General features: G+C 43.4%; 1 protein-coding gene across 3 annotated transcripts; it reads left to right on the top strand.

Moving 5' to 3' along the window:
* The first annotated feature begins 11,788 nt into the window (after nucleotides 1-11,788).
* Nucleotides 11,789-71,254, top strand: GPCPD1 (glycerophosphocholine phosphodiesterase 1). Of its 3 annotated transcripts, none has more exons than XM_048500155.1 (20): nucleotides 11,789-11,927; nucleotides 20,606-20,693; nucleotides 24,194-24,290; nucleotides 25,864-25,948; nucleotides 36,670-36,745; nucleotides 38,671-38,709; nucleotides 40,240-40,363; nucleotides 44,847-45,093; nucleotides 46,809-46,971; nucleotides 48,088-48,220; nucleotides 50,342-50,396; nucleotides 52,277-52,369; nucleotides 54,998-55,075; nucleotides 58,514-58,553; nucleotides 59,272-59,333; nucleotides 59,611-59,676; nucleotides 61,567-61,703; nucleotides 62,807-62,942; nucleotides 63,670-63,830; nucleotides 69,597-71,254. In XM_048500155.1, exons 2-20 carry the CDS (start codon nucleotides 20,645-20,647, stop codon nucleotides 69,784-69,786), a joined length of 2,031 nt encoding a protein of 676 aa, XP_048356112.1. In that variant the 5' UTR covers nucleotides 11,789-11,927; nucleotides 20,606-20,644; the 3' UTR covers nucleotides 69,787-71,254. The 3 variants fall into 3 exon arrangements, with proteins under 3 accessions (XP_048356112.1, XP_048356130.1, XP_048356120.1); XM_048500173.1 differs by having other exon boundaries at nucleotides 11,792-11,927; nucleotides 20,609-20,693; XM_048500163.1 differs by lacking the exon at nucleotides 11,789-11,927 and adding an exon at nucleotides 12,002-12,090.
* The last annotated feature ends 597 nt before the right edge of the window (nucleotides 71,255-71,851 follow it).

The raw sequence follows: 71,851 nt of genomic DNA, 5'->3' as shown, positions 1-71,851 counted from the left end.
TTGTCATTCTCCTTAGTTAGGGTTGGGTTTTATGGTGCTATCAGGAAATTGGCAATTCTGATTTTAACTGTGAATTCTTGTTGTAAACCCGTCCTGTTCTGAGGAAGGGTGGCCAATAAATCAAATAATTAATAAATAAATGATTCCCACTATTCTAGTTGGGACTCTAAATATTACATTATGTTAAGACCCTTGGCTTCTCTTCAGATATGTTTCTAAATCATGATAAGGCCCAAATACTTTACATACCGTGTTTCTCCGAAAATAAGACAAGTGTCTTATATTAATTTTTGCTCCCAAAGGTTCGCTATGTCTTATTTTCAGGGGATGTCTTATTTTTTCGTTCCACAGCTGCATGCTCTGGTGTTCTGTTCAACGGGCATGCTTCCAAACAAAAACTTTGCTACGTCTTACTTTCGGGGGATGTTTTATATTTAGCACTTCAGCAAAACCTCTACTACGTCTTATTCTCAGGGGATGTTTCGGAGAAACAGGGTACTAAAACAAAGAATTCTGGACGTTGAAAAACAAACTCTACTAGCCCACTCCATTGGTCCTTCCTCACCACTGATTTATGGGATATCCCAGTCATCCTCAGGAGCCTTACCAGATTATTTCTCTAATCACAGGTCCCCTGTTTTATGACGTGCTTTCATGCAGGCCCGTTTCAATATTTTCCCCACTGCAATAACACATGGAAGATACCTTCATATCCCACCACTTAAGGACCTGTCCATGTTCCTCAATCATGATGGAAACGACAGAACAGTTCTATTGTATTGTCCCCGTCACGCGGACTTACGTAAACAATTTATTGAACCGTATATAAACTCAAAACCTGCTCTTTTTAACAGGGTTAAGACCAGTTGTGGGATTCAAAAATTTTAGTAACAGGTTCCCATGGTGGTGGGATTCAAACTGTGGCGTAGTGCCAATGGGGCGTGGCGCGGCACAACGGGGGCGTGACCGGGCATTCTGGGGGCGGGGCATTCCTGGGCAGGGCTATGGCAAGGACACAGCTGCTGCTCCGGTCCTTGGGTGGGAAATGAATTGTCATGCGCAGGCACAGGCGCCAATGCTGCGCCCGGTGCACCTCCTGCTAGATTGCTTCAAGTTCTGTGCGCTACTGCTGAGAGGAGGGACGTAACTAAGGCAAAAATCAAGTGGCAAAATCACCAGTTAGTAACCCCCTCTCGGCACACACAAATAATTAGTAACCTACTCTCAGGAACCTGTGAGAACCTGCTGGATCCCACCTCTGGTCAAGACTCAGATTGTTGTTCTAAACAGACCAAGGATGTGGCAAAGTTTCTTGCTTTGGCCCTGAACAAAACTTAGTTAACCTGATTAGGTTTTATTCTGTTTTCCTCTCCTTTTAATATATTTTATTTATTTTATTTTATTTTAAATTATGCCTAATAAAAATTATTGAATTGAAGTTGAATAATAAATAAACGTTTCCATCCTTGATTCTCAATAGTCAGAAGCATACCTCAAAGCAGTTATATTGCAGTCAAACTGAAGGTGTCTTTATGGCGACAGTAATGCTGTCTTCATTGAAAGGGATGAGATTTGAAGCTTTGTTTAATGCTTCAAGTGGCACTGAGCATTCTGGGTCAGCTCTGCATTAAAAAACACACACACACCCTAAAACGGCTTTCATTGTAGAATCCAGATCCACATGCAGTTGCAGCAGCGCCAAAGCTAGCAAATAGAAAAAAGTCCCCATGCAAAGTGTCTGCCTGCAGTCTAGGTCAGGTTACTTAGCCAAAGGCTAGCTAAGGTCGTTTGCTGGTACACGTAATATATGCGAGCACTGCAAAGAATGCTGTCCCAGCAGATGGGCTTGCCTATGTTTGATCAGATCAGATTAGCTGCAGGGAAGCTCCCCAGGCGGCACTGGCTAAATAACTGCAAGTCAACAACTTTGGACTCTTTGTAAATAAAGATGTTTCAACTCATTCTGGTTTATTTGCTGTATTTAATTATGGCATTTGTGGTTTGCCTTTCTCATTAGACACACGCAGTACAAGACCCCTCACGTCAACAGGAATGGGACATCCAGCAAACAGTGCAAGAAGGTTGCAGAAATGCAGCCCTCCCTAAAACACCTTTGGGCTGCTGCAAAGTCCAGAAACTGCAAACTGCCCAGGGCCACAGTGGAATAATTCTATTGTGCAGCCATGCCAACCCAGTACATGGGGTGCAAAAGCAAAAATTGGGAGAAGGAAGGGCCAGTTTAGGAGGCCAATGTCTTGTAATTAAAAATGTCCATTGAGGTGGTGGAGGAAAACACCACTACGTCCAATGAGCAGCCCCAGAAGATTCACACATCTGCAACTTGACAGCTTGTAGGGTAGAAAGAGAAGAAGAGTTTGGATTTATACCCTGCTTTTCTCAACCATAAAGAGTTTCAAAGCGACTTACAAACTCCTTTCCTTCCCCCCCCCACAACAGACACCTCATGAGGTATGTGGGGCTGAGAGAGTTTTGAGAGAACTGTGACCAGTCCAAGGTCACTCAGAAGGCTTTTTATGGAGGAGTGGGGAAAACAAACCCTGTTTTCCAGATCAGAGTCTGCTACTCATGTGGAAGAGTGGGGAATCAGACCCAGTTCTCCAGATTACAGTCCACTGCTTTTAACTGCTACACTATCTTGGCTCAATCAACAGGATTGATTAGCTACTTTTGGGTGGGAGGGTTGTTGCTTTTTAATTGACAAAAGGGGACCTTAGTCTTCCTTGCTCCATCTTCTTTATTAAAAAAGAAAATTTGCCCTTCCCTTGCTGAAACACCAGGCAGTGTCCCTGTAGAATAGGAGGCAGAGAGAACAGTCCTGAGAACAGCTCAGAAAGCTCAGTCCTTCCAATCTAAGAAGACTTCTGAGCATTGATTCCATTGGGGCCTGCCTGCCCTCTCACCCCCTCTCCATCTTAAGAACATAAGAACATAAGAACAAGCCAGCTGGATCAGACCAAAGTCCATCTAGTCCAGCTCTCTGCTACTCGCAGTGGCCCACCAGGTGCCTTTGGGAGCTCACATGTGGGACTGGCGGCACTTGAGCGCCAATGGCCTTCTCGCGGCTGTTTTGCTCCCACGATCCTACCCACCTGGTCCTGTTAAGGCATTTGCAATCTCAGATCAAGGAGGATCAAGATTGGTAGCCATAAATCGACTTCTCCTCCATAAATCTGTCCAAGCCCCTTTTAAAGCTATCCAGGTTAGTGGCCATCACCACCTCCTGTGGCAGCATATTCCAAACACCAATCACACGTTGCATGAAGAAGTGTTTCCTTTTATTAGTCCTAATTCTTCCCCCCAGCATTTTCAATGAATGCCCCCTGGTTCTTGCTCTTTTGTCTGCTCTAGGCTCCAAATGAAATTCTCAAAAACATCAGGACCAGATTGTAAGAGTTCTAACGTCAATCCTTGCTTGCCCAGGCCCATAAATTCTGTTCCCCCCTGTTCCTTGGCATCCCATTTGGTCCCGGCTGCAGTTGAATATTTATTTCTCCTCTCTGAGCCTAAACTCCGCAGGGCCCTCTCTTTAGCCAGATGTAATATCCTGTCTTCTTCTTTAAGACAGGGAAGGGGAAAAAAAGTATCATATCTTGAAAGATTGTACATTTGTGAGATGCATTGTGAAGAATCTGTGGAACATGTTTTGCACCACTGTCCCCTTTACTCAGAGGCAAGAATGTCATTATTATTGCCCTATTTGAGTGGCACAGATAAATGGACTGACCAGCAAAAGACTGTATATTTATTAAATAACAACTCCGGAGCTATTCTAGAACAAACTGAAATATCAACAAAGGAATGTGAGTATCAACAAAGGGATACTCACATTCCTAAAGATTCACTAATTGACACTAAAACATTCATTCTGCTGTATCATCCCTGGCCACAGAAGACAAAACCGCAGGGATTTAAAGAAATCACCTATTTATAGCTCAAAGCAAAGGAAAGTATCACACTTAAGTCACAATTTATTTTTCACCTTTTGCTTTTCATCCTGGTACAGAATTAACTAAAGGGGGCAACAAGATCTACTCCAGCTTCATTTAAATATTATTTTAAGAAGACTGCAGTAGCCTTCAAGATGAGACAGTAACAGAACACAAAAAAACAATATACTGAGATCAAAACCACTCACGTTGTACAGCATAGGAAGCTGAAATGCAACTATAAAACAATCTTTAAGCAATCAGTTCTGACACCTGCAATGGGTGTCAGAAGTGATTTTATGTGTCAGAAATCTGATTCTCATTCACATTAGAAACTCAGCACACATAAGTTTTAAAACTCCCCTTGTTTTTCACGCATGCACACCAATGGCAAGGGAAGAGTTGAAAGACAATTTAAATAATATGAAAAATGGGTCCAACGGTGGCATATATGTACATACATATCATTGATGCAGTGATACTCAGTAGCTTTGGATCCAGATGTGGCTCTCTGATATGTTGCTTGTAGCTCTTCTGAACACTGTTCCTCAGTGTGGCATCCACTCCATGTTGCAGGAAAGTGAGCAAGGCCACTGCCCGTTACAGCTTTTGATCAGGAGGTGGCTCCAACCTCAAAACTGCAATTATGATAGGGACTGGAAGTCTGGTAAACTGCAAGTTTCATGCCTGGGACGGAAATAAACAATGTTCCTTCAGACTCCCCTCCCCTGCATCAAAGCTGCTCTGCTGCTTCCCAGGAAAAAATAGAGATGATTGCATATTTTCCCTGGCAAGGTAAGTTATTGTTGTGGGAAGGGGGGTTACTTTACTACTTCCTCTTGAAATAAAATATTATCTATCGATCTCCATCTCCCCCTTCTGCCTCTGTTTTGTTACCAAGTTACTTCTACTGGATTGTGATCTGCCCGAAACTCTTGTTTGTATATTCAGACTCTCCATTAAGTTTTTAGGTATCCAAAACATCTAATCTTGAATATGATTTATGTTTATCAGGAAAAAAGATAATCTTTAGTATTTGGACTTTTTATCCACTATGCATCTTCTAACCATAGTATTTCCACATAAATAAATACGTTTCTGGGAAGTGTGCCTCCTTTTGTGCTTCTTTTGGATCTGTCTTTTTTTGGGAAATCCATTACCCCATGCATATCACTGAACATTATTATCCCTCCTTCTTGAAAGTCTAATTTGGAATGGAAAATTATTTCATAATTTTTTTCACTTGCATTGTTTGGGGCACAAATTGTAGGTTATCTTGTCAGGGCCAGAGCGAAGTGGAACTGCGCCCGGGGCACGCGTGTGCAATGTGCTCCTGTCACGCCCTCACCCGGCCTGGAACGCCCCTTCTACACCCCTGCACTGGCACACATCCGGTGCATCACGCCCCCTTGGCGCTATACCACCTGGCGCTACACCACCATTTTGCCTGCTGGGAGCCTAATCTTCAGAATAATATATCTCTGGGTCTTTTATTTCTTCTACACCTTTTATATGTACATTATTTATATAAACTGCACCTTCTTTCTTTTTATAATCTGCCGATCCCACATAAACTTTGCCCAATTTTTATTATTTAAAATAGGTTCATATTTTTTTCTTCATCCGGGTCTTTTGGATACATAATAAAATTGCACTTTCCTTTTTAGATTGATTAAATATTTTGGTTCGCTTGGAAAAAAAGAATTTTGGCCATTAATGTTAATCGGTTCAATCTTCAAGACAGTCTTCTTTTTGCTTATTTTACTCAAATGCTGCAGTTTGGTCTAACTTGTCTTCTTTATCTGATGCTCCTTTGATTTTTTTTCTTCTTTTTGATTTTGGTGAATTCTCTTTTGAGTTAGTTGGACATTTCTCTCCCAGATTTTTTACGCATATCCTCAGCTGATAAATCTAATAAATAAAAATAAATAAATTGTTCTTTGTGATTGTTCTTTTACCCTTAGGTAATGCATCTTCCAAAGTGAATAGAATTTTCCAAGAATACCGTATTCCTTTCCTTTCAAAATTTTGTCTTGAGAAATCAAAATTCCACCTTTTTCTCAACAGATTGGTAGGCAAGCCTTGAAAGATCTGCACTTCTTTTGATTCCCTGTTCTCAAAACAACCAGAAGACGCCAATATCCTTCCAAATAACCCTTAATTCTTGTCTACATCTCGCTAGTTGTCTATTGCATCGGGGGGGGGGGGGGTTGGTCTTTATATCCCACTTTTCTTTACCTTTCAGGAGACTCAAAGACACATTGTGAGGTAGATGGGCTGAGAGAGTTCTAAGGGAACTGTGGCCAGCCCAAGGTCATTCAGCAGGCTTCATGTACAGGAGTGGGGAATCAAATGTGGTGCTCCAGGTTAGAGTCTGCCACTCTTAACCACTACACCACACAGTTAGTTCACCAGGAAGTCAGCAGTCAGCAACCATCTTCTCATGCCTTCTCAGCTGAATCTCAAAACAGTCAGTCCAGTTTTTGTCCAGATGATAGTACCCACCATCTTTTCAATCCTTCTCAGCTAAACCACTATACTTTTTATTTTGTTTCCATTAATAATATCCTATAAAGTTATAATCTGGAAAAAAATTATAATCTGGAAAATTTTCAGGCACTTCAGGTTCCCTTTTTCAACTCTCAGTACAACACTCCACACATAAGAGATAAAAAATAGCTTCTTTGCAATTAATATCCTCTCTTTAGACGTCAAAATCCATTTCAAAGCAAGAGGGAACATAAAATGGGAAGGCTGGCTCGGTAAGCTGTTTGGCTGTTCGCTTGTTTTCCCTCACCATTCTTGATGAAATCAGAAGCCTGCAGTCCCCTTATGATGTCTGCTAGGATCCACCTGCCAAAGCAAGTCCTCCTACGTTGGAGGAGGTGGAAGGAAACCATGAATTGCCTTACTCGCTGACTTTAAAATGCCATATGATGAAATTAGCCAGGAAACACTTCAGACCAATCAGGGCTCTTTCTCTCCTAAATAGAAGACTTGCTCTAAATCTTCCAAAGATTGTACCTGCCATACCTTATTATGTCAAGAGAAACTGTCCTGGCTGCATGGTGGGCACAGTGGATCACGCCTGCACAGGAATGAGAGGAAAGAGCTCAGCCGCAGCAGCAGCCTAACATGCTGATTAAGTACAGCAGTAGCCAATGAGATGCTCAATCTTATTGTGATGTCACCTCTGCATTTTTCCCTTAGGAGATTATGAACTAACCACTGCTGTCAAGCAGGGTGGGGGGAAATTGAGGTTTTCCAGCAGCCTATGGTGTTGTTCTCTCAGTGCTGCCTATTCAGACCACAATTTCCTGAAAGTGAAGCCACCATTTTGTGATTGCTAGCTCCCAAGATTTCTGCAGGGGAAAGAACAAAGCCTGCCCTCTCCTGACTAATGGATGCCAAGGAGTGAAAGACAGAGCAGCAAAGTCGAAATCAGGCTAGAGCAGGGGTCTCCAAAGTGGTCAATATCGACCCTTCCCGGGGGCGGGGGGTATCAATGAGACTATCCAAGGGGTGTATAACTGCCTAGGGGTAAATAGGGAATCAGTAAACACTGGGGTTGATTATGAACTTTTGAGGTCAAAAGCTGACATTTGTATAAGACATTAAAAGATATAAAATGATACAATAAATTTAAATTACATAAATAAATTTGTTATCGATAATATTTAGTTATTTATTTTATACGCCTAGGGGTCGATGGGGGATCAAATATTCCGTGAAGGGGATGATGATCTAAAAAGTTTGGGGGATCCTGGGTTAGAGGTTAGGCAACCTAATCAGAGCAGATGATGGGTTCATAGGGTAAGACAGAAACAGGCCACAAGACGCTGTGAGTGGGGTTCAATCAAAGAGGTATTTGTCTTATGTACAAAGAAGAGAAAAAGACCCTCCTGGGGGCAGCAAGAAGACAATTAGATAGGATAGTGAGGTCAGCATCTTTTCTCCTGTTAAGTGTCATTCTTTACCTCCATTCTTTACACTTAGGCCATTCTTCTCAGAAGTTGCACATGGGCAGCCCAATCCAGAGCCCTAAGCAGTCAGGGACAGTGCTGCTGCGGTGCTACCCTGCTGCCTTCAGAAGGTTTTCTGGCAGCGGAGGGAGAAGAACCCAGTCCCGACCCCACGCCGCCACCAGAAAGCCCTCTTAAAGGACTTACACCAACCAGAAGGGTGGCATAAATCCAAGCCCAGGGCTGCCACACAACTGGCTGCAAACCTGAGGTAAAAGCCAATTAACATTGGTTCCACCTCCATCCACGCCTTTGCACTGCTCAGGCAGGACTGGCGGTGGTGCAGGAGCACTGATGTGACACTCAGCACCATGTCTGAGACTCCCCCAGTCTGTTGCTCCCTTTGCTTCCCTCCCCCCGCCCTTCATTTCACGCTTCCCTTCCTTGCTCCACTAGTACTAACTTCAGAAGATAAAAATATTGCTCTTCTTGCATTCCTTTTTGCTCCAGTGTGTCTGGGGGACCAAAAAGAATGCCAAAGCACTATTATTGCATTTTCTCCTGCATGTCAGGAAGTAGGATATTGCCTCCCATAAGCCCCTGAGACAAACATGTAACTTGGGAGGTGGGAGCCCCAGGTGCCACTTTTGTGGGTCACATGGGGGGGTCATTCAGCTGTCTGCCTCTCCCTCCCCCCCCCCAACAGGCTAGGAAGGTGGCCAAAGCATGGTCCTCAAGCAGAGGGAGGGAGAGAGAGGCAGGGAGGCAACACAGTCAAAGAAGAGGTCCCTCCCCCACCCCACCAATTTATTGGTGGTCCCCGGCTCCTCGATGACGCAGCTAGCCTCCACTTGGAACACTCTACCACCAGTTGTCCGGGCCCTGCGGGATCTCGGTGAGTTCCACAGGGCCTGTAAGACCGAGTCGTTCCACCAGGCTTGGGAGGGGGGGGGGCGCTGATGCACGCCCCCTTCTGTTCTCCCTTGGGCCCCTTAACATCCATGAGGCCCTGCTCTCTTTCCTTTTCTTGGGAAGGTTTTATATGATTTTAAGCTGGACGCCAATTTATTTATTTAATGTGTAAGATCTGCTGTTTTATGGGGTTTTAATGTTATATTCTGCGAAGCCAATATGTTCTGTAATTGTGTTGTTTGTATGCTCCATTAATGTTGTTTTAACTCTGTTGTGCACTGCCCAGAGGCCTTTGGGGGAGGGGCGGTATAAAAGCCTGATAATAAATAAAATAAGGTCTCTGGTAACTTTAAAATTAATTTTAACTTACTTCCAGGTGAGCAGTGCCAGAGGGAGACTAGGGGTGGGAACAAGGCCCAAGGAAAGAGCACCGTCCCAGGCCTGTCCCCGCCCCCACTCTCTTTCCAGCCGCAGCGCCATTCCTGTCCTAGAACAAGTAAAGCTTATTTTTAAAGCCACCAGAGGCTTTTGGGGTGGCAGGAGTGGTCCATGGGCAATGTTCCCCCCCACCCCACCAAAGCTTTGTTTTTTTTCTTTCTTTCTCTCTCTTCCTCCAGTTTTGTTTCTTCCCTGCTTTCTCTCCCCTACCCCATTCTGCCTCTTGCTAGTGTTGCCCTTCAGGTGTTGCTGAATGAGGTACCAGCAGCTATCTTGACTGGAGGCATGGTCCTGGCACTGGCTGAATCCTTTAACAACTCACTGGTTCTGAAATTCTTTAAGTTTCTAGCAAAGGTGGTTTTTTTTGCTATGACTTTGCATTTATTTAACTTTTAAAAAATATTTTATTGTATAGTTTGAAATAATCATTCTATTTACATCTTTCTGATATAATTTCCAAACAATACATTTCCCCTTTTTTCCTCCCACCCTCCCCTAATATTATGCTTTACTTTTCTTTAACCAAACAGCAGTAAGTTCATTCGTTGTTGTCTTATCCATATGTCTTCTTTGACTCCCGTCTCCTTCATCCAATTCTCATAACTTGTCCATATCTTCATTATTTCATTCTGTTTTTCTTGCCTTTATTCTTTGATAATATTTCAAAAATGTCTAATGTCACTTGTTCCCATATATATTCCAACCATTTCTGAATCGTCCATTTTTTCTTATCTTTCCATCCAAACGCTATCACTGCATGTATTGCTCTAATTAACGTTTTATACATATTTCTATATTGTACATCTATTTTTTCATCATCAATTGTTCCCATAAATAATAGATCATTTCTTAATTCCACTTTATTTTTCACCAATTTCTCTATCCATAGCAATGCCTTTTCCCAGAATCTTTTTACTTCTTTGCATTCAATCCACATACTAGCAAAGGTTTTAACTTCCGAGTTCAGTTCTCTGCTTCAAATCTTTTGTTTTGCGCTATGCAATTGGCTTCACCCTCCCAATGCCAAACTTCAACACGTTCAAATTATAATTGTAATGTGGCAAGTTCCATTTGGAGTATGCAGGGGAGTTTTTGCATGTCTAAGATTTTAGACTTTCCCCCCCCCACACAAATTCTTCCCATTTTTTCTGCCACTACCAAGAAGTATTCAAAATATGCTCTATGGATTGGAAAATTCCCGAAGATCCACATATTAAGGGGAGTGTCGGGGAGGAGAGGAAGCTTAATAGGGGAATATAGAGTTCATCCTCCACAGCAGTCATTTTCTCCAGGGTAACAGATCCCTGCAATTTGGACATCAGTTGTAATCCTGGGAGATTGGGCTCCAACTGGAGGTTGACAACACTAATTTAATGCAATTTCTCTGAGTAGATGCAGATTCCCTGAGAACAAAAGGAACAGAACCTTCCAAATTCCATTCTCTTAAAATGTTTTCTTTCTGGGAAAAGAGCATGTGGGGAGAGACACTGGGCTTCTGTAAGGAGTGGTTTCTTGGGGACTCAATAGTGAAAATGTAATGGGCACAGTGGCTTTCTGAGCATATGTAGCACGACTCCTACCTCATCAAAGTATTGTCACAAATGGGCAATGGTATACAGCGGAACCTTGGTTTTCATCGCCTTCGGTTTTCTTCAATTTTTTCAGTGAAAATTTGTCTCGGTTTTCATCCAATTGCCTCGATTTTCATCGATTTGCAGTAAGGTGCAGGGGTTTGTGGAGAAAAATCACCCAGACAGAGTCGTTGCAGGCCGTGTTTGCAACTTGTTTAATGACACTGTCTTGCCCCATTTCAGACAAATCTTAAAGAGGCGTCAGAAACAGACCTCTTGGGACAGCTTTCTGGTGCGACATTGGTCCACTGGCTCTGAAGCTGGTCCTAGTGTTATTGTTTGTTACTGTTTTCAGCATTAAACACTATGTTTATTCACCCAAAATGTTTTTTGAGACGTTTTTTGGAGTGCCTAGAACAGATTAACTGGATTTACATGGATTCCTATGGAAAAGTTTGCCTCGGTTTTCATCAGTTTCGGTTTTCATCTATTCTTTTCGGACGGGTTACCAACGAAAACTGAGGTTTCACTGTACATTCATTTTTGCCACCAAGACTCTACCCATCAAAGATAAATCCAGCCTGTTCCATCCGGCCAAGTCTTTCTTCACGTTGTTCCACACTTTAACATACTTATTTTGGAATTACACACAATTCTTATTTATTTCTGACGCTCCCCTCTCTGTCCCGCCTCCTACTCCACAAGCCCCGCCGCGACTTCACCTTCACCCACCAAACCGCCGCTTTCGAGGAAACCGCCGCGCTTTTCGCCGGCCGGCGGTTTCGCCCGTTCCCTTCCCCTGTCAATCTTCTCGGCCCCGCCTCCCCGTCCCGACACCGCTCTCTCATTGGCCGCGCCAGTCACGTGGGCTGTGGTACCCACTGAGTTCCTCTCTCGCCGCCCTGCGGCGGCCGTCGCCTCGGCTCGGGCGGCTGGAACCGGTTTGGGGCAGGAAGCGGCTCAGTCATCCCAGCTCGAGCTGCGCGAGGGAAGGAAGGGAGGCAAGCGGAGCCGTTGCCTGAGGCGGGGGAGGGACGCGCAAACAGTCGACCATCATCAGCCCTCCTCCGCAAGACCCCCCCCACACCTCGCTCCGGGTTCGTCACAAAAACCCTCCGGGATGGGGAGGAGGAGGAGGCGGCGACGGGGATGGGCGGGCGGGCGCTCCTTTGTGCTCTTCTTCAGCAGCTGTTGGTCTGCAGTGTCGAGGGATGCTCTGGGGATCCTCTTTTTGAGGGGCCGTTCCGTGTTTATGCGGGGGTAACTCGCTTCGCCTTCTTTCTCTTCTTGGCTGGGCTGAGGGGGGTGGGTCGGTAAAATTGGTGTCCGTTGCTTGACTCCCCCCCCCCCCCCCCCAATCAAAAAATAAACCGGCAGGTTTCGGCTGCCGCCTTTGGAGCAAACTGTCACGGTTGGGAGGAGTGAATCTGTGTTGGGATTCACACACAATTTATTATTAGCGATTCTCAGTCCGTGTCTCTAAGGAGTTCTGCCTGGTTGAAAGTGAGGCTTTGTGTGGTGCTTTTGCAAAGGAATATGCCTTGTGCAGTGTGGTTGTGTGTGTGTATATATATGTATGTATGTATAATTAACATTAATTCAGTAATTCAATCCATATATATAGTAAGTTGTTAACAGTCATTCTGTCCATTTCTCCAGGGAGTTCTGCCTGGTTGAAAGTGACACTTTGTGTTAGTACATTTGCAAAGGAATATGCCTTGTTGTGTGTATCTCTCTCTCTCTCTTGATTAACATTAGTTCAGAAATTATATATAGTGGTAAGTTGTTAGTCATTCTGTCCATTTCTCCAAGGAGTTCTGCCTGGTTGAAAGTGACGCTTTGTGCATATATACATATGATTCATGTTAATTCAGTAATTCAATCCATATATATATATAGTAAGCAGTCATTCTGTCCATCTCTTTAAGGAATTCTCCCGGTTTAAAGTGATACTTTCTGTCACCTTTTGGTGTTTTGCAGAGGGCTATGCCTTGTTAACAGTCATTCAATCCATCACTCCCAAGAAGTTCTGCCTGGTTAAAAGTGTTCTCTTTTGGTGTATTGCACAGGAATATGTGAGGCACTGCCTATTTGTGTTTGTTGGTACTGTTTTTATCCTGATGGTCATCCAGTTAGTAGTATGTGTAAGCATGCTGCTTCTGCTTCTTTTTCCCTTTTACTGCACAACAGCCGTGTGGCGTAGGATAGGGTAAGAGATGTTAACTGGCCCAGGGAAAAGATTCATGGCTGTGCTATGAGTTTGAATTGACATCTTCCTCTGGTCAGACTGTCTCAGCCTTATTTGTTTACTTGCAGCATGTATAGTCTGCCTTTGTTGGACTCTGTGTCCATGTTTAATCCTAATCAGAGTGGGACCTAATTTAAATTATTTATTGCAATGGTTGTCTTTCTTACTTCCTAGATGCAAATGAGGACCGTAGGGCTTCTGCAGTTTTTAGCAGCTGTGCAGAAGAAGGAAGTTCAGCAGGTGTAAGCAGGTGCAACTTGGCAGGTGCTTGTGGAGGAATCTGCTGTTATCATCCTTGTTGAAAAGCTGTGAAATGCACAAAGGCTAGTGAGGAAGCCCATATGAGTCTGTTCCAGCAAAACTATACAAGAGTCTAGGGGCACCATAGAGGCTAACAAAGTTGTGTTCCATAATGAGCTGTCAGGGATTAGACGAGAGCTTGCTGCTTCAGATGCTGCGAGTGGCTCATCTCGAGGTTGTTACTTTATCTAGGTGATTTTGGGGTGGTGGGTGGGAATCAAGATATAGGATATATATCTTCCCTATCATCTAGTAATTATTCCTCACTTTTTTGGGGGGGGGGAGGAATGCCAAAAGGAAATCAAGGAGAGGTAGTAGTGATTTTGGTATGTCCTGTTCCGCATCAGGACCACATAAGGTTTCTGACTTCTCAGTGGGCAGCTGGTTCAGTGCATCATACTTGTCCTCCATTTAGGAGGGTGTAGTATTTACCTCTCCTGAGGTCAAAGATGGAGTGAAGTCCATTTTGTGTTGGAGGAAGTGACTCTTCTCTCCCTTCTTACCACTTCATACATTTACATAGAACAGGATTTCCTTTTGAGTTATATTCATAAACGCAGCAATATTTCCTGGTATGTTTGCTAGTTTTCCACTCCCCCCCCCCTCCTATTTTTATGGGAGGTGAATCTGAACCATGCTGCTTCAGACTTCAAAAGCCGGGGGCTTTCATGACAGAATGTTCCATTACAGAAAAACACGTTCCTTGCATTCAGAGACAAAATTGGGCCCTAGAGCCCTTCTCTCCGGTGTTTTGATTTGTAGAGGATCATTCAACACTGTGTAAACTTCTCTGCAGTCTGAATTGGTGCAGCCTGGTCCTCCCCTTCCTGCAAAGTCCTATAGGATAAGCATTGCATCATCTTGCTCTCGGTTACTTGGCATGGTGGTTTAATATATAGAGGCAGGAGGGGAAATTAGACAAGAGCCTTCATATTGATGCCATGTCCCTTTTTGCCCCTGTATTGCACAGTGCCGTAGTGAAGGATGCCAGGCGTTTTCAGAAGCGATTATGGAACTGGAGAGAAGCCAGCCAGGGGTGGAGGACTCTAGTGAAGTGGTTTTAATTACGTCTGCTTGCTGTAGAACACAGATGTGACTGTGGAAGAAATGTGTTAAAGGTTTTTCCACATTATGTCATGTATGTTATGATACTGTACGTGGCTGATAGTGAGTCAGCTGTTTAGCTAGGGTAGAATGTGACTGCCTCTAAGCCTCCTCAAGTGAGAGTTTGTGGATTAGATGTCTCCTCCTGGGAGCTATATCTTGTGTGTCTTTTATTGCCTTTTAATATGGATAGAGGTGAGCGCTTTTGAAGACAAGGACAAAAATAACAACTTTCTTGATCAAATGCATAAAGGGACACACTGTGGAAAAGTTGTGTTGCCTTATGTACTCAAGTTAACTTTTGGATACCAAAATTAATTCTTTGAATTGGCCTGTGAGTAGATACTACTACAACCCCAAGTTACTTGTTATGTTAAAATGGAATTAAGTTACTTGTTACGTTAAATTGAATCAAGGTACTTGTTGTGTTAAATAGAAACCAGTGTTGTCTTACGTGTGTTCCTAAGTTTGTGTGTGCCATCAAGTCACAGATGACTTACGGTGACTGCTAGAGTTTTCAAGGCAAGAGACTTTCAGAACTTGTTTGCCATTTATTGCCACTGCATGTGCTGACAGAGTTCTGAGAGAACTATGACTGACCCAGGGTCACCCAGTGGAGGAGCAGGAAACTGAACCCAATTCTTCAGGTTAGAGTCCATTACTCTTAACCACTAGACCAGGGGTAGGGAACCTGCGGCTCTCCAGATGTTCAGGAACTACAATTCCCATCAGCCCCTTCCTGCATGGCCAATTGGCCATGCTGGTAGGGGCTGATGGGAATTGTAGTTCCTGAACATCTGGAGAGCCGCAGGTTCCCTACCCCTGCACTAGACCAAACAGGCTCTTGTTGTTTCCTAAGTAGTTTCATTGATTTTAAGTGGTGTTGTTACGTTGACCCATGACTGTGGAATTTTTGTTTAAGTATGAACTCCACCATGGTTGGTAAACCTTTTTTTTTTTTTGTGGAATTGACATGTTGTTTCCTCATCTTTTGCTCAATGGAAATATAAATTGTAAATCAACTTACAGTCCATTTGGTAATTCCTTTGTAGCAATAGTACACTGGCTTTTCCTTGCAGCTGTCCCTCCTCTTTTAATCTTTGAAGCATTTGAAACAACTCTCTCATTCATCTTACGTTTAAAAATAATGATGGATCTAAACTAATTTAGTATAATGTGACTTAAAACATTAGGTTCATATCTGTTAACCTCATCCTGAGAAAGCTCAACCAGAATTTCCATTAATACATTGATATGACTTCAGTCCTTAGCAGACTTCCTTAAAGAAAATGAATGCTTTGGTGTGTAATAGCGTTTTGAATAACTAAACATAGGAAGCAATAGCAGCATTGCAGTTATTTGTAATGCAATTTACAATCAGCTACTGATTACAGTAACAGCTAAGACTAGCCAAGCAGATGTGGTTGGAACTGGGACCTCTGAAAGCTTTTCGGTTGGCCCCCAACTTAACTTCTTATCCTTGAGACTTTTTCTCTATGCATCTCAGCCATTTTCTTCCAAGTTGAGGCTCAGACACAGAGCACTTTTATCATCCTTTTCTGTGAACAGAAGGAAAGGCCTTCCCAGATTAGACGCCTCTTCTCTTCTTTCATCAACAAGTTGAGTCACAAGCCAGTGCCATGGATAGATTGAGGTGGCTAAACTTTGCTGAGACCTCAGCTGCCGCTCACACCATGGAGGAAAAGAGCCCTTTGCTTGTGCCTTTTCTGCTGCGAGAGGGTTGCCTGGAGCTTGTGTTGTTGGCCCTTTTTGAAAATTGCTTCCCTGGGTTGTTAAGTGAACACTGGTCCCTCCCAAGCAAAGAAACCACAAATTAGAATTTCATAGTAAGCGTTCTTTAAAGCTTCTTTAAAAAAACAACAACCACCCTTAGCTGTACCAATGTATCGTCAAAGGCTTTCACAGCCGGATTCAACTGGTTGTGTTGGGTTTTCCGGGCTGTGTGGCCGTGGTCTGGTGGATCTTGTTCCTAACGTTCCTAACACATTGGACACAGTGTGTAACAGACTTCCCTCTGGGATACACCTCTGAAGATGCCAGCCACAGATGCAGGTGAAACGTTAGATCCATCAGATCACGGCCACACGACCCAGAAAACCCACCACAACCAACTTAGCTGTACTATCCAGGACTTCTAATCAATAAGGCTTTTAGAGGGGAGAACCCAGAATTTTTAACTGGTTGCTTTCAGTTTCAGTAGTATTGGTGTTCCCACCTGAGTGCACATGTGTGTGATTTTGCCATCAAGTCACAGCTGTTTTATGACAACTCATAGGGTTTCCCAGACACATTCAGAGGTGGTTTGCCATTACCTGCCTGGGCTGAGAGAACTATGACTGGCCTATGTGGAAGAGTGGAGGATGAAACCCAGCTCGCCAGATTAAACGCCGCAGCTCTTGGAGAGTTAGTAAATTTCTGTTATCATTCCTTCCTGGCTACCTGTTGAGCAAGAAAAAATGGTTCAAGGATGATGTTTCAAACCCTGCAGTGTATGTCGATTGACTTTAGCTGCTTGCATGACTCCTTTTGTAAGAGCATAGATGCCAAACGTGCAGCCCTCCAGATGTTGTGGACTACAGTTCCCACCATCCCCTGCCAGCATCATGCTGGCAGGGTATGATGGGAACTGTAGTCCATAACATCAGGAGGGCCATGAGTTTGACACCTGTGTGTAAGAGGAATAGCTCCTGGAAATGATGTAATTCTGCTGACACATACCAGTTTAGACAAGGTGTGGGATTATGTCAAAGCAGTTTTGGCTTAATTATATTTTAGTAGACTTTGTTTCTTCTGTCATGTACCATCCACCCTCAGATTTTCAGTGTTAAATGTTTGTAAATAACTTTTTGCTTTAAGGAGCATTTTCTGCATTGAAAACCAGTGACACTGAACTGCAGCAGTACCATTTAGCCACCAAAGGCTAGCGTAAATAGAACACTGTTGTGTGCTCCTCTTATAATTTGCAGGAAATTGCTAACTACAGAAGACTGAGCATAATTGGAGTAATTATAGCTGTGTTTTTTGTCTCCCCTTCTTACTAGGAGACATTTTGCTTGGTTGTATACCTTCTTGCAATTTGTGGTTAGACTATTTTCTGTTTTTTCCTCTTTGAAGACGTGAGCCAGCGTGGTAGAGTGGTTAGGAGTGGTGAACTCTAATCTGGAGAACTGGGCTTGATCCCCACTCGTCCACATGAGCATGGGACTCCAATCTGATGAACCATCTTTGTTTTTCCACTCTTCCACATGAAGGCTGCTGGGTGATCTTGAGCCAGTGCCAGTTCTCTCAGAACTCTTTCAGCCCCACCTATGTCACAAGGTGAACATTTTGGGGAGTGGCAGGGAAGGAGTTTGGAAATCTTACAGTTTAGAGGCTCCTTACAATTGAGAAAAGCAGGGTGTAAATCCAAACTCTTCTTAAAATTTCTGGGGAAAATGGAAATGTTGGGAAAAAATAAAATATATGCAATTTTTTTCTTCATAAAGTGAAACTAATTTTGCTTGCTTAACACAAAGCATGTCATTTACAAAGTACTTAGGAAATAAAACAGCACTGTTGGTCATATTTATGGAATTTAAAAGTTACAAATGCCTTTGTTCTCCACAAGCAAAGATGCCAAATACTTAAGAGGAAACTTTAAACTGGTCCACCCTATGCTACCTTAGCACAGGTTCCTTAACTTTTGCTCTCTGGATTATGAGGTCAACCACAAGGGATGAGTTAGGTCAGAAGAGCTCAGAAGGCAGGCTGCAGCTGAGAAGTAATCAGCGAGGTGTAGTGGTTAAGAGCAGGTGCACTTTAATCTGGAGGGCGAGGTTGGATTCCTGGCTCTGTCATTTGAGCTGTGGAGGCTTATCTGGTGAACTAGATTAGCTTGTGCACTCCAACACATGCCAGCTGGGTGACCTTGAGCTAGTCCCAGCTCTTTGGAGCTCTCTCAGCCCCATTTACCTCACAGGGTGTTTGTTGGGGGGCAGGGAAGAGAAAGGAGTTTGTAAGCCCCTTTGAGTCTTTTTACAGGAGAGAAAGGGGGAGGGAATATAAATCCAACTCTTCTTCTAATGAACGCCCTGTGGGCACTCCTCACGACAACTAAGTATCCCTGTTGGTGCAGAGACGTATCCTGGTTTTAAGAGCCATTCCATGTGTACACCATGCCCACTTTTTCTACTCATTTAAAAAGAGAAAACATTTCATAGGGTTTTTTTTTTCAGTACTCTCCTAAATTTCCAATTTTTCCATTGGAAAAAAGGCCTCGGCAGGAGGGGGAACCGAAAATGTTTTCTCCCTTTTTTTTCAGTTGGGCATTCACATCTCCGGTCTTTCTCTTGGTTAAAGTGAGACTTGCTTAACGTTGTTCAAGTGGCTAAGAATCTCCAAAGTCCTCACCCACAGCTACCTTGACCTCCCTTTTAATCAGCTCCCGCAACTGCTACTTCTCCCTCCTTAATAACTGTCTCAAGTAGCCTCCGGCTCTCCCCAAGAGCCCTTGTGACTCCCGTCTCCTTTTGGAGAACTATTGTTCTCACTTCTCTCAAACTTTAATCCCAGGTGACCTTTGCATGCGCAAATCTAGTTCACGCTTGCCTTCGCTCTGTATTTATTCACCTATTTGACTAGTGAGGAGCTGTTTGTGGTTCATGAGCCAAAGACTGCCCTGTTCTAAAAAAAATCCCTTAAAATGAATCTGTTCATTATTACACAGTGTTTGTATGAGTCGCTTTTCTAACAGAGACGAGGGCGCTTGACTCTGTGCTTTGAAGAAAGTCTGAAAGTGCCAGAGTTCAGCCTTGAGTGCAGGAAACTTCTCTTGTTCTCCTAGCTCTTGAACTTGAGAGAAGGATGACAGCTTATTTCTGACCAACGTGGTTTCATGCTTTTGGAGATCTCCAAAACTCAGCATGTCAGAGACAAAGATTCGTCTCCTCCTGCTTGAATTAAGAGAAGGTCAGAGTTGTCTTCAGGTTTTAATTAGCTACCACGGTCAGACAAAATCTACTGAGTCATGGAGGTAGAAAGCAGGTATTAGTAAAGACAGGGCATATCTGTTCATGAAATCTGCCCTCTCTTGTAATTTAGGAATTATTGAAATGTGATCAGGTGTCATTAGCAGTAACTATTATGCGCTTTGATTACTTTTCAGAATTTAATTAAGTCTTCAAGTTAGCCAAGTCTTGACTTGGTATAAAGGAATTTAACATTATGTTTTTATGTAATGAATGTAAGATTTGTTGATACAGTGGTAACTGCAAGTTATATCTTGAATTTGGTTCCAGGATCTGCTGTGTATGGAGGGTGAGTAAGGACTCCTGCCTCTCCAAGCCATTGTCCTGGGTAGAAACAGTTCTAGAGCAGTTATTTCTCCATTTTTGTTGATCCACATGGAGTATTCTGTGCATGCAGAATAGCAGGAACAGGGAAATTACTTGCCTCAGCTCTGTTTCCTTTTGGGAAAATGGCTTGACAGGGCCGGGGGGGCGGGGGGGATCAAAATCCCTTCCTCCTCAGACTCTTCTTTCATTTTTTAAAGAAACAGAACCTGAGTTGTCTAGGTATCCTGGACCTAACTTAGTGTGTAGCTTGCAATGCTGTACTGGGGCTAAACTGTGCCCGGGGGCATGACCTCCCCGTGTGCACCTCCCTGCGCCCCTGCCCCACTTATGGGAGTCAGCAGGGAGGGCAGGGCTTGGACTGGCACCTTGGCAGCAGTCCAGTTCCTGGGCCACCTGTCGCCGAGCCCCACCCCCCCAAGCCTCCCTGCAGGCTAGCTTCTGCCAATCTCCCGGCCTGGAGGGGGGAGGAGCCAGCCTGCTGGGCGGGGGGGGGGGCAGGGCTCAGCAGTGTGCGTCTCAGACACACACCGTTTCGTCACATGGGGGTGCCCAGGGACATGGGATACCCCATGTCTCCATTAGCGGTACGTTGCTGGAAGTTTGGTCCTAAGGCTTCCACATCTATATAGATCTTCAAGCTTGAGAAGGCAGTGTTACCCTTAAGGTCAATTTACATAACTGTTTAAAATTCCTGCATTAACTACTGTTAAGAGGTATACAGAAGAAAGGTCGTGTCACTGAAATGTAATGTTTTTCCCCCCCTTCTCAGTAGGCTGGATACGGCAGCCATTGGGCATTGTTCACAAGTATGGCTCGTTGTCAGATCACCGTTAAATTAAGAGGAGAATCACCACCAGGTAAAAAACCCCACACTCTGAATTTCTGTATTGAACAAAACTGAATGCAGATCTTCTACTCTTCATGTGCAAACAGTTGTAAAGGGGATATACAGAGAACTGATTCCCACTGCTTTTTTGAGCACCCTCTTTTATTTTGAGAAGATTTTCACAGATGAGATCTGGTGGTGTTGAACAGGTTGAGAGGATTTATTGCCAATGAACAAGACAGGTAAACTTAGCCAGTGGATAAACGGCTTCCTAGATAATGGCTTTATCCCACACAATAGATGTTGCTCATAGTGTTCTAATTAATAAAATAAGTGATAAATGAAGTAGTGTCCTAGAAATTTTAATCAGAATGAAGTTACTTAATTTTGATTGCTGCTGCATATTTGTTTTATGTAACATTTTAGTTAGCTTTCTCAAATGAGACTCAAGGTAATGGACAGCATTACAAACCGAATGCAGAACAGCAGAGTTGGTATCAAAGGATCACGTTTGTTCCTGGCTGTTCACTCAAAGCCTTTCCAGTCCTCCCAGCTATCTTTTTGGAACTGCATTGCAGCCACCCAACAGGAGTATAGTTTGATTCCATATTTATTATGCTGAAAAAGAGGCCAGCTTGCTCCACCGTATGAGGAAATGGGCAGAAATTGTTCTTCATTAAAGTACTGAATTATAGTACCTCATGTTTACAGGTGCATGGTGTAATTGTTAATCCATTTGATAAATTCTTGTCTTACAATCAAGTACCCAATTATTATCTCCCCTTTGGAGTTAATAAAACCCTGCTGCACGTCACTTTAATTGCACATCATCACATATCGTCAGCATGGTTTTGAAACACTTGTTTTTTTTGTAGAGTACAGGAGCTTGAACAGTAGGCCCTGATGCAAGCCGTGTTTTATTAGCACTGGCCTGAGTGTCTGTGACTTGCTGTTAAAACTAGATTCTTGTCTTCTAAGAACATAAAGAGCCTGCTGGATCAGACCAGAGTCCATCTAGTGTAGCACTCTGCTACTCGCAGTGGCCCACCAGGTGCCTCTGGGAGCTCACATGCAGGATGTGAAAGCAATGGCCTTCTGCTGCTCCCGAGCACCTGGTCTGCTAAGGCGTTTGCAATCTCAGATCAAGGAGGATCAAGATTGGTAGCCATAGACTGACTTCTCCTCCATAAATCTGTCCAAGCCCCTTTTAAAGCTATCCAGGTTAGTGGCCATCACTCCCTCCTGTGGCAGCATATTCCAAACACCAATCACGCGTTGCGTGAAGAAATGTTACCTTGTATTAGTCCTAATTCTTCCCCCCAGCGTTTTCAATGTATGCCCCCTGGTTTTAGCATTGTGAGAAAGAGAGAAAAATGTCTCTCTGTTAACATTTTCTACCCCATGCATAATTTTATAGACTTCAATCATATCCCCCCTCAGAAATCTTCAATCATATCCCCCCCATTCTTACTGAAATGAACAACTGTTTTCAAAATATTTTTCAGTCAGCCTTTCTGACTGAGTTCCTAAGGAGCCTGGTGTTCCTGTCAACAGTTACAAAAGTTCTATTCCTAACCAAAGTTCTGCATTTCCATTATCCCTACGTGTCATTTCTCCTACACAGGCTAGAATTTGCTAGCTTTGTGGTAAGCTCAATGGTGTCAGTAGGCTGAAATCCTGCATTGGGCTATACTCTTACAAAAAGATGTTAAAAGATGGTATATTCCTCTGCCATAGAACTTGACGTGCCGCACCTTCTTTGTGGTAGAATGCTGCACTTGGGTCCTAGTGCTTACCTAGCAATTCTCCCCTCCCCATCCGTTTGAAAGTTTGATTATGGTTGTTCAATGAATTATGTTCAAATACGCACAAAATAATGGATTAGACAAAGGCAGCGCGTAAAAATTAATGATAATTATCATATTCGTTTGGGACTGTGTTCTCATGCAGAAGCATACAATTTTCTCAGCTGCTGCACCTCAACTGACTGCATTAACACCGTTATCTGAGAGAGAGAGTATAAATATGTGAAATAATCATGCTGTGTAGGGAATAATAGAAACTGCAGCTACATGTGGGTTGGCCATTTGTTCGGTGGGCAGAATGCTATGAAATCCTCAATTTCTGTATGGCGTTTTCTTTCCATATAACATCGACTGGAAGCTTTAGCCAGAAGTGAAGCATCATTTCTGGAGGTCTGGTTGTAGTTGTACTCTGTTACGGTCTCTCTTTCTCCCCCAAATATGCTGTTTTGATGTAACTAATTTTCCTGCAAAAAATAAAACGTTGTAGTAATTTCAAGTAGGTGTTAGAAGAACTACACCCGAGTTCCCCATACCTGCCATTGAAACATGTCATAATTGCTCAATTTCATACCCTAAGAGAGGAAAATATTAATTTAAACATTTATTTTCACAACCTTTTTTGCTTTGTGACTTCAGTGAGTGAAGCTAAGTGACAAGGCCATTCTCTGTAGCAATACCTATAGCTCTTGGCCCCTCAGTTTCCTAGTTGTGAGCTTTTTGTGATAACTAAACTGACCTTTCATAATTAAGTTATGGATATAGCACAACATTCTTCTCATGATCTTGCCCCTTCAGACTCTTGTTCTATTGTACAACAAAGCATAGCGGGGTCTCAGATAACAGATAACTGGCTGTTCTTAGCTTACTACCAGCTACCTGTATTACTGCATGAAAGATTATTGATGTAGAAATACGTTGTACATATCTTTCCATGACTTGGAGCATGTCTTTGGGATATCATTGATGCATCTCTTGCTCCCCCCTCTGGATTTGTGCTGAACAGGATCCACATCAGTTGACTTAATCATCAAATCATAAAGTTGGAAGAGACCCCAAGGGCCATCAAGTCCAACCCCCTGCAATGCAAGAACACACAATCAAAGCACTTTTAATGTTTACAGCTATCCTCTCTTCCTAACAGAACTTTAGAGGGTCTCTGAGATATATACTCAGGCAGAGAACAGACCCAGATTTGCTTAGCTCCTGCAAAGTGGATGTACAAGATGCCTTCCAGCAGTTTCTGAGATATTTCTCTGAATAACTGAAATGTCTTTAACGCTATTCTGCAGGTTCTTAATACAGATAACCAGCCTCCGTTGAATAACATGTGGGTGATAAGGAAGTGTTTTCAGTTTCACGGGTTGCTTGATCGACGTGGAAGAAATGTGCTAATAAAAGATTACTTATGCCATACCTGTTCATATGTTTAGGTGTTTCTATCAGAGAGAACTCTAAGGTTTGTGTGTACAAGAAAGCAAGACTGGCAAATTAATTTACCTTAGAATTTGCAGGAGTGGGGAGGGCACATATACCCCATCGGCCCACCATCTGTGCATGTAGGACTAGTATTTTATCCATTGCTTTGAGTAATTTAATAGAAAAGCAGAGTGTAAGCTTAGAATTTTGATTCTGCACTTAGCATTAGTGTGGGTTTTGGTGTTACAGTCACCAAAACGTTAAGTTCTGAAGCTTTCTTGTGACTTTTAAAACGTGTTACTCTTCCTAGGAGTGGTTTTTGCCATATGTGGAAGCTGCAAATCTCTGGGAAACTGGGATCCACAATGTGCAGTGATCCTTCACCCTGAGGATGAGGCTGCCGATGCGTAAGTTTCTTTCAGCAGTAAACAGAAACATTATATTTTCTTCAAGGATTATTACCTCCACTACTCTTCTGAGTGATTATTTCTTGTTCTTTGGTCCCTGCACTTGTAGTTATTGGTTTTTGGCTTAGTGATCCTTAAAAGTCTGCCCACCTAATACAGTTGTGTAGCCCTTGATGATATCAGATTGTCACAGTTTGATTCCAAACCCAACCCCCTTCCACCCAAGTTTTGGGTGGTTTTGCACTGATCCTAAAAAATGGCCTTCCTAATCTAGTAGGGAGGATTCTTTGCAAGGAAATTATGTCTGCCCACAGACTGTGCCTACTGTTCGTGCAGAAGTGTGTGTGTGGGATTGGGATTGCTGTGGAAATACTTGCCTCCTGCTTCTCATGTTGTTTTATGCATCTCTGGCTTTGATTCAGAGTTACATGGGTGAAGCAACTAGACATCTGTTGCCACATACTCTTTCTTTCCCTGCCATCCTGATTTTTTTTTTTGCAGGGGGTTGGGGCGGGAGAGGAATTCATGAACACTGCTGAGCTCTCACGTCTTCTGACAGAGCCAGTAACAATATCCACTTATTGTCAAAAGCCAGCAATTCTGACCAGAGTGAAATCAGCAGAGGTGCTTGACTGATAGGTTAGAGACATTACCTGGAAAGCTGCAGTGAGCTTAGTGCATTCTGTAGGTTTTGGCTTACCTTTCCCCCTGTCCTTCTGGTGTTAAGTTGTTTTGGAGTCATAGCTGATACGTCTTTCAGACCTGATGGATAAAATTTTCTAAAGCAATCACGTGCATCAGGGTTCCCCAACTGCCACACTTCAAATGCTTTTTAGGAAGTAGGAGGTGCCAAGTAGAGATTTTACTCAATAAAGCTTCTGATTGGCTACTGCAGATTTTATTGACTGTGCTGATTTTTTGTTATATGTTGCTTCGGCAGCCGCTGCCATTACCACAAAAGATGTACACAGTGTTCTTGAAATTAAGGTGTAGCAATCATTTTTTGGCTGGCTCTGCCTCTTATGGTAGCCATTTTGTTGCCGCACCCACCAACTCTTCAGAATTCCAAATGTGCCCATAGGCTCAAAAAGGTTGGGGATTCCAGATGCACATGGTTGTACGTGGAAGTGTAACATGGGGGCTACTGCCTTTGCCTAAATCAGGGGTCTGCAACCTGTGGCTCTCCCGATGTTCATGGACTACAATTCCCATCAGCCCCTGCCAGCATGGCCATGGTGGCAGGGGCTGATGGGAATTGTAGTCCATGAACATCTGGAGAACCACAGGTTGCAGACCCCTGGCCTAAATATGTTTGAGGAAGCCTGCACTAAAAAAAATCTTATTGATCTTCCTTATATTCGCATGCAGAGGCACTGGTATGATGGCTTTAAAAAGCATAGCTTCCTATTCTTTACCAGCAGTGGCCTTTAAAAACAATATGGAAGTCCTAATGTGCTGGCTTTTGCTCATCTAAAAATGAACTTTAAGACTGCAGCATGGAATCCTTGAATGTCTTTGTTCAACTGCAATAGTATATTTTACTAAAACCTTTTCCCAAATATTTGTTCTGCAGTCTGCTCTGGGAAGCTACTATTGACCTCCCTAGAGGAGATGACATTGAGTATCGGTACTTTCAGGGGACCTTTTTACAACCCCAGGTATGTCTCCACAAGCACTAATTCAATTCATTGATTAACTCTAGCATGGATTCTTGGTGGTACACAACTTGTCAATAGTTTACACCTCATTTTTCCCATTGACTCTTATTCAGTTTTCCTTATTGCTTTGGTAACAAACATTTTCATGAGAAAATACTTGAAATCGTGTAGAAGCCACTGTTTAACAGCAAATATCTTTGAGCGTGTACATGTAATGGGAAGCTACAATTGGTCACAGCACATGGATCAGAATGCTTGTATGCAGTGATTTACACATACTTTTCATTTGAAAGTGCTTTCTATGTCAGTGGCAGCGTGGAGATTGTGACCTCTTGAAGATCCTTTTACTATTCAGCTGAAGAAAGGCTGGATTTAAAGCCAGGTCATCTGAGGGCAGTCTCCTTTCCCACCAGCTGTCATCTGCCTGTGCACCTGCTGTCATGCCTCCTGGGAACTAGAGGAGATGATAATCTGTACCTCCTAACTTCCCTGGGCCTCTTTACAAGTAGCAGCACAGCCAACTATCAGTACCAGTTCCTAAACTTTAAATTTTTTTCTTAAGAGAGCTTAACCATTATTTCTTGTTGCTATGGAAACTGAAATGGTAATCGAGATCTCAGGAGAAGAAGCAGTCTCAAAAAAGGTTGCAGATGACTTTGCTGCTTTTTTTTTTAAGGGGGCAGGGGAACCTAAGAGATAAGAAGGGCTATCTTCTCTGGCTTCTGGGTGAGAACGGTGGCGGCAGCAGTGAAACATGAATCCCGGGGTGTGGGTGATGGCCGCCTCAGGCCACAAAATGTACTGAACCACCTTTAGCTTAAATATCCCATTCTTTTATTGCTGTCTATTGTAAAGTGGATCACAGCCGACTAATGGATCGGGAGAGCGAGTTTTAAGCGGCTAGATGAGCAGGTGTTTACCCTGACGCCTTCGCTTATCTTGTGGTCTCAACATGTTAATAGTTTTATGGAACAATTTAGATGTAGAGGAGAGTATCTGGATTTGAAAGTCAAGAAGCTGTGAGGTGGGCCTCTTTCCAGAGTTAGTCTGATGCTTTTTGTGTGCATTCTTTTAATTTTGTTAAAGGCCTAAAGTATAGGAGAGGACACATTAGAGAGGGTTAAGCTTAAATAGATCTTCTGTAGTGAGACGTTTCATTAATACATGCAAACTTCACAGTATGTATTGGTGAGTGTGTTTCTTTGAGTAGGTGCTCTGTATCGTGCACGCTCTAAGTATCGTGTGATGCAGAGACTTCTGTGGTAAGTATGAATTTTATGGACTAGTGGAGTAAAGACTTATATAAAAAGCCTATTGTGAGTCTACCTGCTTGAAGAGGTTTAAATTTCCCTGGAGAAGGGACTGTGCGAGTTAATAAAGGTCAGGGTTCTCAATAAACTGTTCTTACGTCCCTGTGATGTCTGTGGATCAAACTGATGGGCTTTGTACTTTGACAGAAAAAAAACTTCAGAAATTTCTAGAGTTAGAACTTAAATGTGACAATCCCTTCCTCTCAAAAATGGAGACTTGAACTGTGCATGCCCAGAGGGCAGAGTTGCAGCTTGACTTCTGAGTTCTTTTATTATTATTTATTATTATTATTATTTTGCTGCTGTGGAGACAATGTGAGGGAACTCCTGAGGTTTAGCTTAGAACTACATTTCAGTTCATTTTTCTCTCTCTTATATTCTTCTGATTAATCACAGTTTTGCTTATTAGTTAATCTATATACAGTGGTACCTTGGTTATCATTGACTTTGGTTTTCGTCTGTTTCGGTTTTCATCGACTTTTTCTGGGCAAAATTTGACTCTGTTTTCGTCGATTGCCTCAGTTTTTGTCCTCAAACCCCAAAAAAATTTGCCCAGAAAAAGTCCACGAAAACCAAAACTGACGAAAAGTCCACGAAAACTGAAACAGGCTGGGGTTTGAGGAAACCCAGCCGGGAGGCAGAGGGAGCTCCTTATTTGGGCAGTGACACCCCCTGATGTCACTGACCAAATAAGGAACTCCCTCTGCCTCCCGCCTGGCTGGGGTTTGAGGAAGCCCAGCCGGGAGGCAGAGGGAGCTCCTTATTTGGGCAGTGACACCCCCTGATGTCACTGACCAAATAAGGAACTCCCTCTGCCTCCCACCTGGCTGGGGTTTGAGGAAGCCAATTAATCCGTTCAAGGCACTTTTTGGAGTTCCTCGAACGGATTAATTGGATTTACATTGATTCCTATGGGAAATGGTGCCTCGGTTTTTGTCGATTTCGGTTTCGGGCAAATTATTGACGAAAACCGAGGTACCACTATATATAAACGTGAAATACCACTCTCACTGATTCATCAACAGAACTAAAAAACCACCAAAGCCACGCACATGAAATTTGGCACACCTGTTCCTTACGTACTCTAGGTGCTCACTAAGAAAGGATTTCCCAAAATATTCACTTCCACTTGATTTATTACCTATTTACTGTTTTCACTTCTCATCTCTGGCCATTTGCGCAAACATTCTAAGGGCAAACCAGCCCCTCTGTCCACAGACATTCTACACAGACATTCTAAGGGTGACAATTAAACACCAGCAGCTTCATGTCCTTCACCAACTGCACTCTAACACCGCCCTCCACAACGCATGTGAACCTATTTGAAAACAAACCCATCAGTCCACAGACAGGCTGTGAGAAAATATGCTGCATGTCACCCCAAAGTTCACAAACAGGCTGCAAAAAAGTATGCTGAATGTCACCCCGAAGTTAACAGACAGGCTGTGAAAAAGTACTCCTCCACCCACCCTCACGTTGACAACACCGCTACAGCCAAATACTATCAAAACAGATTACAAACCACACTATCACCTTGAACTACTAAACATTTGTTGGGTTTTGCATATGGACATCAGATTGATTACTGTGGAGACAAGTTTATTGCTCACGGCCTCCGATAACCCTGTGCTTGGTGTCGTGCTCTGAAGTGGCAGGATGAGTCCCCGGGAATGTGCTGCAGTGGCGGTACAGTCCAACTCCCTGCCCTTCAACCCTACCCTGAACCTTTTCACAGCCTTCTCACTCATCAGCATCCAATTGCAGAACACTTCCTTTTTGCATCCGAAAATACAACGTCTGCTTCCAAATGACGTCTTTTGGAGCCCACCAGGTGAAAGAGAGCGATAACACATTGCATTAGAAAAAGACAACTACAGGAAGCTGCTGCAAAATAATGTGAAAACAAACCCATCAGCCCACAGACAGGCTGTGAGAAAATATGCTGCATGTCACCCCAAAGTTCACAAACAGACTGTAAAGAAGTATGCTGAATGTCACCCCGAAATTCATAGAGAGCCTGTGATGAAGTATGCATAGCGAAGCACGGGTACCCTGTCAAAATAGATTACAAACCACACTTCACCTTGGACTACTAAACATTTGTCGGGTTTTGCATATGGACATCAGATTGATTACTGTGGAGACAAGTTTATTGCTCTCGGCCTCCGATCACCCTGTGCTTGGTGTCGTGCTCTGAAGTGGCAGGATGAGTCCCCGGGAATGTGCTGCAGTGGCGGTACAGTCCAACTCCCTGCCCTTCAACTCTACCCTGAACCTCTTCACAGCCGTCTCACTCATCAGCATCCAATGGCAGAACACTTCATTTCTGCATCCCAAAAATATAATTCCTGCTTCCCAATGATGTCTTTTGGAGCCCACCAGGTGAAAGAGAGCAATAACACATTGCATTAGAAAAAGACAGTTACAGGAAGCTGCTGCAAAATATTATGAAAACAAATTCATAGAGAGCCTGTGATGAAGTATGCGTAGCAAAGCACGGGTATCCTGCTAGTTTTTAATATAGTTGTTTGTTGACAGAAGAGCCTATTTAGAATGTCCCTGGGCCTTCTGGGAACTCTGTGCCAATTGCCTATGACAAAGACCACCTCCTGTAAGACATGCAGTTTGAATAGTGGAAACCTGCCCTCAACTGACAGCACGATTGCTGTCTTTTTTTGCCTTTGACCTGTGAACACTACCTAAATTTTAGTAGATGAACTAGACCTGTGAACACTACCTAGAGAGATCTGTGAATACTACCTACATTTTTAGTAGATGAGCTAGACAAAATAGGAGATCTCTCTTGGAGTGATCCCTTCTGGACAGCATCTTCCTACACTTTCTTCAAGATCCAGGTATCATCTGGCACCCAGCGATGCTTTTGAAAGTCTGTGAGATTTCACTCCAGTGATGTGCTATCTGTCAGCATTTTCACAGCCTGGGAGGAATTCAGTGGTTAAGAGCAGTGGAGAGCTGGGTTTGATTCCTCACTCCTTCACATGAGCAACGGACTCTTATCTGGTGAACTGGATTTGTTTCCCCCACTCCTATACACAAAGCCTGCTAGGTGAGCTTGGGCTAGTCCCAGTTCTTCAGAGCTCTCTCAGCCCCACCTACCTCACAAGGTATCCGATGTGGGTAAAGAAAGAGAAAAGGAGTTTGTATGCCACTTTGAGACTCATTACAGGAGAGAGTGGGATGTAAACTCAAACTCTCCTTCTTTTCAGTGGTTCAACCTACCCACCTTTCCTCCCTTTTCTGTCAGGAAATGTATTCAGTCCTTCAGAAAGCAGCTATAGAATTTGTCCCTCACTCCCATAGAGGCCTGAATTTTTACTGAGTAGTTCACTATCACGGAAAATGCTCAGGTCTCCATCTTATCCTCAGGGATGCCAGTGAGATCAAGGTGTTCAGATGGTAACTTGGGTTTCCATACTGCCCCTTCAAATGCTGGGAGATAGTTTTTGACTGTTGACTGAGACTGTATACCTCAATATCTCTAGCTAACTGCAGTGTCTTTTTCTGTGATTTTCTGTGCAAAGTAGTAACTACCAGAGCAAATACACAATGGAAGCATAAAAACCACCTTATACCATAAATTTACTGATCTGCAGATATATCAACGTCCCCCAGTCGCCATTCTAAACATGCCAAATGATCCTTTGTCTGGAGTCAGTGTCTATACCACAGCGACATCTATTCTGATCCGGATTCTCACCTGCAAGATCTACAACAGATATTCTTGGAGCTACAATACCCAGTTGATGTAGTAAGAAACCAGGTCAACTATAACCAGAATGATGCCAAGGAATCGTCTGCTACAAACGCCCAGATGAGACAACATCAGAACACCACAGATGGTCGCATACAGCTCCTGGCTCACTGGTTCAGCACTTCATTAACAACCTACCACCTATGCTGGAAAATAATGTTCCTGTCTCACAGGCATTGGGGGCGGGCAAATCTTTTCTTGCCCGCATTCAGCCTTTAACCTTAAACAACTTCTCATCTGTAGCAGTTCCCTTTTAGACAAGGACTCTGGGACCAGGGCCTGCAACAAAGCAAGATGCTAACTCTGTCCTATGTCCACCGTGACAACACAGTAACTGGACCTAGCAGCCGCAGCCATACAATCTCGGGCTCATTCTCTTGTTCACCTTCCAACGTTATATATACCATCAAATATCAGCAGTACCCTCCCACACTCCACGTCAAGCAGGTCAGTCTGTACGCAAAAGAATAAACAGATGTAAATTAAAAACCACAATGCTCAGAAATCAGTGGAAGGATGTTTTGATCTCCCAGGGCATTCCGTCGCTCTCGTAAAAGTGGCAATCCTCAATCAATCTTGCCATATAGCAACAGTTAGCTTCTGACAGCATCTTCTCCTTCATCTATTCTTCACTATGCATGAATCGCTCTGCATGTCCTTGCCTTTTTAGGCCTTCGTGTCAATGGGGAGAAGCCTGGAACGCTCAAGCTGCCTGTGATTTATTGGTGGACGTCAGGTTTTTCACTGTGGTGAAAGCATACCTGCCCTTGGATAGACAGCAAACACTTATTTTTGCTGTCTATCCAAGATAGACAGCAAACCACACATTTCTTTGGTTCCCACCCCAGAAAACAGTTGCTCTACAGAGACCTTTGGGCCTGATGGCAACCATAATCCCTGTAGTGTGCTTTCTTTGTCCTTTGCTCCAGCATTAGTAGTTCCAACAACATGTTAAACTGGTGTTGATTCTCCAAAAGAAAAGATTCTCCCTGTGTTCTTTCCTCACAGGGTCCTAACATCTGTTCAATGGTGGAGCTGTCTGTATCATTTGGGCTAGTGGGCGCATTTCCCTTCCCAATGAGAGATTCACCTTGATGCCTGGCATTGTGTTGATGGCTCCCTCTAAGGTTGGGACATTCACTGTATCAGTCTGTCCTGGTCCACAATTGGAGCTCTTAGGCCCCTTCTGCACATGCAGAGTAATGCACTTTCAATCCACTTTCAGTGCACTTTGCAGCTGGATGTTACTGTGAGGAATAGCAAAATCCACTTGCAAACTATTGTGAAAGTGGATTGAAAGTGCATTATTCTGCATGTGCGGAAGGGGCCTTCGTGATGTAATTTTTTTCATGCCTTTCTTCCCAGGCTGCATGGCAGAATAGTAGAGGTGCCCACGAATAACACTACCACCACGTGCTAAATAAACAAGGAAGGTGAAGTAGTATCACTTGCCTTCACTGTACTGCTTCCCATAAGAATTATTATCGAGTGTAGCAGAACATTTGTGGCTGTCCATATCACAAGGAACACAAAACCTAGGTGGATGCTATTAGTTGCCAGAGCAGTTTAGTTCTTGAATAGTGTGTTAGGAGACAAGTACCTACAATCCATCTTCTACATAATTGTAGACCTCTGTGAAGTTTCTGCTGTTCCAGAGCTGTCAGGGACTACAGAGGCACTGGAAACATCTCCTGAGAGATATGTCTAAATTATGCCTTCTCTTCTGTTTCCCCGGTTCTATCTCTGCTGAGCCATCAGCTTTTATCAGACCCTGTGCACTTGATATTGGGTCATAGATGGATGCATCCCTTGGCCGAGCCATCTTGCAGTCTTATTTATTGTGAGAAACACCTGCACCTGCTTCCAGACAGGTCAGCTTGGTAATCCTCACCCATCAGTATGAGGCACAGAGACGAGGAAGTAAAAACAGGTTGCTTACCTGTAACTTGTGCTTCAGGTGCTCATCTGCAGTCACACACCCTGCTCATTTGCTGCACAGCAGGTGCTCTAGATTATTGTGGTAGCTTTGAAAGTTGCAAAGAACTGAGTGGTAAAGATGTGACTCCATCCTCTTTGTATGCACCAACTGAGCCCATGCTCCTGGGTGGGAGATAATTTTCTCACCTAAATTCTGGTTCTAGAAGCTTCCAAATACATTGCTCTGCACAGGAACAAAACCCATCAGTGTGAATGCACAGGTGACCACTGAGAAGATCAAGAGTCACAGGTAATCAATCAATTTTTTCCATTGCATATTTCTAGCAGATTTGCCTAGCTTGTTTGTTTTTACTAGTGGGGAGTGCTTGTGGATCTGAAACATGGTTCGTAGTACAATAGTCTGCTATTTGTCTTCAGGCGTGCTTTGAGGCAGGAGGGTAAATGGAGGATTTTGGTGTCCATAAATTATGTCTGAAATTCATAAATGTATTCTCTCTCATATGCACACTTGTAAATCAGAACCAAATGATGTAACCACTTGCAGCTTGATTCTGTACATTCTTATGTGGAACCAAGTTCCACTGTAGCAGTGTCGTAATGCTTAGAGCATATCAGCGGTTTCACTTTTTTGGGACTTCAGATCAGGAACATTAAAAGTTGCTTATGTTTCCCATGGTTCTTTTTAATGTTTCCCCAAACTTTAATTGCTGATGGAAGTACGCTTTGAAGAACACTAAAACACCACATATTTCTTAACTTGGTGATTAGAAATACCCATAAGAACTGTAAAGTATAAATCTAATGTTAGTCCTGATTCATAATTCACTTGATGGACGTGGATGCCATTTCTTCATTAGCTTCAGTCTAAATCTTTAATACCGGTAAACACTTGAAATATAGTGATCCGCCTTGTGTGCAAGCTGCTAACTTGTGTCCTGGGTTAATCTGAATTGAGCAGAGTGGTACTAGGTAATGTACGTTACTATGGATGACTCCCGCATTTCACTGGTTCCCACACAGCAAAAGTAATCCATGCTGTTTAAGTTCTGTTGGCAGCTTGAGAGGGAAGTCACTAGGACAAACCTAAAAAAACTTGACAAAAAGAAGCAGCAGTTTAACATCAGCCCTTACCTTGTTGTGTTAAATGTACAACAGCACTAACTGGTCACACAGGTTCAATACAATCAACTAGTAGAATACAGACTCTGTCAGAAACCTTTGTCTTATTGTTAAAGGCAATCTCAATTATTTTTCCTTTAGGAATATGAAGCCAATATCCTCCCCCACCCCCCGCCCCCCGCAACTATGCTCCCCCCCCTCCCCGGCTGCAAAAGTACTACTACTACTACTATAGAGCAACTCAGACTTCTCAGGAGTTAAGAGTGTTTTCTGTGCTTGCATCACATGTCCGTTATTGACCTGCAAACATAAAAGCAGAAAAATAATAAAAGTATTCTACCTTTTGGTTCAGAGGTGGCGTGCTTAAAAAGCCCCCTTTGGAAAAACTGGATGAGTATACCTCCTGCTAGCAGCCACAGTGCGTGTTTGGAAATTGGGCTTGATCCAAAGATGCTTTTTGGCTAATGAACAGTCATTCTTTGATGCAGAAAAACAGGAGGAAGGGAATCCTTAGCTTGAAGTCACTGACTAGTTTTTCTGGTTGGAAAATTGTGTATGCATCCTTTTCCACTGAATTGCATGTGAAATAGTTACCTGTCTGTTATTTGTTTGAAATAGTATTGTATTACCAAGATTAAAGTAAAAATGGCTTGGCATAAATAGTGAGAAGATGGATGCATTTAATATTGCATATGGAGTGTTCAAGGACGCGTATCTGCTTATCTTGAGCTTTCTAAAACATGATAACAACACAAAATCCGTCAGCTATTCTGAATGACTGAAACAATCTGAAAATCCTCATAGGTCTTCAGGATTTTTGTGCTCTGATTTTTACAACAGCATGTACCTACATTTCTAATATTAAAAATGGATGTCACTTTTGCACTAGGGCGGTAACTATAGACCAAGTGCTAAAGCAACTTTTCCCAGTACAGATAGATTCTTGGAGCCCTTTCTGTTTCTGTATATATGGGCAAAAGAGGAAGAAAGTGAAACATATTAAAAACTGGTCATCTGCACAGATACCTTGCAAACCATATTTTCAATTTTATTGTCTATTTTTGGCAGTTCCTTTTTCTAGGAAAAATTCTGATAGCATTATGTGGATGACATTTGTCACATTTTTATATGTATGCAGACAAGAAATCTCTCTTTTATATATATATATATATATATATATATATATATATATATATATATATATATATATATATATATATATATATATATATATATATATATAAATATATATATATATATATATATATATATATATATATATATATATATATACATATATATGTATATATATATAAAAGAATCATTCTTGGGTTGCTACCTCTAGAAACAAACACAGTACGATGAGCTTCTGATTCCATTTCTTCCTTGAAGTTTTATGATTTTAGAGGTGTCAGAGGGAACAAATGGACTTAAGGAAGAATGGTCTATATAGGATACACTGCAGGATGTTAAATTGTCACTCAGTCCTAGCTATAAGTGATTGTTGGAAATCACGGTGGTGATCTTCTTGAATAGGTATGAAAGAAAAAACGTTTAAAAAGGCAAATACCTTATAGTCCCATCCATTTGGAACCCAAGCTTTGCTTAGAAGCCTTGGCAGAGACCCAGGTAATTATCACTGTCTTGGTAAAATTTTCCCGGTCAGCCGCTCTGTTAATTTTTTCTCCTTTTTCAGGAATTCTATCCCCTCAACCAAGAACTGAATGTACAAAACATCCTTATTAGAGTTATTTTTAGTGTTCTGTGGTCCTCCTGGTTTCTCATGTGCCTCTGAAGCAGTGAACTGTGTCCAAAGAACCACTAGTGGAAAGTAAACAGTGACCAACATAATTCTGCTAACATTGGCATAGGAGTCCACAAACTGTTGCAGGTAGCATCTGTAGTGGTTCTGGTATTTCTAGCTGTTACAGCTATTGTGCATACAGAACCTCCTCTTTGGATTTAGTTTCTTCTCTTGCACAATGCTCTAATGTAAAAGAAACTGGAAGGGTCTCTTTGACTCTGAAGCTATGTTTTCAGTATTTTATTATTATTATTATTTTATTAGACTTAATAAACCGCCCAACCCCCGAAGTCTTAGTTCAATTATTTTTACAAGGCGGTGCAAAATACAAAGTAGTGACTCCAGAAGTTTGACATGAGCTAAGTTCCCAATCAGTTAGAACTGAAATCTTTTTGGCAGGAATGTAGTTGGCCATTTTTTAAAAAAAAAAAATACCACCCTGTTCTAAGAATAAGCCTACAGATACAGGACTAAAATTCATACCAAAAAAATTAAGCTGACCAGTTCTTCTAAATGTTGTAGGTCAGGTATAGAACTTTAATTTTTGGTAGAAGTTTGATTTTTAGTCAGTTTCTCACAAGTTAGTTTTAGGGGGAGTGAGTTCGCTTGGAGGCATCAACAGTTGTGTTATGGATGGCATGATTTCTGCCCAATCTGTGGACTTTTCCAAAGGTGTATAAGGAAAATAAATTCACAAAGATTTGAAATGGCATCACAGGCTTTTTAAAAAAAAATCTGAAAGTGAAATTACTGCAGACATTTAACTTTTAAATTACAGACTACCGATGGTCCTTGCCAAGTCATAGTTCACAAGTGGGAGACTCATCTACAGCCACGATCAATAACCCCTTTAGGTATGGCCACTGACTGCATCTGTTTGAGGCATATGCATAAGACTACTAATATGTAACGCAATGGTTTAGTGGGGGTTGGCAGTATTTTGTAGAATTAAAGTAAATGCAACTGGTCTACAAATGTACCTTTTTAAGCATAACATGGACATTACACTTGAAATTATAAAAGCCTTTTAGCTAAAGTAGAAAAACGTCATAAACTTAATCTACGTGTGCAGTTGCTGTTTTTGTGGCTTTGTCATAGCCATCTTTAACAGGGTCCTCAGATTTTAACTAGCCAGCACTGTAATTGTGGTGTATGGGCTGTTAGCAGCGGTCATTGTCCTTTGAGACAGAGTCCATGGTTTATTTTTAGAGCATTCTTCTGTATATCATTGCGCATAAGAAATTGCTAATTTAAAGAATCGCTTGAAGACTAGATACTTTATCTCCCCTGAAACATTGTATTAAGCTTGTAAATGTTAAAGGTTTGGGAATTTACACTTTCTGCTGATTTGGGATAAGTGCACGTTGAAACATTTGCAAGTATAAAATGGTGTTCTCTTGCTGTCCTCAGATTGTAGAGAGAGTTAGAATTACTTGCTGTTTGTTTGCTGTAAAACACCAGAGCTAAAAAGATAGTTATTAGCAGTTCTGTTACTTTCACGCTACATCTAAATGCTCTTTTTATTATGGATTATTTGTTTTGGTGAGAGCATGTTCTTTGGAGATTAATGTCATGTGCTTAGTAAAATGGGCTGCGAATAAAACGCTTAAGGTGGCAGGCTAAATCTTGCTGTCTAATTTTTTTGGAAAAAATATATGTACGTATTACAAATTATCTTTTAGTTTGGGTGTTCTGTCCCTCAGTAATCAGGCGCAGTAATCAAGCACATTCTCCTTGTCTAGATTCCATACTTTTAAAAGTATCTGAAACTGCTGCAGTATAAATTCAGGTAGATACACACTTTATGAAGTAATGTATGAAATGACTCTTGATTGCCTTTAAAAAGATGAAATCTGATAACGTGTCGTTCTCTGAAATGTCTCTGGTGCCTGTCGATTTAGGGATCACTAATTTTCAAGAGGACATGAGCCCTCCCTTGTTCAAATGAATTAACAAGCTTCTTAAATCAAAATGTGCATTGCTTTGGAAAAAAAATTCCTAGTCTTTATTCTCCAGTTTGCTGTGCTCTGTTTTAAAACTAGCTTTATATTTTGGCTCTTTTCAGTAGCCCCCCTGATCTAGGAAAGATCAGTTATACCAATGCTTGCAGGATTGAGGTCCTCAAGATTATCCCCACCTGAAGTTTTACACAATTCTAGGAGGAAATCTGTCCTGCTTCATGTTGAGGGTCAGACTTAATAATGGAACGTAACTCTTGACATTAATATACAAACACTAACCTCTTAGAATTAGTTTTGTCTCACACATGCATTGTTCTATTTATTGAGTTTGTTTAGTGTTTAAAGCTTAAAAATGTTCTACTTTTATAGCATGATAGTGAGTTTCTGTCCAAGAGAAGCTGAAAGAGGAAATGAGTATTTTTAATTGTAAATAACACCCAATCTTTGTCTAAACTGGAACTGTGGATAAAAAACAGATTTCTTGGTTAGCAGGCTGACTAAAATACATTCGTAACCTAGCCTTACCTCTCTAGCGCAACATCCGAGCATAATAGTCTGCCAGAATGTCATGTCTTTTTCCAGTTTACATAGCTCAGTTTGAAGAAGCACATTACATCTCGCTACGCTTTTATGGGAATAGTACTTGTCGTAGTAAGAAAACAAAGCTCAGGCCGGTACACTGTAATAAACGTGCTTATTCTTTGTCTTCCCCATTTAAATAGTTAGCTATAAGTGTAAAGATGCAGCTGTTAAGCCGGTATTTGACTGTGTGGTGCTTTCTAGGAACTACTCTCACAGTTTTATCTGTTCGATTTCAGAGGATATTTCTCTGGATGATGGATACTTTGGAATCTATGGTAAGTAATGTTTGTGCATATATAGATATAAATGTGTTGCGATTCTGTGCTTTGTTGTAAGAGAATCATTTTGAAATAATTAGAAAGCAGGTATGGGGTTATGTTTGAGCTACCCACAACTACCCACAGCTGGCTGAGAGCAGCAGTGGTGTAGTGGTCAAGAGCAGGTGCATTCTAATCTGGAAGAACCGGGTTTGATTCCCCACTCTGCCGCTTGAACTGTGGAGGCTTATCTGGGGAATTCAGATTAGACTGTGCACTCCCACACACGCCAGCTGGGTGGCCTTGGGCTAGTCACAGTTCTTCGGAGCTCTCTCAGCCCCACCTACCTCACAGGGTGTTTGTTGTGAGGGGGGAAGGGCAAGGAGTTTGTAAGCCCCTTTGAGTCTCCTATAGGAGAGAAAGCGGGGATATAAATCCAAACTCTTCTTCTTCTTCTGAGCAAAGGCAACATTTCATGTCAGTATGGTTTGATCAAAATTCTTGGGACTGTGCCTAAACAAAAACGTGCACCGTGCTAAGCTGGTGCAGTGGCTTCCAATGAGCCACTGAAATGAAAAGCCATGGGGGTGGGATGGAGTAGGGCATCAGCTGCCAAGAAAAGAAAAGTTAACCTTTTATTGAGTATGCTTGTACGCTAATTTCAGTTTCCCTTTCAGTGCAACTGAGGGTAAAAATGATTCCATCACAAAGTCATGGGTGGGATGCATGAAACATCACAGGGCATTGCCCTCATTAAGCTTAACGGATTCGCAAAGCATAGAGCCATGGTGGCGAACCTTTAGCACTCCAGATGTTATGGACTACAATTCCCATCAGCCCCTGCCAGCATGGCCAATTGGCCATGCTGGCAGGGGCTGATGGGAATTGTAATCCATAACATCTGGAGTGCCAAAGGTTCGCCACCACTGGCATAGAGGGTAGAGATGGCAAACAATGTTTTATTTGAGGGGTTTTTTTTGGGGGGGGGTGCTTTTTATTTCTCAGTTCAGCTTTACTTTTCTTTAAGACATGCCATCTAGGACCCCCAGAATTACAATTTGGAAGAAACCCTTTTTTTGCCATTCTAGATTCCAGGCCAAGCACATACTGTAGTTTGCTGCAGTTACAGCCTTCCCATAAAAACAGAACTGAACAGTTGTTTGATGCTGCTGGGGAGGGGCGGGGGGAGGATGGTGCATGTCTATGTAGCAGTGTGGCGTAGCTGCTTGAGTGCCAGCTTGGCGTAGCTGTTAAGAGTGGTGGACTCTTCTCTGGAGAACCAGGTTCGATCCCCCACTCCTCCATATGAAGGCTGCTGGGTGGCTTTGGACCAGTCACAGTTCTTTCAGAACTCTGTCAGCCTATATGAAGGCAGGCAATGGCAAACCACCTCTGAATGTCTCTTGCCTTGAAAGCCCTTTGGGGGTTGCCATAAGTCAGCAAAGTCATACACATCACATGTAGCAGCAAGACCTGTTGCCGGGGAAATAAGCTGCTGGAAAGTATCATAGTGAGTGCTATAATGATTGTGTCTTTTTCCTTTGACAGATGAAGTGGAAAGTGTTGATTTTGGGTGGCTGACATGTCAGACAGAAATAAGACTGCGCCTGCATTTTTCTGAAAAGCCCCCTGTATCTATAACTAAGAAAAAATTTAAGAAATCTCGATTTAGGTATGATGAAACAAATATAGCCTTTGCATTTCTTATTTATGATAGATTTTATATTCCGGTATTGCAGCAGTATTTGGACGTGGTAGTCTGCACTGATGCAGTTCTGCAAAAATTAGATTTTCTGACTATTTGGTATCTGATTAAGCCGGGGTCTTGGAGATTTGGCTGAACCTCGATAGATGCTGTTTTAAATAAGGGTTGGCAAAGTAGAGAGATGAGTATGCATCCTATTTGGGGGGAGGGGAGATGGAAGGCAGCAGGGCATCTAGTCCAATCTCATTCAATCTCAGTAGCTTAGCAGGGTTGATACTTGGAAGGGAGACCTCCAAGAAAGACCCTGCAGAGGAAGGCAATGGCAAACCACCTCTGTTTAATCGCTTGCCTTGAAAGGCCCTTGTAGGTGTCACTGTAAGTTGGGTGTGACTTCGTGGCACTTCACACACATGTGCATGCATGCATGCATGCACACAGATGTTTGGGAAGGGGTCATGGCTCCATTGTGGGACATCCCAGGTTAAGGACAGAGACAGGGTATACAGGTGTCTCTATGCTAATAGTAGAAGCATTTGACCTAAAATGGGGGAGCTAGAGTACAGAGTTTTGAAGGAGGACTTTGATATAGTGGGCATTACAGAGACATGGTGGAATGAGGAGAACCAGCGGGATGCTGTTATACCAGGCTACAGGCTCTATAGGAAGGATAGGACAGGGCGCATTGGGGTGGAGTTGCCCTTTACATCAAAGAGAGCATAGTATCACATAAAATAGACAATGCAAGGGGAGCTGGTTCCCCTACAGAATCACTGTGGATATCAATACCAGGTGTGAAGGACAGTTTAATATTAGGAATATATTATCGTTCCCCTGACCAAAGTGCACAAGAGGATTCTGAGATTGAAAAAGAAATTAGAGAGGCCAACAAAACAAAAAATGTAGTGGTAATGGGTGATTTTTAACTATCCCCATATAAACTGGAAAAATGCATGTTCAGGTCATAGTAAGGAGAGAGCATTCCCTGGATATGCTAATTGACTGTGGCTTTTAGGAGCAAGATGGTTTTATTCAGGGAAGACCAACCAGGGGAGAGGTGATCCTAAGATCTAATTGGCTATGTGGGACCCAGGACCTGAGTGCAGGGGAAGTCCCAGTGTTGTTGAGCCAATAGGGAACAGCGACCCACAATGCTGTCAGATTCAGTATCTCAGCATCTGCGAACAAAGTGGCTTAACTACCAGTGTAGTTACATTAAGCCTTCAGAAAGGGAAATTTCTCAAGATAGATGAGGGGGGATAGTGCGCAGGAAGCTGAGAGAAAAGGGAAAAATCAAAGAGAGTCAAAACTGTCCAGGATGCTTGGAGGTTATTTCCAAAAACACACAGTAATAAAAAGCTCCAGCTGGAATGTGTGTTCCACAGGTTAGAAAAAGGCAGCACCCAGTCCAAAAGAAAAGCCACCATGGTTAACAAGAAAAATGTCTTTTTAGAAAAAAAAGAAAATGTCTTTTAGAAAAATGGGAAGTCCAGTTGGGCTGGATGAAAGAATATGAGAGGGAACACAAATGGTGGCAAAAGAGAAGCAAGTTAGCTGTAAGTGGAGGCAAAAAAAAAGGATTATGAGGAACGCATGGCCTTGAACATCAAGACCAGCAAACAAAACAGTTCTTCAAGTACATCAAAGCAGCAGGGAAGCCAGCAAGGGAAGCTGGTAGGGTCCCGTTAGATGACAAAAGGAACAAAGGGTGTGCTTCTAAAAGATGGCAGGGAGATTGCAGAGAAGCTGGAATGAATTCTTTGCATCTGTCTTCACCCAAGAGGAGGTGGGGAGGAACATTCCTGCACCTGAACCAGAAGAAAGCTTCTTAGGGAGGTGAATCCGAGGGAACTAGCGAAGATAGTGGTAGACAAGGAAGAAGTTCTGGCAGCCATTGATAAACTAAATGTTACCAAAATCCCCCTGGCCTAGATTGCATTCACCCAAGAGTTCTTAAAGAGCTCAAGCATGAAATTGCTGGATCTTCTCACTCATTAATATGCAACTTATCCCACTGGAGAATCAGGCTATTCCATCCCTGAAAGACTGGAGAAGATGGCCAATGTCACACACCAATCTTTAAGAAAAGGATCCTAATGTGGGGACCCTGAAATTACAGAGCCAGTCAGTTTGACATCTGTTCCCAAGGCAAATTAAGTAGGAATCTATCATTAAAGATAAAAATTATAAAAACATGTAGAAAGAAAGCAAGACCTGCTGAGAAAAGAGTCCAGCATGGCTTTTTGCAGAGAGAGCACAAATCCTGTCTTACAAACTTTACTAGAGTTCCCTTTGAGGGTGTAAACAGGCACATGTGGACAGGGGTGAACCCGGTGGACATTGTCTACTTGGATTTCCAAAAGTTGGCTTTTGACAAAGAGTTCCCTCACACCAGAGACTGTTGAGAAAACTGCAGCAATGAAGGAATAAGGAGGGGAAGTCCTCCCTATGGATTAAAAACTGGTTGAGAAACAGGAAACAAAGAGTGGAGTGTAAAATGGGAAGTTCTCTACAATGGAGAGATGTCGGGAGTGGGTGTCCCCCAAGGATCCGGTTTTGGGACCAGTGCTCTTTAACCTATTCACTTAAATGACCTGGAAGTGAGGGGTAATTGGGTAAGCGTGGTAGCCAAGTTTGCAGATGATACCAAATTCATGTAGGGATTGGGTGAGGAACCACAAAGGATTCATGCGAAGAGCTCCAAGGACCTTGATAAATTAGGGTGAGTGGGCTCCAGAAATGGCAAATGCACAGTTCAATGTAGCAAAATGTAAGAGTGAGAAGTGCAACACTTAGGGGCAAAAAAAATCCAAACTTCACATACATCGCATACAGAGGTCCAGTGCTAATCAGTCACAGACCAGGAGAAGGGATTTAGGCGTCTTAGTTGATAGTTCCATGGGAATGTTAAACTCCAATGCATGGCAGCTGTAAAAAGGCAAACTCTATGCTGGGGATCATTAGAAAGGAATTGATAATAAAACTGCCACAAGATTGTCATGCCCTTATATAAAGCAGTGGAGTGCGACCAGCACTTTGGAGTACTTAAAGTGTCCAGTTCTGAGTCGCCGCATCTCAAAAAAAGGCGATATTGAGGAGATAGAAAAAGTGCAGAGAGAGGGGCAACAAAGGATGATTGAGGGACTGGGAGCACACCTTCCCTATGAGGGAGAGGCTGCAGCGTTTGGGACCTTCTTTAGTTTGGAGAGAGGAGGCTGGCTGAGGGGGGGATAATGATTGAAGTCTACAAAAAAATTGTATGCATGGGGTAGAAAGTGTTCGACAGAGATAAATTTTTTTCTCTCTTTCTCCACAATATACTAGAACCAGGGGCATTCATTGAAAATGCTGGGGGGAAGAATTAGGACTAATAAAAAGGAAACACTTCTTCACCATAGCGTGTGATTGGTGTTTGGAATATGCTGCCACAGGAGATGGTGATGGCCACTAACCTGGATAGCTTTAAAAGGGGCTTGGACAGATTTATGGAGGAGAAGTCGATTTATGGCTACCAATCTTGATCCTCCTTGATCTGAGATTGCAAATGCCTTAACAGACCAGGTGTCGGGAGCAACAGCCACCGAAGGCCATTGCGTTCACATCCTACATGTGAGCTCCCAAAGGCACCTGGTGGGCCACTGCGAGTAGCAGAGAGCTGGACTAGATGGACTTTGGTCTGATCCAGCTGGCTTGTTCTTATGTTCTTATGTTCTTATCTGCTTTGCATGTAGATGGTTCCAGGTTCAGTCCCTGGCATTTCAAGTTAAAAGGAAGCAGTGGTGTACCGGGTCTAAATGGCGCCCAGGGGCATGACTGCCTTCCCAGTGCGGCTCCCCTGCATCCCAACTTATAGAGAGCCAGCAGGAGGAGGGACAACGGAGCCTGGGGGGGCAGCTCAGACAGGCGCCACGGTGGCAGGCCAGCTCCTGGCCTGTTCTGCGCCATGGTGCCAGCTGCCGAGCACCTCACCCCCTGCAGGCCAGCTCCTGCCCTCCCCAGAGCCTGGGGAGGGCTGGAGCCGGCCTGCAGGGAGGCTGGGAGGGGGGCAGGGCTCGGCGGTGGGCAGCTGGGGTCATGCTGTTTGTGGGGACATGGGATGCCCCATTAGCAGTACGCCCCTTGTTAGAAGTCATGTGAAAGATTTCTACCAGAGGACCTGGAGAAACACTTCCAGCCTGAGTAGACAATACTGACCTTGATGAACTGATGGCCTGATTCCTTATAAGGCAGAGTCATCTGTAATCTGTGGATCTGGAAGGAATAGAAGAGAGCTATTGGTTCTGGTGGGTTTAGAATAGAAGAGCGCTATGTTTGTCACCGTGTTTATCATCAAACATCTGACGTACCAGTTGGAATCTCTGATGTCATAGTCTCTGTTCTGTAGCCATTGTTCCTGTCACTGAAGATGCAAACCTTGTGTGTCATCAGGCTTTGGTATTTTCCTGCGGTGTAGGGTGAAACTCACTCTGGAAGGTTTGGAGGAGGAGGGGGAAGATGATGATGAAGACGACAGACTGTCCCCTACAATGCCACAGAAAATAGCAAACACGCTATCGTTCTCTGTAATAAGTGACACGGATTTCCGGTCTCGGCATTCCCAGCCAGAATGTGGCTACGCTTTACAGCCTGACCGGTGGACTGAATACAGTATCCTTACCATGGAGCCGGACAACCTGGAATTAATTTTTGACTTTTTTGAGGTGAGGACTTGTTCTATTTTTATTTGTTCACTGGCTGGCTTACTGGGTCCCTTTTCAGTATGTTATTATTTGCCACATTAATCAGCCGTGTATCAGGGTCCCAACTGTTTTACAGATAAGGAAAAAAACTTGGAAAATAAAGTGGAGGGGAGCAAACTTTGCCAAAGATGAACTTTTCTCTCTGAGGTTAATCTGATCAGTGATTGGGCATTTTAACTGTAGGGAAGTCTGGACACAGTGGGTAACAGACTTTTTATTTATTTATTTATTATTAGTTTTATATACTGCCCTCCCCCTAAGGGCTCAGGGCGGTTCACAACAGGTTAAAACATACATTAAAACACATAATTTAAATACCAATTACATAAAAACAGAACCCATTAAAAAATGTGGATGGCATCTGGCTACTCCCCTCTCCCCCTTGTGCCCACGGGAGGCCAGATGACATGGTAGATGTATTTTTAACCAGGCTGGCCAAACGCCTGGCGGAACAGGTCCGTCTTGCAGGCCCTGCGGAAACTCTGTAAGTCCCGCAGGGCCCTGATCTCTCTAGGGAGCCTGTTCCACCAGGTAGGGGCCAGGGCTGAAAAGGCCCTGCCCCTCGTCGAGGCCAGCCTGATCATTTTTGGGCCAGGGATCACGAGTTGGTCCTCCTCCGAGGAGCGGAGGGGCCTACCTGGGCAATATGGGGAGAGGCGGTCTCTGTGATACACCTCTGAAGATCCAGCCACAGATACAGGCAAAACATTAGGAACAAGATCCACCAGACCATGGCCACACAGCCCGGAAAACCCACCAGAACCAGCTGGGAAATCTGTTACTTTGAGGCATCTCTGTTATCCTGATTATTGAACCCAAGCTCAACAGCCTTCGTTCTGGTTGCTGGAACGCCATACCAAGATCATACCGTGTTTCTGTTGCCTTTTCAAGGTTTCCATTTGACAAAAGTATTTTTTACGAGCATGTAAAAGCCAAGACTCAAATGGATAAGGCACCTGAATCAAAGAAACAAACTTTCTCCCGTGATCCTTTAACCATCTCTAGTCTCCTTTACCTCTCCTTGTACACCTCAGGACATGGTGGGGAAAAGGGGAGAGATTTAATTTTGTATTTCAGCTCTCTCAGCACTGACAAACATAATGATGAATCTGTTGCATAAGCCTAACCTAAGATACTGTTTGTAAGCTCACCTGTCCGGGGATGGGGCGGTATATTAAATTAAATAAATAATAATAATAATGGTAGCAGCAAGGTGAGTTTTATGTGGAGGATACAAACTGTGTCTCTATAACAGACCGGGAGTTTTTCTTTGCTATTTATCTGCAAATTCAAGGTTCAGAGAGGTTCTAGATTCCCTTGTTGTGAACAGAGTGATCATCTAAATCAGTGGTTTCAAACATGTGGCCCAGGGCCTGGATCCAGCCCCTTGAGGAAGTTTATCAGGCCTGCAAGCCAGCTGAGGCACCCATCCCCTGATCTGATTGGGAGTGAGGGGGAGGGTTTGACTCAGCTTCCTCAAGAGCCTGATAAGCCCTCTCAAGACAGCCACCCCACAATGCTGTGGGCTCATCAGTCAAGGTACCACCCCCCAAGTGCCATTCTGGTGTCAGCCGAGGCAGCCACCCCCACCCAGGGCCCCGCCCGACGAAGTCACACTTATGTCTTGTCCAGCCCTCGTAACAAATAAGTTAAATGTCTCAATGCCTCATTTTCAGGAAGAAATTAGTGAAGCAGTGATACAAGGAGATGCACTTCCAGGCCACGTGGGCTCTGCATGTTTGCTGTCATCCACAATTGCAGAAATGGAAAAGAGTTACGGTAATCTCACGCTTCCTATCATGAACAGGATTTCACGAAAAACCATTGGAAAAGTTAGAGGTATGCTTGCTGCAGAAATACTGTTAATGTAGGTAGGAGCCATAAACTAAACCAGGAATTTCATAGGGAAATGGTGTATGCAGTCAATGTTTTAAGAAGGATACTGACAGTGCAGTACTATATATGTGTACTTGGAAATTCTAGTGAATTCACTGGCTTCCTCCCAAGTAACTATGCCTAGGATTGCAGCCTGAATGACTACAAATTGCATATGTTTAAATAGGCCTATTTTACCTTTTTTTTCTTCGTAATATTTCTGATCTGAAGCAATTCCGCCGGGCCTCTGTGGTGGAGTTATTTCACCAGGTGAAATTGGCCATGGTGGCAGGGGCTGATGGGAATTGTAGTCCACAACATCTGGAGTGCCAAAGGTTCGCCACCACGGGCCTATAGGGACATGGGGTCACTCCATGTCTCTGGGCACACGCCTTTTGGTCACGTGGGGGGGTGCCAAGCCCCCTTGTGGGCAAAAGCATGAGTCCCAGCCACATGGCACTGACCCCCCCCCCCCCAGCAGGCCATCTCCTGCCATCCCCAGGGACTGGGGACAGCATGAGACAGCCTGCAGGGGGTGGGGCTCAAGGGAGGGACCACACCCCACATGCTAGGGGGCAGGGCTCAGGGTGCCAAGCCCTGCCCCTGAGCCCCACCCTTGGCCTTCCTGCAGGCCAGCTTGATGCCCCCTGAACCATGCCCCCAAAGGTGGGGGTCCCCCGAGAAGGAGTTGTCCCTGGGTGCCATTTCCCCCCGATGCGCCTCTAAATAGCCTTCCTCTCTACTGCTCCCTTTCTTCTCCTCCTTGTCTGTTTTCTGATTTCCCACTTTTGTTTTTAGTTTTGGGTCTGCTCTTTGTATTATTGAAATCAGGAATTTGATAGGATTTATGTGAAACTTTAGCCGCTATCTGAATTTGGAATCGTTTTTAATCCTGATGTTATTGTATGCATTGATGTGTGGGAAGCCACCCTGAACCCGTGAGGGAGGGGTGGTATGGGAATGAAACAAACAGTAACAATAATAAAATAGATGTTGCTCTGAAACAAGTGAAAAGATAAAGCACTGTGTTTTAAAAACAGAAGAACTTGATGACCAAGTCATATTTGCTTTTCTTTGTAGTTGACTATATAATTATTAAGCCAATTCAAGGATATTCGTGTGATATGCAATCTTCATTCAGCAAATACTGGAAACCAAGAAAAGGGCTGGATGTTGGACATCGGGGTGCAGGAAACTCTACAACTACTACCAAGTAAGTCTGAATGTTTGAGCTTTAATCATAAAAGACCCTCTAGTAACTACCTTGTCTGCAGAACACCAGCTCAAGTTTGACAGTTGTATACACAATTGGGATGTTACAGCCAGTGTGGTGCAGACTCCAATCTAATGGACTAGATTTGTTTACCCACCCCTCTATTTGTTGTCTGCTGGGTGATCTTGGGTCAGACACAGTTCTCTTAGAACTCTCTCTCCCCCCAACTACCTCACAAGGTGCCTGTTGTGGGGGAGGGAGAAGGGAAAGGTGATTGTAAACTTATAAGGCAGAGTAAAGCGGGGAATGAACAACAACTCTTCACTTTCTTCAGTAGCAGAGAGAAAAATTTGAACACGCATGTATTAGCATGTGAGGTTTGTATGCACATAGGTTGCCTTTTACCAGTGGTGTAGCGCCCACAGGGCCGGGTGGGGCATGATGCCCCGGGCTTGTCTGGGAGCATGGCGGGGCATGGCAGGGCCGCAGGGAGAACGCACACCCTGGGCCAGTGGCGTAGCTACCACGGGGAAGGGTGGTGCGTGTCGCACCGGGGGCGCGCCTGGGGGGCAGCAAAAATGTATTTTTGATATTTTCAGTATTTTTACTTTGTCGGCTGGCAAGGGGCGCAGTTTTTAGGATAGTGGCACCAAAATTTCAGGATATCGTCCAGCGACACTCCTGCTGATACCAGCCAAGTTTGGTGAAGTTTGGTTTGGTGGGGGGTCTAAAGTTATGGACTCCCAAAGGGGGTACCCCATCTTCCATTGTTTCCCATGGGAGCTAATACTAGATGGGGCTACCCTTTTGAGGGTCCATAACTTTGGACCTCCTAAACCAAACTTCACCAAACCTGGGAGGTGTCATCAGAAGAGTCTCCTAAAGATACCCTGAAATTTTGATGCTGCTAGCTAGCCTAAAAACTACGCCCCCTGCAGGCTTAAAACTGAAAAACACTAAAAAATACAAAAAACACATATGAACATGGGGGGCAGCAAAACTCTGATTTTGCACCAGGCTCCATTTACCCTAGCTATGCCTCTGCCCTGGGCGCAATTCCCCCTCTACCCCTGCCTTGTACTGAGCTGGATCATTGGTCTTTCTTAGCCCATATTGTCTACTCTGACTCACCGTAGCTCCTCAGAGTATCATGCAGGGGCTGCTCCCCACACTTGATAACTGAAGTTCTTTCACTGGCAATGCTGGTTGTAGAACCGGGAACTTTCTGATATTCAAAACATGGGCTTGGTTACTAAGTTGTGATCCCATTTGCCCCTTGAGCACTGGGAGCTGCTGCATCAAAAGTCAGAAAGGTCATCAATTTTCAGCTGCACTTCTTTGCCAGTTTTCCACCTTCACATCTGCCTTGTATTGTGTTTGTTGCCCGGCATGGCATGTGTGGCTGTGTTTCATCAGTTTCCTCCATGGAGCCAGAGGACCACATAGGGAGAATGGGAAAAGGCTTGACTTCAATATGCTATATTGGGGCAATGGTTTCTTCACTGTTTTAAAGGTCCTGATATTTATGATGAACTACTGTAGCTGTCAGTGGTAAAAACAGACTTCTGATAGACCTGACTCAACATCAGTTGAGTGAACATAGATCCTTTTTGAACCAAATTCCATAAATAACCAACTCCAAAGTGCTCTAGTACTGTTTTACGACTAGGCTTGACAGTGACGTTAAATAGCACTTCCAGGTTTTTGGACGTTGTGGTTATAGAATTAATCACTGGGGAAAAAAAGATTTGTGTTCATTTGAATTCAAGCCGGATACCCCAAGGGCAGGCAGGTAGGTTGTATGTTCCTGGTATGTGGCAGTTGTTAATGCATTCAAATATACTAGTTGTAAATGACCTAGGATGTTAACATTCTGCTGTCTTGCAACTGAGATGCAGTTATGAACACTGTTTGATATATATATATATATATATATGACTTAGGTTCCATTGGCTGTAAGTATCTACTTGCATTTGACATACAAAGGTTTACACAGGTAAGGGGTTTGTTAACATTTGAGCTGCAAAGATGGTTGATGCCTGGTTGTCCTGATGGTTAGCTGTTGCAGTTGTAAATGAACGCGTTGTGACTTTAAAACCAAACTCTTTCTTTTGTTTCCAGGCTTGCTAAACTTCGAGAGAATACCATTGCTTCTTTAAAGAATGCTGCTAGACATGTATGTGTACTATACATTACCTTGGTTTGTTTTTGCCTATGAGCATCTTACAAAGAGAACTGCATAGAAAAAGCTTTCTCCATTCATATTATGGAGCTGATCTTTTATCATAAGGATTAATACTAGTTTTTATGTTTGTCTTGTTTGCCTTGATATTGCTGATCCCCATCTTTGTCTTTTTTTATAACGGGGGGAAAAAACTGTTCCACATTTCAAAAGTGTGAATAATTTCATAGGAGAAAAGTATTTTACTGTAATCTTGTGCTCTTCACAGTTGCAAGTTAGCCTAGAAATTCTGTTACGACACCATGCAAAATCCTTTCTTGAGCTTGACCCTGTCTGGGAGTTCACGCGAGAAATGATGTTAAATGAATGCTTGGGTATGAAAACTAGGGAGAAAACTAAGATAATTATTTCAAACATTTGTATAAGCCTGCCTTTCTGTCAGAATACTGTGATCCAAAGCGAGAGACAACAGAGAAAAAAGTACAAAAACATAATTCTAATATTTTTTTTTAAAGTCAGAAAAAAAACTTTAAAATGTAGCCCAAGAGTTCTTCTGAAGAGGTCCGTTTTACAAACCTTTTGAAACAATAAGAGAAGTCAAGATTTTGTCATTGGAAGCATCCACAGAAAAAGCCTGCAGACGGACAGCAGAGGAATGCAGCTTTGCAGGGGTCAGAATGACCAGAAGGCATGCACTAAGCAAATATGATAATGCATACAAAGACCCTGTCTAGATATCATGCAAAACATGATTAGTGTGATTGTCTGAGCATGTGAACATAAGAACAAGCCTGCTGGATCAGACCAGAGTCCATGTAGTCCAGCACTTTGCTACTCGCAGTGGCCCACCAGGTACCTTTGGGAGCTCAAATGCAGGATGTGAAAGCAATGGCTTTCTGCTGCTGCTGCCCCCCCAACCCCCGAGCACCTGGTCTGCTAAGGCATTTGCAATCTCAGATCAAGGAGGATCAAGATTGGTAGCCATAGATCGACTTCTCCTCCATAAATCTGTCCAAGCCCTTTTTAAAGCTATCCAGATTAGTGGCCATCACACCTCCTGTGGCAGCATATTCCAAACACCAATCACACGTTGCGTGAAAAAATGTTTCCTGTTATTAGTCCTAATCCCCCCCCCGCATTTTCAATGTATGTCCCCTGGTTCTAGTATTGTGAGAATGTAAGTATGTGAGAATGTGCCACTCTATGTACTTAGGGCCAATAAGTTAGGATTTAAAACCATAATTGAGGTTGATCTATTTAACTACGGGTAGTCCTAATCGTAGTTTTTCTCGGTGACATGTGAGTTCAAGCAATCCTGGCTTGTTTCTGACACCCCCCTGCGTATTTACGGAACAAAGTCAATGAAAACTAGCGTTTGCCGAGGTGAGTCAGCATTTCAGTGATCATCAGATGCTGAATCCTGGTTTTACGAACTATTGGTATTAAAATAAACTATTGTTTCTGTGTTAATACTAAACCAAACCATTGAAGGTCGGCTGACATGATCTTACTCTTGAAGAATCTTGTTTCATTCGGATGGGAAAGGCATCATCGGAGCAGAATTCCATTGTTTATAGATATGCTAAATATAGTAACAATTTCAGTAAATACTTCTGTAGGTCTGGCTGAGGGTGAGAGAGAAGTTAATTGTAAACTTTGGAATTGGTCATTGGGGGGAATTAGCTGAGGAAATCTCTGTTCTGAAAAAAATCTTTACATTTGGCATTGAATGCTTAAGCTTTATTTGTTCCAAGTTCTTTTCTTGTTGCAAATAAATGCAGCTTAATATATTTATGGCACATGCAAATTGAGAACAAACAAGCACGTTCTCATAAAAGCTTTGAAAAATGTCTTTGTGTATTCTGCAATTTCAGGGAGCAGCCTTTGTGGAATTTGATGTACATCTTTCTAAGGATCGAGTTCCTATAATATATCACGATATGACTTGCTGTATTGCCATGAAAAAGGTATGTAATTTTAGTTTCTGACCTTGGCTTTTTTTAGTGTGTGTAAATTCTGAAAAGCACGATGTAGAACAGCTCCTTGTGCTTGACTGCCAACCGCTGGGTGTCTTACTGTTGTCTCGCCATTTTCTTGCATCCAAACACTCTTTTTGGCTACAGCACTGATCAAGAGAGCATTCTGAATCTAAAAGAGGAATAACAAATTGAGGATTAGCCCTTTTGAACAATGTTATATCTGGAGTAGCTATCTTTATGTATTGTTTTTTATATTGTGTTTTATATGTAATTTATATGTAATGACGCCCAATTGGACCAGCTTTTGCTCTTTTTAGTGCCATCAAAGGTTTCTGATACTCTATTAAGGGTTTGATAGAGAGAATTTCATTTGGGACAGCATTTCCCGCCCTGTTGGTAGGGGAACAGAAAAGGGCATTTCCTTTATACTTTTTAAAAAGCAGTGGCTTTCGAACATTATGCCTTTAGAAAATCAAAGCAGAGCAGAGGTGTAGCAAGGGGCGAATGCGTCCTCCACCTCCGCAACACCCCTGGAACACCCTCACCACACCCCCACAGGGGTGCATGCCCAGAGCGTTGCCCCCCCCCCGGGTCCCCTTGGAGCTATGCCTCTGAAGCAGAGGTAGGTAATCAGTTTGGTTCAAGTACCCCCCCAACCCCCACCCCACCTTATATTGCCTATCAATATATTGGTGAGGGGGCAAACTGAAGAGAGTAGTGGGGAAGACTGAGGAAGGTTGTACTAGGCCAGAAACATTGAGAGCAAGCTGAGTACCAGGGCACTGGAGAGGCCTGCCTTGGTTGGAGGACTGGACCTGCTTGCCAAACACAGTGGCCTGGTGTGCCACTGGTCAGCATGCATACTCCCTCCTGAGTCAGAGGCTCTTCATGGCCAATCATTTCTGTGGGATCTGAGACTTATGTGTGTAACCATTAAGACAAAAAAAAATGCGTCCCATTTCAAATGGGAAGCCAGGAAATGTGTGTTATTTGGTACCTAGAAGAATCTTCTGCCTAGATGACAGCAGTTTTTGTGTGTGTATGTATGTATAAGGCATGAATGGTAGCAGACATGAATGGTGCAAGACATGAGATTGAGGCACTGAGGAAGATAACGAAATACGCATTACGTACGAAGCGGGTTTTTGCCAATATCAACCCAATTTTTTCTGAATGGACTATTGATTGGATTACAAATAATTCTTCAATGGACTAATGAAATGATGAACTTTATTCGAAGAATACTTTGACTTTATTATTATAAAATGTGGACTTGTATGCTTTGGAACTGAGCTCCTGAATACAATAAGTTGCTTTGTTGAGTTCTGGTTGAAACAAATGAAATGAATGTGTTTACAATGAATTTGAGTTTATAAACCTGAATAAGGAATTGAGCCTGATTTGCGATGTGGATTTTTGATACATGTTTATGGTAGTTGCATGTCTGATGTTAATGTATGAATGGTAGCAGGCCTATAAAATCTTGCTAATCTTAAAGATGGATGCTTCCCTTCAGATGGGTGTGTTGTGCCACAGCTATTATTGCTGTCACAAGACTAAAGAAATGCAAATGCGACATCCCTTCCACATCACTGGGGTTAGGGGCATGGTCATGTGTGTGGTCCCCCCCACCCCCCGCCCAAGGGATCTGGAAATCCACATTTTAAAAAATTGGGCCTCCCTTCATACTAAACAATAAGTCTGATTTTTTTCTTTTTCTTTTCTTTTAACTTTAAAAAAGAAATTGTGTATATTTATAGTATTAAAAGATATGTTGATATTATATACTATACATGAAATTTATGCATTTCTGAGTTCCTAAACTTTTTTTGTGCTGTCTGCTGGCCTTCGCGTGTCATTTGTAGCTTCCACAAAACTTCCCCCAAATCCCCATTTAATTTCTTATGCTGATCCATGATGCATCAAAACCATGATGGGGAAAGTTGCGATTCGGAAGGGATAACTGTACAGCTGTGATAAGTGTGACTGGGCAAAAAAAACTTTCACAGGCAGTGGACAGGAGAGTGGGTCAGCTTTGCCCTGCCTGTCATCCGTGATTTGTATTATCAGAGACTTTGGCCACACAATTCCTCATAGTAGAAGAAGAAGAAGAGTTTGGATTTGTATCCCCCCTTTTTCTCCTGCAGGAGACTCAAAGGGGCTTACAATCTCCTTGCCCTTCCCCCCTCACAACAAACACCCTGTGAGGTAGGTGGGGCTGAGAGAGCTCCGAGAAGCTGTGACTAGCCCAAGGTCACCCAGCTGGCGTTTGTGGGAGTTTACAGGCTAATCTGAATTCCCCAGATAAGCCTCCACAGCTCAGGGGGCAGAGCTGGGAATCAAACCCGGTTCCTCCAGATTAGATACACGAGCTCTTAACCTCCTACGCCACTGCTGGTTAAGCTAAGGGGAAGGAATGGATACTGCAAGCTCCTAGGCAGCTACGCTAGATGAATGGGGCCGTTGCAAAATAAGGTGTCCTATTGTGAACCCCAGCTATGACAGATTTATGCACATAGAGACTTGTTTTTAGGAACAGAAAATAGGAGAACTTGAATTTGCTTAGAGAGCTTCCAGCTGCTTCTAACCTAATCCTTCTGTCTGTTTGTTTAAAAGAAAGATGAATCTGAGCCACTGGAGCTGTTTGAGATTGCAGTGAAAGAGCTGACATTTGCCCAGCTGCAATTATTAAAGGTAGTGTGCTGAAATGTATTTTGAAAAGGCTTAATCTTAGATACATTTGTGCTTAAAATGTCTCGCCTGCTGTTCAGCCCTGCGCTGGTTGTCAAGGCAGTTAGTGATAACAGCATAAAATACAAATGTTAAACCTCTTAAAACTGGAACAATAAAAGAAATTAATAGAGCTGGATTCGAGTCCAATACCACCTCAGAGACCAACAAGGTTTTTGAGGTAAAAGCTTTCAAGAATCAAAGCTCATTTGCAGAGGTGTATCCGGAGAAAAATCTGAGTTTTCCGCCTCCCCACCCCCGCACCATTTCCCCTAGATTTTGGTCCAGGCTCCATTTCCCTTAGATACGCCTTTGAGAGTATGCATTAGGGAACTTAGGCTGGGGGGGTGGGTGGGGGGTGCTTACTTAAGGCCAGCTAATGAGCTTGTGCAATGGCATATTTGCCTAGGGACGAGGGGTACCCTCTATCCCCGGGCGCCACCAATCTGGTCACATGGGGGGCAAAAAATCGTCCCCCATATGACCAGGAAGACTGCAAGGCAACGGAAGTCCTGCTGCCTTGTCATCTTTGGGCGCCCTCGACCCTGCCCATGTCGTCATCGACATGGGCAGGGTAGAGGATGCCCAGCTGCCACCCCCCCTGCTACCGCCCCCTGCTCCCGGCTGGGCTCCCAACCAGCAGTCCCTTCTGCCCTCCCCTCCAGGGAGGCCAGAAGTGACTGCCATCCCCCAGCCTCCAACACCTGCTTTTATACGCACTGAGGCTAGGGGCGGGGCTACACACCCCTGAGCCCCCGCCCCCAGCCTCAGTGCTTATAAAAGCAGCTCTGAGGCCGAGGGACGGCAGTTGCTTCTGGCCTTCCCAGAGGGAAGGGCAGAAGGGACTGCTGGTTGCCGGCTGGGAGCCCAGCCAGGAGCAGGGTGTCAGCAGCTGGGGGGTGGAGCCCCACCCCACCCCCAAGCGCAGGGAGGGCCCCCGGAGACAATTTTTCTCCAGGCGCCATTTCCCCTGATACGTCTCTGAGCTTGTGTCAGAAATGAGATTTTAACCAGGGATTTCCAAAATTATTTATTAGCCAGGAGAAGAACCGGTTTCTTCTCTGAGCCACACTTCCTTTTCCTGTTCAGTCTTTTCTTTTTTAAGGTTGAACCTGAAAGTGGCCAGTCGCAATCTGGAGGCAATTTGGATCATCCACACTCGGTATTTCCTTTTGCTTCTGCACCCCATTGTCAACCCATTTTCTTGGATGCCCCCCCCCCCCCCTTAGAGAAAGAGACAAGTTACCTAGATCTCCTTCGGACACTCTCTGAAGTGTCCTGAAATCTCTTTCACGAGCGTCCCTCTTCTCTCCCCCCCCTCCCCCTCCCCCCGTTAATGGATAGAACTGCTGTTGTGGTAAATAAGATGGGGAAAGGAGGGAGTGAGGCAGAAGTGAGGTAAGCACCAGGTATACAGGTGAGGGAAGACAATTTGCTGAGGAGGCAGACAAGTGACCACCACCACTCCCCCCAGATCACTGTGTGCGCCCTACGGGATTCTCGCCTGCCTGGCTGTGGATACTCGGAAGCGCAGGGGAGCCAGAACTGCAGAGCCCCCATGACTCCACGCCCAGCCCTGATGTGGGGTGGGGTACTTCCTGCTAGGCCCCGCTCTTGGGACTCAGAGGCTGCCGCGCCCATCCTCCCCCACCTCCTCCTCCGGGATAGGTCTGATGCTGCTCCGCGTACCTTGCTGCAGTCTCCAGCCTGGCCCTCTGCCTGCCTGCCTCTCTGCCTGCCTCTCCTGCAACCCAGCTTGGTTGGCGTGCCCGAGCTCCTGTCCCCTGACCTGCCATCAGCTTCTCAGCTGGCGCAGAAGAAGAGCCTGGGGTGGGGATCTTGGGAGGGGGTGTCAGTGTCCCAAATTTCCCCGTCTGACAGGTCACTGAAACGGGTGCTGAGGGTGGCCCTGGCCTCACCGGGTGGGCTGGTAGGCATGCGGTGTGTGAGGGGTGTGGCCGTGGGGGAGGGCAATTTTCTGCCACCCCACCCGCGACCAAATGGCCTGCACCTGGGGATATGTGACCCACATGTCCCCATGGGCAGTACGCCATGGCTCACTTGGTTAGATACGTGTCACAAAGGGGAGCTTTGACACTTGAAAGCTCGTGCCTCCCAAAATCTTGCCGGTCAATACTGCTACTGGACTCAAATCTGTCTCTTCTACTGCATTCCAACATGGCTATCTTCTGAAGTAATTAATAGTAGCATTATATAAACAGAAGCAGCTTCTGCTGGATGGAGCAGCCTGCCCCAGTTGGCTGTCAAAACAAGAAAGTTCTAACCAACCACCTGACAATCTGAATGGGCTGGGTTTTTGTTGTCTCCATCTGAGAGGAAGTACTAGGATGGTGGTGCTAGTACAGAAGTCCTTCCGTTTTCTTTCCTCGTGGCAACAGCTCTGCCTCAGTGGTTGGAAGAATTCCAAGCATGATCTCTTCAAATGACAGCAGAGTATGGGGGACACTCACCTAGGAGAATGTGTTGTCATAGGTATCCTAGGTTCAAGTCATGTAGAATACCAGATCCAATAACCAGCTTCTTAAATGGAGCCCAAGTAACCACTGGTAATCAATTACCACTGGTAATCAATTCCTTCATTATAAGCTTCATAAGTTATCTCTGGCCAACTTCCAGCCAATCGGTCTTTTGAACCTCTTCTGAACCTGTTGTAATGTTCCAGGCATTCCTGTGTAAAACGTCCAGTCAGGCTGTGAGGTTACCATGATGTGTGCTGGATGTTTTACTTGAGTTGTTCAGGTGAGGATGCAGCTGGCAGAAAGCCCAGAGAAATCACACAGCCTAGAAAACCCTCAACAGCCAGTTGATTCTGGCCCTGAAAGCCTTTGATTATGCATATGCATTTTGCCCACTCCACTAGATTTCTCTGGTTGTTGGAGTCCAAAGAGATTTGAATAGTCACTTGTAGCTTGGCAGCTTGGCTTTTGTACATTCATTGAGCTCTGGATTACTGTCTGCAACTGATCTCTTGGTAGGATACTACTTGTCAGAATAGCAATTGCTCTTGAGCTGTATCACAGGCAGGGCTCGTTTTGTGCACAGAATCTAGCAACTAGGGGCTCGCTTTCTTTCAATGTCAGCAAAAGCACTGCATAGCTCAGGGGTCTGCAACCTGTGGCTCTCCAGATGTTCATGGACTACAATTCCCATCAGCCCCTGCCAGCATGGCCAATTGGTCAGTATTGGCCATGCTGCCAGGGGCTAATGGGAATTGTAGTCCATGAACATCTGGAGAGCCACAGGTTGCAGACCCCTGGCATAGCTTCATCTTGAGTCCTGCATTCGACCTTGCCATTCAGACAACATCTGGGCCTCCCTTGAAAGAACCTACCAGTTCCTGGCAAGCACACTTTTTAAAGCTGATCTGCCTTTTATTTGTAGCTGGCGCATGTGACTGCCTTGAAATCAAAAGACAGCCAAGGTATGTAGAAGTCAGGAAAATCTTTCCTGACCATTACATAGTTGGTTCTGAGCAGCCTAACAGAAGTGCGGCAAGTTAATGTTTCAAGAGGAGCGGGGTGGTGGTGTTTTTTTGCTAAGATATCCCTCTTAATTTGGAAGAGAAAAATGTCTATTTCAGAGATGGTTGCAATGTACTTAAGTTGCCAGTGCTGTATATCCTGTTGTGCTAGTTATACATGCTGTGGGGCAAACGCTTGCAGATTTTGGTATGCAGACACCACATTACAATTTTCACATGATCAAGATCTCTGAGAACAAGATGGTCTGCTGGAACAGTTGGGTAGCTCCCTGTGTACAACCTTCGCTGTACACTGCCTGAGTCAGTGAGTACCAGGTCATTTGGAATGTGGCCAGGGAGGGGGGCTAGGCCTCAGCATAGACACTCTGGGGCTTGCTGGCAAAACCATTGCTGCGAATGATTCATGGACCTGTAGGAGAACAGAGGCTGGATGGCCATCTGTCAGGGGTGCTTTAATCCTGTGTTCCTGCATTGAAGGAGGTTGGACTTGAGGGCCCTTTGGGTCTCGTCCAACTCTATGGTTCTATGAGAATGTAAACAGATCAGTAAGGAGGGCAGCAGTGTCAGAACTCTGTTTAAAAATCCAGAACCTTGACTGCAGTGTGTAGTTCTTTACACACAACTTTGGCTTCAAGGCAACTTTTGCATTTTGTTCTAGAAACATTTAAAGAAGACATAAATGCTCCTTCTGACATGCAACCGTTCCCCTCTCTCCAAACAGTAAGTCGCTTCTGCATCCATTATGTATAATGTAACTTGTGAAATAGCATAGGAGCAATAATAATGAAAACATGGGAGCTGTTTTAGGGTTATTTACACAGTCAGCAAGTGCCTCAAATTGGAGGTACTCTTCGTATGGTAGCACTGTTACGCTAGCAGCTATCTGATGCTGTCACAGCACAATGATCAAAAGGACATATGTTCAGCACAGTGTTTAATTTTTCTTGACCTGTAGTGGTTAATAATATTAGTGACTTTGTAATGGTTTCTCATCCAGGTATTAGAAGCTATTCCTGAAAATGTTGGGTTTAATATAGAAATAAAATGGATCTGTCAGCAAAAGGTAAGTAACAATCTTCTTAATGTGCTTCTTAGCCGAGTGCTTGCATCTGCTTTCTTTATTCCACTATTTAAGTTATAGATCCTAACTAGACCAACTACTGTGCTTCTGTCTCTCTTAATTCTTTTATCATCGGTGCATGTGAACCTAATCTGGCGTAGCTTTCCCAGTGAGGATTTTTGGGTTTGTTTGTTTTTTGCCTTTCCAGTATGTGGCTTGTGGAACTAAAGCTACGGGACTCATCCTGAAAATGTGGACATGCAGTTTCTTGATAACCCTGTTCAAAGGAGAGCCATAATGCTCGCCAGGTTTAATGTTATGCCTTCTGCCTTGTTACATGGCAGATTTAATAAGCAAGAAAAGACTAAAAGATTGTGCCCATGTATAGATGGCTCAATTGAATCTCTGGCCCACCAATTACTTTATTGTCTCAGATTCAAGGAAATCAGATCCAAGTATGTGAATCTCACTCCTTTACATTTACCCGATCTCCCCAATTTAATTAGATTACACTACTTGTTGGACAACCCTGATCCTTCTCTCTGTATGACAGTGGCAGACTTTCTCCTGGAAATTATTAAATGCCAGTAGATTTCCTTCGTCCTAACACGTATATCCTGTATTGTATATGCTTTTTAATCTTTTTTATCATTGTTGTACTGCTGTCTATGCCAATAAAGGCTTGCTTCGCTTCACATGCAGTTTCACAGAATGTCAGTGTTTGAAGGGACTGACAGCTGTTAACAAAATATTTATTTTCTCACGTTTCTAAAATCTACGTTCTTCTTGTTCAGATGGAACCAAAGGTTACCCACAGTGGCATGACAATAAGGCCATTAAAAAGTACAGCAGCTTTCCAGCCTTTCCAGCTCATTCACCTCTTAGCAGTTCTCTTTTGCAAAGCTTTCTGAAAATCATAGGGCAGGGTGGGGGCATTGCTGACCACCCCCGCAAGTGGCTCCATAGAAGCCAGGCAGCAGCAGAGAAAGCTCAAGAGCAGGAAGCTGTAGATCTCACACCTGCTGGCATGATGAGATGAACAGGATAGACCGGTGGAGCCGCCATACTGGTTCCTATTAGGAGAGCAGGTCATTGACCCCTTCACAGACTGCTGTAGTCGCAGAGGCATACCGCCTATAGGGACATGGGGTCACCCATGTCCCCGGGCACCACGAAGCCCCCCCCCCCCATCCTCCTGGGCCTCTGTGCAGGCTGACTTTTGAAAGTTGGCTTGCAGGGAGGGCAGGAGTGGGGCCACACCCCAAACCCCACCCCTGAGTGCATGGGGGCACCCAGAGAAGGAGTTGTCGCCAGGCGCCATTTCCCCCCGATAACGCCTCTGTGTAGTCGAATCAGGCCATAATGTGTTGGCAGGCGACCTATAAATAAGTGCCTGCAAAGCAAATGGATCTGGATGACTCCAGCAAAAAAAACCCAAGCCACTTTCTGGTGGAGAGAGTAACTTTTAAAAAGTCCCATAATATCCAAACAAGTTGACTTGGTGGAAAACTCCTGTGTAGGAGCAAATATTAAAGTCCAAGACTGTGTTCTTAACCTTTAAGTAATTTTGGATATTTTAGCTTCCACACCATCTAACACTGTAGTGCCCCACAGTAGGAGGGAAGATTCCTTCAAGCATTCAGCTTTTATCTCTGGCAGAGTATATAAGTGATATGTGATAATTCTGTGGCCAGCATGATTCGGCCCATGATGAATTTGCTGGGTCATAGGGTTTTGTGTTGTACTGGAACTGGGGATCATAGAGACCTCTCTTAAACATAGTTGTACAGGAACTGGGAAACTTTTGTATATAAAATGTACAGCTTAATCTTGAGGTGTCCTTGGTTAGCCACAAATTTATGCTAAATAACTAAGAAGTGTATTGTTTTTCAGGATGGGGTGTGGGACGGTAATCTTTCGACTTACTTTGACATGAACGTCTTCCTAGATATTATTTTGAAAACTGTTCTAATAAAGGCGGGAACAAGGAGGGTTCTATTTTCTTCATTTGATGCAGACATCTGTACAATGTGAGTAAAAAATACTTTTGGAATGTGTCAGATGTGGAGCATTTTGCTTGGTGTTTTGAATAATCTGATTCCCCACCTACGGTGAATCAGATATTTCATTTTGACCCTATTCTTGTTGGCGGCATTTTTCAGTAGTCATCGCTGATTCTTAAAACTCCTGTGGTTGTGTGAGAGTGTGAACCACTCTAGGTTTCAGTGAGATATCTCAGACAGAGAGAAAATGTTTATTGGCATATACCAATGAGAACCATAATCACATTTGGTGAATTTGGTGTTGGGAAGAATCTTGCCGTGTGGGATTCTTGGTTGCTTCTTCCATAAGTGTTTTACTGTTGAAGAAGCAAGCAGCTTTTCAGATTAAGATGCTGTCTGCCTCTTTACATTACGAGCATCTGTGACAAAGTATTAATTGAAATCTCTGCCTGCTTCTGTTCTATTGGGCAGTCCAACCTTGGTAGAATTCTCAGTTGGATTCTCGGATCTTCCTAGCAATGCAAAGATGATTTTCCTGCTCAACAATCCCGAGGCTGAAATAACAGAAATCGCAGCCAAATTTTTGCTACGTGTTTTGAATTAGGTTCCCTTGGATGCTGACCGCATTACTTTTACTGTTCTCTGCTGGATTTACTCTTTACTCTCCCTGTGTGGTATATGCCTAATAAAGGTCTCTGAATCTGAATCTATTGGGCAGTGTGTTGTCAGCTGTAAGTAAAACAATGTTGTGCCATAATTAGTTCTTTGCATTTGGTAAAATTCAAACAATCATGATCGCATCCAAGGGACTTGTTGCCTTCTGTAAGATGCTTCAATACTGCTGAAAATGTCAGCTGCCCCCAAAAAAGACTCAGGGGCGGCCAAAGCATATAGGGGGTTTCTTGCAAAAAAACAACAACTACCCTCTCTTCTGTCCCCAGAAATTATTGGCCTCTGAATACATACCGTACATTATGAAGGACAGAAAGATGAAGTTTAAGTTTGTAATTTCTTTTTCCCCCCCTGTAAACTAATTGCAATTTAGGAATACTGGATATTTGTCCATGTTAAGAATTATATTTAGAAACTTTGCTGTCTGAGGCTGTAACTTTGTTCAAATGCTCTTACAGGGTCAGGCAGAAACAAAATAAATATCCCATATTGTTTCTAACTCAAGGAAAATGTGAAACTTATCCAGAACTGATGGATCTCAGATGTCGTACGACGTCTATTGCTATAAACTTTGCACGATTTGAAAATATCCTGGTAAGTCATAAAGCATTTTTACCAATAATTTTTTTTCTAAAATAGGGTTTTACCCAATATGTTGTTTCCTTTTCTGCAACAAAATGCTAGGAATTTATTATACTCTTTCAGTGAAGAGAGAGAGAGGTTTGGATTTATACCCCATCTTTCTCTCCTGTAAGGAGAGTCAAGGTGGCTTACAAGCCCCTTTTCCTTCCTCTCCCCGCAATAGACACCTTGTGAGGTAGTTGGGGCTGCGAAAGTTCTGAAGAACTGTGACTAGCCCAAGATCACCCAGCAGGAGTGTAGGAGTGTGGAAACACATCTGGTTCACCAGATAAGCCTCTGCCTAGGAATCAAACCAGGTTCTCCAGATTAGAATCCACCTGCTCTTAACCACTACACCATGCTGATTTTAAGCATTCATATACTATGTATTGTTGAAGGTTTTCACGGCCGGAATCACTGGAATGTTGTGTGGTTTCTGGGCTGTATGGCCGTGTTCTAGCAGCATTCTCTCCTGACGTTTCGCCTGCATCTGTGGCTGGCATCTTCAGAGGATCCTCTGAAGATGCCAGCTACAGATGCAGGCGAAAGGTCAGGAGAAAATGCTACTAGAACACGGCCATACAGCCCGGAAACCACACCCCACATTTATATACTGTTAAATTCATTTAGCCATTGTAATGGTTGATCCTTGCACAGTGTCTTAAGTATATGTTTAGAGAGTTTTATATTTTGTTTTCAGGGAATCAATGCACATACAGAAGAGTTACTACAGGATCTATCATTTATCAATGAGGCACTTTCTAAAGGCTTGGTTGTCTTCTGCTGGGGCGATGAAGCAAATGACCCAGAGAACAGGAAAAAACTGAGAGAACATGGAGTTCATGGTCTGATCTATGACAGGTATTGCAGTATATGTATATATATTGTATTCTGTCTTCAGTGGACATTTTGCTGCCATCTGAATACACAGTTAAGGCCCACGGTGACTTGGAATAAGAACTTTAAACACTTCGTTTTGCGGGGCCAGTGTGGCCAAAAACTTAGATTTGTCTGCCTGTTCAATATCCTTACTAAATCAACCAACCAGCAAAGAATTGCTGTTCTGTATGTTGATTTTCCTAATGGTGATTTCAGAGGATCCTGTGTTACACTCCTTTTCCTCGCACTGCTGTTGGCTTCAGGAATTTGCTTGTTACATATGGTCCTACGCTGGAAAGTGGAATAAACTTTCTCAGGAAATGGTGCTATGTACGGTAACAAAGGACTTCCTTCGACATTTTAATAAAATCTAAGCAGGAAGCTCTCTGTGTGGAAAGCCTGCTCTTATGAGAAGACTAGGTAGCATTTATTTAGCTCTTAGCATTATCTTGTTTGTAATCTTTACAAATAATCTCCAGTAGGTTAGTGTTCTCATGTTGCGGATGAGATGGAGGTGCTCTGAAGCATAGAGTGACTGCCCAAGGCCATGTGAATCTGTGGCATGCTGGCCTTCCTGTTTTGTAGCTTAGAGACTCTTAGCCACTGGTGCTAAATGACTCATGCGCATTTCCTTTTGAGTGAGAGCAGAGGAGAATGGATTGTTGTGGCAAACAACTGCTTTAGAATTGGGTGAGTCATTGCTGCAGAGAAAACAACTGATTAATTTTCAAACAGTAGTGACTCTGGGAATGAAAAGCAACTCAGCTTTTATTCGTCAAAGTATGATCTAACTAGAGACCTCTTTGCTCCATTGACTTAATGAGCATACAGTTGTGGGCCGCAACACCCCCCCTGGAAAACTGCATAAAATTCAAGATGCAAAGATCACTACAAGATGTCACGTGAGAGATTGCCGTAAACATGCTTTTCACCACAGTTCTTTTACTGCAGATTTAATTTTAAGAAAAAAATTGTGTTCATTTATTTTATTGAACAGTTTATTTCATTAAAATTCTCATTTACAGCACTTTTTCATGCTGACCCGCAATGTACCGAAACTTCAGTTGGGAAAGTTGTGATGTGGAAGGGACAACTGTAGAAGGCATTTCTCCCCCCATCCCCCAACTAGCACATTCTCTGGAAAAATAACCCCTGTAATCAAAGGTGTTGATTCTCAGAGCGTTGCTTTGGTTTGTGGGTTCCCTCCTCCCCTGCTGGTATGGGGCAAAGGAGATAATTTTGGTTCTCAGTTGAGATCTGTGTTGGAGTTTGGTCCCTCTGTTCCAGACAGTCTTTTTGATATTCTAGATTTTGATATACTAGATTTATATGGGATGCTAGATTTATATGGGATGCTATTTGTAAAACTTTTGTATACTAGTTTTTTTTTAATTTAAATAGTCAAAGTGGTTTTAGGCCAAAATATAGCTAAAACATGGTAAAATACTTTACCATCTGAGATCAAGACCCTGTGGGATATAGCAAAGTTCTGCAGGGCCTTAAAAATGGAAATGTTCCACCAAGCGTTTGATTAAGTCAGCTGGGATTCGACATCAATCTGGCACCTCTCCTTTCTCCCTCTCCCTCCTGCTCCCTCCCCCTCCTTTTCCCCTCTTCCCCACTTTTTTGCTTTCCACCCCCCCCCCCTTTTTTTCTCCTTCCCCTTCTTTTCTTCTTCCCCCTTGATATATCAGGAACTAGGAAATAAGGGGAAAATCTCTTTGGAGTTCATGAGTTGGAGTGAAAGAAGGTTCTTTCGAAAATTATATTCGGAAAGCCCAAAGTTTTATATCACAAAGTTGTGGATTTAAATGTTAGGTTTTATACTGATATGTATCACTATTGGATGAAATATTGGTTGTTTGTGTATTGTACTATAATGATGCTGTTCGCCACCCTGAGCTCGGTTTTTCAGGGTTGGGCGGGCTATAAATCCAAAATAACATTTTTTAAAAAATTTAAAACAGTAACATTTCCATAGCACAGAGTAGCAAGCTGAAGTATGTTTGCAGTTTAGGACCAGTTTATCCATATTGAATGATACATAGAAAAGGGAAATCTTATAACAATGAGGACACTTACCACAGGTGGCAAACTCACGACCCTCCAGATGTTATGGACTACAGTTCCCATCATCCCCTGCCAGCATGATGCTGGCAGGATGATGGGAACGGTAGTCCATAACATTTGGAGGGCTGCGATTAGACATTTAAAAGTCAGCTTTTGTGCTGAAATGAGCTGGAAACATCTATTTAGCATATTCCTTTTGTAGAGTATCTTTGTTCTTGACAGCCTATGTTTAATTTCTTAAAAATCTTTTTTCTGTTAAGATCAAGATCCCTGTGACCCAGGAATAACAGTTTGAGTTTTCAGTGCACAGAGATTGCTCGTCAGTTGCCCAACGAGTGGTGGAATCAGTGGAGGAATTCCCTAATTTGAGACCCCAGCACTTTGTTAATTCTTTGTACTCTGCCCAAAAAAGAACCATATGCAAAATGACCTCGGGCCTTAGGGAAAAGTTTATCAATTAAATCCTCTTCAGGGAAGAGTTTTGAATGTTCACGCCAGTTTTTGGTTAGGCAAGGAAGGATCTCCCCTTCTGAGGAATTCCTTGAAATATGGGCAACATTCACAGTTGGCTGTAGTAAAGGTGATCCATTTCCAATGGAAGGTATATAACATCGTACATTTCTTTTTTAGTATTCTGAATTTTTACCTTTTTAGATTCCCTGTTAGCTTATTTGTGTATGCATAGAAGAAAAACTGTTATTTTGGTTTTGAGAGATTTTCTGCGTTATTTCCCCCTTATGTGCTGACTTCATTGTGCTATGGAAGAGACCTTGAGGAGGGGAAGATGGAAAGCTTTGTGTTACTCCACACATGCACACAGGCTTGTAATCAAGGGAGAATTATGGGATGGCCTAGGGCCGTGGTGGCGGACCCATGGCACTCCAGATGTTCATGAACTACAATTCCCATCAGCCCCTGCCAGCATGGCCGATTGGCCATTCTGGCAGGGGCTGATGGGAATTGTAGTCCACGAACATCTGGAGTGCCATAGGTTTGCCACCACTGGCCTAGAGTGACCATCAGACAATACCAGAATTTTTTTTAAAAAAAGCTTTTTATTAGTTTCAGAATAATCTTCTCAATACAAACACTGAATACAGATTTGACAATGTTAAGACAAATCCACCAACAAAGAGAACCCATAATACACAACAGGAGAGAATAAAAATTAAAAATTAAATTAAGAATGAATAATAAGCCTTAAAAAGGAAAATGGAAATTAAAAAAAACACACATACACACATAACAAACCCTACACTCACATATCTACCGTGTTTCCCTGAATATAAGACAGTGTCTTATATTAATTTTTGCTCCCAAAGATGCGCTATGTCTTATTTTCAGGGGATGTCTTATTTTTCTGTGTTCTGTTCGTCGGGCATGCTTCCAAACAAAAACTTTGCTGTGTCTTACTTTCGGGGGATGCCTTATATTTCGCACTTCAGCAAAACATCTATGTCTTATTTTTAGGGATGTCTTATATTCGGGGAAACTGGGTAACATAACTTCATACTTTCATAACATTTATATAACATTTTATATACTGAGAGCTTCCCCATTGTAACAGCTGACCCTAACAAAAAATGTAAACCAAGGTAAGTATCTTAAGTCAGATACCATTCTTCTGGTTTTGTGATTAATTCATAATATTTTCTCATTTCCATTGTATTACACATTTTCCAATTTTTTTTACGAACAAATAAGAACAAGATCCCTCATTTTATGGTTCTTTTCCAGGTATAGACAATACCAAAATTTCTAGGTGGTGGCAGTTATCAGCACATAGGCATGTGCAGCACATTTAGGAATCTGTAACAGTTTCCACAGTACGACGTAGATGAGTAAAGGAGTGCAGCCCTACAAGCACTCGGCATATGTACAATAAATCTCTTCTGTCTACTGGCCAACATGAATACATGTACGCAGTCTGGGATCAGTTCCTGGAAGCCTGAAGATTAAACTTCAGATTTCCTTTCATGTTTCAGCAAAGGTGATAAAATCCTTACATTGGCTGTACAACAACTAGCAGTTCTAGTTTAATCCTTTCCCACGGTTTGCATGAATGAGTTTCTGTTTTGCAGGGATCAGAAGTTTTGCTTCAGGCATGGGCAGATCCATCCAGGGCTTACTACGTTTGCCATTTACTGCACGAGTTCCCAGTTCAATAGCAGCTGCATGTGTTGTTAAAACACAGGATGCTGTGTGGTCATATAGGAAGTGTGGGTCCCTCAACCTTCCTGCTTTACAGGGAAAGGGTCTGTGATGACTAAGATATTCTCTGCCCAGCAGAGGCGTAGGGAGGGAAAATGGCACCAGAAGCAAAAGCTGCCCCAGCGCTCCATTTACCTTAGGCAGTGGCGGTCCTGGGCAACCTGGCGGGGCTGGGCTTGGTGGGGCCGAGGGGTGCCCAGCGTTGGCCCTGCCAGGCTGCTCGTTCAGCCAGCTGATCCTTCACCAGCTGGATGAGCAGCTTGGTGGGGTGGGGGCGAGGGGGGGGGAAGGAGGAGGGGCGTGGGGGTGATTTTCTGCCCCCTTCCACGTGCCATGAACGGCAGCCGCCTGGGGCATTTGTCCCCAGGCCGCCCCGTGGAAGCTCCGCCTCTGTTGCCCACCCTGCAGTGGCTGGAATGGGATGTTGTCTATGGAACTCCAGCTTTTGGACATTGCTGGTGAAGCACTGAAGTTAGAGCTCATGGTGGTGCTGCAATGCTTTCTGAACCTAGAATACCATGAGTGACTGATAGTTTGGAGGAGCACAAGGAAGCTGTTGATGAAAAGTTATAACACTTTTGATTTAGGAGGTAAAGCAATTGTCAGCTGTGGAATAAGTTCTGTAGGCAGGCAATTAACTAGTATTGTCCCTGACTCATGGATTACTTTTCCTCTAGACATCCGCCAGATCTTCCACTTCCAAATGATGGAACAGGTTTGTACTTGGTCCTCATAATACCTTTTTAAAGTATTCTATAATCAGTCTGAAGTGAGATCCAAGTACGTCCTTGTCCCTGCAGCTCTGCCTTTGTCCTTTTTTTGATACTTGGAATGCTTCAATTTGGAAGCAAAGGATTGGATCCCTAGTGCTAACCCCCACCCCCCCCGGCAGCTGACCTCAAACTCATCCTTTTCCCAGGCTATATTTGGAGGTGCCCCCAGGAACAACACTTTGAGCAGGTGGGCAGGTCACTCTCCACAGAAGGAATCTAAGCCAAAATACAACTTGCATTATATCTGGGACTTTCTTACATGTAGGAGTTGAAATTGCTTTAGAGCTTGGCTTGCAACTGAAAAATTCCTGCATCATGTGTCAATGCTTGCATCCTGATATTTGTAACTTGGTAACTTTACTGCCCTGTGATTCAGAGTATAGACAGAAACACCAACAGTTCATAATGTGTTGACATGGTTGCCTTGAAACTCTGATGTGGTGGTGTGCCGGATACTGTGTTTTTAGAATCGTCATTGGTTGATGCACTTAAGGATATTATAAAAATGGTGTTGTGTTTTCAAGTTGAGTTTGACATTTGCCCCTAGCATTCTCTTAAGTCAAGATGAGGTTGTGTTATTCTTAAGAAATTTAGTGAAAAGCCAACCTATACTATTATATTATTGCAAATAGCATTTTGCTCTAGATGGCTTGGCATTTACAGACCCTTTTTCTGCATGTGTCGTCCGTCTTAGGATTTATGACTGGATGCCTGAACAGCCAAATATATTCCAGACTGAGCAGCTGGAACGACTGAAGAAGGAGGTACCGGAGCTGAAAAGTTGCATTTGTCCCACTGTTAGCCACTTCAGTGCTGCGGGTCTATGTCGATGTCGCACTGGCTCCCTAAAACCAAGAATGGCAGAGAGCACAGAGAGTCTCTAACTGTCCTCATGCTGAACAGAAAACTGCTTGAGGAGTACATTCGCCATTCTTTCCACGGAACAAAGCTACTAATGCCTTGCCTGTTCTTGTCTCCCGATGAAGCAATAACACGTGGTCCACAGTAGTAAATTAAAGAGCTGTTGCTGGTTTGTCCAATCACGCTAGGACGCTTGGTCAGTGGTAATCATTGGTTTGTCTTCTCATTTAGTCGGAGCTGATCAACTTTGAGATGAAATCTGTGTACTGTAATGCACCAATCTGATTTCTGAGCAATCCAAAGTGCAATAGCTGCATGTTGCTAGGATCTGAATTGCCAAATGTCCATGTGCAAATGAATTAACTCCAAGACTAGCAGTGAAAACTGTATACTGTATAAAACTTAGTCTGCAGGAAGAGGACCTCCAATGCATGCATTTGCACTGATGCATGCATCTATGCGTATGTATGCCATCACATTGCACAACTGCAGTTAAGTCTATTTTTCTTTCCCCACTGCCTGCAGGTTATTGCTATCTGTGTGTTTGTGTTGTGGTTTTTTTGTGGTGGTTCTTTTTTCTCCATTATATATTGCAATGAATGACGTAGTGTCTGTGTATTAGCTTACAGGTGAAAAGTTCCTTTTCTTCCCTGTGTTTTTTGTATCCAGATTTTGCTGAAGCTTTGAAGATTGTAAATCACTATATACCAAATTGCCAGCATCTGACCTTAGGGTTTTTTAAAAAAAAGTATCATTGTACTTAATGGAGCAGATATGCAGGACATGAGCCAGTAAGTACTACGCATGAAGCGCACTCGGCAGCAGTCCTTGTGCACTTGTGGTGCTAATAAGATGCAAGGGCATTAAAGGGCTGAACGAAAGTGCTGCGTCGTTGCTGCTGGAAAACCATATGCTTCTATGTGTAGGCAGTTAAAAAGAGGCTCGGGCATCTTATTATCTTTGTCTGGCCACTAATAGATGTGTGTGTTGAAAGCTAGATTTGATTGTTAAGCACGTAATAGGCTCTTGAACTTTAACCACTGGCCTCTGTATACTAGGTATAACTTATTCAGAAATTATGGTCTAGACTATCTTGTGTTCGCCTGTCCTTAAAAACCCGCATTCCCCACTCCTCAACCCCGGGACAGCAGACAATTGAAGCCTGATAATCTGTAACTTTTTACAAAGTGTTAAGCGCATAATGAAATTGAAAAAGTATTTATTTTTTTTCTCCGCCTGTTGCAAATCAACCAGTTGAAACAATACACTTGTATGATATGAATCTTGTCACTGCTACACACAGCTGATTGTATAAGAGTTCAATAAATGCAAGTCTGCATCTGTGTGCTCGGTTTGTAGTGCTGAATTGTTTGGGAGAGATGATAGGACTGTTTCCACTCATTTCTTCTTTTCCCTTGTGTAACCAGCACACTCTTAAGGTCTCTGGGAACTATCTTTAGTTTAAAAATAAAGTGCGTTTTATACCTAAAATTCAGTCTTAGCTCTGCTTTTTGCTTTCTTCCTAACACAGAGGTGTGAAACATGCTAACTGGGGGCCGGGCCAGATCGGGAGTGAGGGCAGGGATTGCTTCAGCTGGCTCATGGGGCTGATAAACCCTCTCAAGGCAGCCACCCACCCTGCTGCAGGCTTGCCTGTCCAGGCACCCCCTCGGTGCAGTTCTGGGGCCAAGCGAGGCAGCCAACCCCCTCTCCCGCAGGGCCTGGCTCGACCAAGTCATATTGATGTCACATCTAGCCCTCCTACAAAGCGTTTGACACCCTTGCTCTAACAGTTTGAAGCCATTCTGTTTGTGCATGTCTGTGATATCCAAGTCAAGTGGCCAAGCCTGTATGCCGTAAGCATCCAGGATACTTTCACAGTTAAAGATCAAATCCTTTAATCCTTTGCTTAGTTAATGGTGTCTTCTACCTCTGTTTCAAGTGTGAGTCTTTCATGCTGCTGTTCAGGATGCAGCAATGTTCAGGAAGAGCACAGAAAATGATGTGCCAAAGCTTTCCCGTGTGCAGCTGTAACTGCTTGTTAAATGGGTTGAACGCTTAAAGTTCTAAATATACGATGTTGGGTGG

Source organism: Sphaerodactylus townsendi, linkage group LG01 (assembly GCF_021028975.2).
Source record: "Sphaerodactylus townsendi isolate TG3544 linkage group LG01, MPM_Stown_v2.3, whole genome shotgun sequence".
Taxonomy (NCBI): Eukaryota; Metazoa; Chordata; class Lepidosauria; order Squamata; family Sphaerodactylidae; genus Sphaerodactylus; species Sphaerodactylus townsendi.
Note: the sequence above shows the minus strand (reverse complement) of the source record. Positions and strands in the feature narration are given on the sequence as shown.

What these genes read in the sequence shown, in the direction of transcription:
- GPCPD1 (XM_048500155.1), top strand. Translation starts at nt 20,645, where the DNA reads ATGGCTCGTTGTCAGATCACCGTTAAATTAAGAGGAGAATCACCACCA. An exon ending in GAGGATGAGGCTGCCGATGC is followed by an intron (nt 24,291 to 25,863) that starts GTAAGTTTCTTT and finishes TTTGTTCTGCAG; the next exon opens with TCTGCTCTGGGAAGCTACTA. An exon ending in GCTGTATTGCCATGAAAAAG is followed by an intron (nt 52,370 to 54,997) that starts GTATGTAATTTT and finishes TTTGTTTAAAAG; the next exon opens with AAAGATGAATCTGAGCCACT.